This window comes from Phaseolus vulgaris, chromosome 11 (genome assembly GCF_000499845.2).
Source record: "Phaseolus vulgaris cultivar G19833 chromosome 11, P. vulgaris v2.0, whole genome shotgun sequence".
Taxonomy (NCBI): domain Eukaryota; kingdom Viridiplantae; phylum Streptophyta; class Magnoliopsida; order Fabales; family Fabaceae; genus Phaseolus; species Phaseolus vulgaris.
In genome coordinates, this window is record NC_023749.2 from 29,455,124 (window position 1) to 29,527,212 (window position 72,089).

Genomic DNA, 72,089 nt, shown 5'->3' on the forward strand with positions numbered 1-72,089 from the left:
GTTATCTGCAGTGAACGTTCGAGGTGTCTTCAGGGTTTCCTGTATGACCGTCCTCTACTTGCCCCCCTTGCCTGAACTGGCGAGCTTAGCTAGCAAGTTAGCTCAGGCATTTTGTTCTCTAGGGACGTGCACCAGCTCGAACACCGTGAATGACCCCTTCAGAACCTGGACGTACCCTAGGTACGTGACCATCTGGGGGTCCTTGGCCTGGTATTCCCCAGTTACTTGACCCGTGACCAGTAGGGAGTCGCTCTTCGCCAATAGACTCTTCGCTCCCATCTCTTTTTCCAATTGCATGCCTGCAATGAGGGCTTCGTACTCTGCCTGATTGTTGCTGGCCTTGAAGGCGAACCGTAGGGCCTACTCGATCAATAGCCCGTTCGGTCCTCCAAGATGACACTTTCCCCGCTGCCTTGTTGGTTAGAGGATCCATCTACAGAGAGTACCCACCGGAAGTCGGTTTCCTCTTGGTGTGCGTCTCCGAGGAGAGCTCTTCGACAAAATCTGCATAAACCTGGCCTTTGATAGGACCTCGGGGCTCGTACTGGACATCGAACTCTAAGAGTTCCACTTCCCATCGTACCATCCTTCCCGCCACGTCCGGTTTTTGCAAGACCTTGCAAATAGGCAAGTCTGTCATTACCACCACTGTAAAACTCTAGATATAATGGCGAAGTCTCCTCCCCGAGAAAACCATTGCCAGAGTCTCCTTCTCTAGGGCCTGGTATCTTACCTCAAGCCCCTGTAAAACTTTGCTCACAAAGTATATAGGCTTCTGCACTTGGTCCTGCTCTTGCACGAGGACCGAACTGATGCTCCATCACAGTGAAGTACAAGCGGAGTGGAGTACCCAGCTGTGGCTTGCACAACAATGGGGGCTGGCTAGGTACTCATTCAGCTTAAGGAACGCCTCTTCGCACTCCCTCGTCCAGATGAACCTGTTGTTCCTCCTCAGACACTGGAAGTAAGGGTGACCCCTGTCTCCTCCAGGCGATACAAATCTGGACAGAGCGGTCATCCGCCCCGTCAACTGCTGCACCTCCTTTACTAAGATTAGGCTTCTCATCGCAAGGATTGTAGTGCATTTCTCAGGGTCCGACTCTATCCCCTGCTCAGTGAGTAAGAAACCCAAGAATTTATTAGCCTCCACCCCGAACATGCACTTCTCGGGGTTCAGCTTCAGTCTATACTTAGCTATCGTCGTAAATTGCTCTTCTAAGTCAGCCACATGCTGATCTTTTACCTGTGAGGTCACCACCATGTCGTCCACATAAACTTGCACATTTTGCCCTATCGTGGGCGCGAGCACTCTGTCCATCAGCCTCTGGTAAGTGGCGCCTGCGTTCTTCAGCCCGAAGGGTATCACTGTGTAACAGTAGCAAGACAGCTCTGTCATGAACGTCGTCTTGCACTCGTCCTTGGGATGCATCTTAATCTGGTTGTACCCAGAAAAAGCATCCAGGAAGCTGAGCATCTTGTAGCCCGAGGCACTGTCTACCAAGGCGTTGATGCTTGGTAGAGGATAGGAGTCCTTCGGGCATGCTTTGTTGTTCCCACGCGCCCGCGAGCGCCGGCGCGTGCGCAACCCGTGAGAGTGCATGAAGCAACAATAGAGAATAGGGCCCACGCGAAGAAGCAGCCCTACGAGCCTAGGAAGCCTCAGGCTAGGGGGCGTGGAAGGGAAGGTAAGCCTGTGAGGCATAACTTCGTGGTAGAATTGAAAGATTTGATAGTTGTGCCCAACATAGCAGTTAGGTTGAAGATGCCGCCCAAGACCGACAAGAAGCTGGGACCTCACAAGGAGGCTTGGTGTGACTTTAACCAGGTGTTTGGTCATCCTATATGCAACTGCTTGGCGTTGGGACACCAGTTGGACGAACTGGTGAAGAGTGGGTTCCTAAACGACTACCTGGCGGAGCCACAGAGGGTTGAGACCCCAGCAACGTCAGGTGAGGACCAAGGGCATGAGATGCCCGTTCATGGGGAGATCCACACCATCTCGGGGGGTTTCTCAGGTGGAGGGTGCACCGCCTCTCAGCGCAAAAAGTACGCACGATCGGTGATGTCAGTAGAGGCGCAAATGGCGGACGACGTGCTCGACATCGACCTTACTTCCACGAAGGCTGATCTTCAAGATGTCATTCCCTATGACAACAACCCTGTGGTGATTTCCGTTGTAACCGCAGGGAGGAAGATGCACCGAGTGTTAGTGGACTAGGGCAGCTCGACGGATGTGATGTTTTGGTCCACCTTTAACAAGCTGCAATTGTCTCCCGACCAGCTGAGGCCTTATGAAGGGTGCCTATATGGCTTTGCGGGAGACCAGGTGGAGGCGCAGGGGCATTTGGAGCTGCGGACCACCTTTACGGATGGTGTTGCATCCCGCACGGAGAGTATAAGGTACTTGGTGCTATGAGAACAACCTCAAGGCCAAGAGGGGGGTGTTCATGGTTATAGAACGCCCACCTAGCGGAGACGGTGACGCCCGCGTGGTGGTCTCCTGCGCAGAGAGCCCTTGGGAAGGGCGACCCGAGCCAACAGGGGATATGGTCGAGAGGCAAATCGAGGGTAGAACGTTCAAGCTTGGTAAGTCGTTGGACCAAGCAGAGCAAGACCAAGTTGCTGGGGTGATAGCACGGCACCTGGACGCTTTCGCATGGTCCACCTCGGACATGCCAGGCATAGACCCAGATTTCCTGTGTCACCGCCTCACCATGGACCCCAAGGTTAGGCCCATGTGCTAGAGAAGAAGGAAGTTTAATGAAGAGACGCGGCAGGTCATCAAAGAAGAAACAAAGAAGTTGATGAGTGTCGGCCACATAAGGGAGATTCAATACCCTGAATGGTTGGCAAATGTGGTCTTGGTGAAGAAGGCCAACGGGAAGTGGAGGATGTGCGTGGACTTCACCGACCTCAACAAGGCATGCCCGAAGGACTCGTACCCCTTGTCAAGCATCGACGCCTTGGTGGACAGTGTCTTGGGATGCAAGATGCTTAACTTCTTAGACGCTTTCTCTGGGTACAACCAGATTAAGATGCACCTAGGGACGAGTGCAAGACGACATTCATGACCGAGCTGTCTTGTTACTGCTACACGGTGATGCCCTTTGGGCTGAAGAATGCGGGCGCCACCTACGAGAGGCTGATGGATAGGGTCCTTGCACCCATGATGGGCAATGTGCAGGCCTACGTGGATGACATGGTGGTGACCTTGCAGGCGAGGGGTCAGCATGTGTCTGATCTGGAAGAGCTATTTGCGACCATGGCTAAGTACCAGTTGAAGCTAAACCCTGAGAAGTGCGTGTTCGGGATCGAGGCAGGTAAGTTCTTGGGTTTTCTACTCACCGAGCGTGGGATAGAGGCGAACCCGGAGAAATGTGCGACAATCCTTGCCATGAGAAGCCCGGCCTCGGTGAAGGAGGTGCAGCAGTTGACAGGGCAGATGGCCGCCCTATCCAAATTTGTGTCAGTTGGAGGAGAAAAGGGGCACCCCTACTTCCAGTGTTTGAGGAGGAATACCCGGTTTGTGTGGACCACAGAGTGCGAGGAGGCATTTTTCAAGTTAAAGGAATATATGGCCACCCCTCCCGTGTTGTGCAAGCCGCAGTTGGGCGCTCTACTCCGATTGTACTTTGTTGTAATGGAGCGGGCGATCAGTTCGGTGCTCATCCAAGAGCAGGACCAGGTACAAAAACCAATATACTTCGTGAGCAAAGTATTACAAGGGCCAGAGGTGAGGTATCAAGCCCTAGAGAAGGCAGCCCTGGTGATGACCAACTCAAGTTGCTCCTAAGAATGTCAAAGAATCATGTATTCTTGTAAACCTTGCTCACCTCAAAAGGCAGCTCTCATTGAAGATTTAAAACATGTTAAACAATCAAATGCACAATATCTTGAGGTGTTGAGCCAAATGGAGACAAGGCTTCGAATTTTGGAAGTACAACGCATGGAGAAAAGATTGTCAAAACTTGAATTGAAGTACGAAAGATCTTCACATTCCAATCATGAAAGACATCATTCTCCTAGGCATTCTTCCAAAGATTTTTCCAATGCTCACGGCCAACATCATTATGGGCTGGTTTTAAAGAGTTTCAACACCTATGGGAGCTTTGAAAAAAAGGAAGAATGGAAAATACACAAACGTGAAGATAGAAGCCAACATGTGATATTGCCTTTTGTTCAAAGTGTTAAAGTACCTAGCTTTAGTGGTAATAGTGATCCTAATGTGTATTTAGATTGGGAGGCTAAATGTGAACAAATTTTCAAAGCCTATGGGGTCTATGAAGACCAAAAGGTGAAAATAGCCTCTTTAGAATTTTTAGATTTTGCCAAGAAATGGTGGCATAGCATTGTAATGGACATTGGATATCATAAGAGACCTCCCGTGGTTTCTTGGAATGATTTGAAAGAGTGTATGCGCGCGCGGTTTGTTCCTCCTTATAGGAAGGAACACTTGTTGAAGTTCCAAAGGCTTCATCAAGGACATAGGATGGTAGATGAATATTTTCAAGAATTTGAAACATCTTTGATTAAAATGAATTTGCATGTTAATGACGAATCAAAGATAAAATGGTTTGTAAGTGGTTTAAGAAGAGAAATTAAAGATTTGGTAAAACTACATGAGTATACTTCTTTAAAGAAAGTGTTTCACTTAGCCATCAAGGTAGAATCACACCTTTTGAAAACAACTTTCAAAAATACTCATGATGATAGTTTCTACAACTCTTCTAGGAAGGATGCAACCAAAGTTTCTACTCAAAATTCTCCTTCAAATTTTTGCAAAGAAACCACTTCTTCCCAAAAAGTTTCTACCCAAAATCCTTCTACCCCTAAGTCATCCACCAAAACTTTAAAAACCAAATGTTTTAAATGTTTAGGTTTTGGGCACATAGCTCTTCATTGTCCACAAAAGCAAACCTTAATGATAAACAAGGTAAAACAAGACCTAATTCACCCACCTACCACACGTGAAAATGAAAAAGACAAAGAAGGCCAAATTGACATGGGTCTTATCCTTCCACATCCTAGGTATTTTCCTTCCTTATCTTTGTCATTACCAAAGGTTCTTACTTCACCACCATCTTGGTTAAAAAATGTTTGGAATGATTTTTTCATACCTCCTAATGGTTGTCACCATTTAAGCGGCCTTTTTCCAAAAGATATCATCATTCCCAAACAAATTTTTCCAACTTGGTCAATTTCTAGAACCTCCTTTTCTGCAATCCCATTGTTTACAAAAGCTAAGTCATGTTTGCCTTTTTCTTCCCCTTTTAATTGTCACAATAAACTGACTTTGTTCTATGTAGGGATTCAGAATTCGTGGACGAATTCTCTCCAACTCGAGGAGTATGATGAGAATCAAATAAAGGAGGCTTTTATTAATGAAGGAAGAGGTCATTCACCTTCACATTTGAAGTTCTTCCTTCTAGTCTTCTCAAAATTAAAAGAAGACATAAAAAAAAGAGAGGATCAAGCCTAACGCCAAAGAAGTCTACAAGCTTTCAAGAATGGGCTTCAATTAAATATCTCTCTTTATAGTTTCTTTTAAATTGTAAATAATATAGAATATTGTTTAGAAAGGTGCTTAGAGGGAAACATTAGACACCTCTTTTGTAAAAGCATCTTTAGGCTTTAGTTTAGAAAATTCTAGAAGCTTGGGGAGTGAGCTTAGTAAGGGGGGTGTGATCTTAGGAGCTTTTTGGGTAGCTTAGGGAATAAGCTATGTAAATGACCAGCCCTTGCTCCTATAAAAGGAGGGCTTAGGTCCTTCACAATTCAGATTGGAAAAATAGAGTAAAGTTACTATGCTCCATTTGTGAGTGATTGTGAGACTAGTTCTCCTTTTCCTTGTCTTATCTTGTGATACATTAAGAGCATTCAAGTGGCGGCAAATTTGCACTTATCTTGGAACATTCATCATCCAAGTGGCGTGTCCATTCCCAATCCTTGCTTCAATCACATAAGTCATCTTCCTTCATCTTGTTCTTCAATTTCAATCGGTAATTTTGGTTTGTTTTAGTGTTCTTCATCGTTTCCACCAATTGTATTTGTGTTTTCCAGCTTTGTTTTCATTTCTGTTCGATGCAGTAGCTTTTCCTTTCAATTCTGTTCGGTTGTTTTAATTTTGTTCTTCATTCTTTGTTGTTGATTCCATTTGACAATATATGGACTTCCATATGAGGTTTGGTTTGGTGCAAAGTCTTGGTGAGTTCTTGAATTAGAACATTGATCCAATTCTAAGTAAAGTTTCATTTCATGACCAACTCAAGTTGCTCCTAAGAATGTCAAAGAATCATGTATTCTTGTTGTTGCATTCACATCACCTGGTCATGGTGTTCTCGGCTAGGAGGCTTCGCCATTACTTTCATAGTTTCACATTGGTTGTGATGACGGACTTACCTATCCGGAAGGTGCTGCAGAAGTCGGACGTAGTAGGAAGGATGGTGTGTTGGGCAGTGGAACTGTCGGAGTTCGATGTCCAGTATGAGTCCCAAGGCCCCATCAAAGGCCAGGTATTTGCGGACTTTTTGGTAGAGCTCTCCTCGGTGGACGCACAGCAAGAGGAGGAAGCTAGCTTCAGATGGGTACTCTCCATGGATGGGTCCTCCAATCAGCAAGGGAGTGGAGCTGGCGTGATCTTGGAAGGATCAAACGGGTTGTTGATTGAGCAGGCCCTAATGTTCGCTTTCAAGGCCAGCAATAACCAGGCAGAGTATGAAGCCCTCATAACCGGGATGCTCTTAATTAAAGAGATGGGGGCGCGAAGTTTGTTGGCAAAGAGCAATTCCCTTTTGGTCAAAGGTCAGGTGACTGGGGAATATCAAGCCAAAGATCCACAGATGGTCGCGTACTTGGGGTACGTCCAGATTCTGAAGGGCTCGTTCGCAGTGTTTGAGCTGGTGCACGTCCCTAGGGAGCAACATGCCCGAGCTGACTTGCTAGCCAAGCTTGCCAGTTCGGGCAAGGGGGAAGGCAGAGGATAGTCATACAAGAAAATCTTAATGCACCGCGAACGTTTGTTGCTGATAACATGGTAGGCGTTCACCAGGTCAGTATTGCTAGAGGAGGGGCGAGGAGTCATAAGTTTGTGACTCAGGAGACGCGGAGAACGCCCAGTGTAAGCGCTTCCCGGTTGTGGAGGGGGAGCCAATGCAGATATGCATAGTTGAGAAAGGGGACACATGGATGACACCCTACAGGCACTATCTAGCCGATTGAATACTTCCGTTGGAGTCTGTGGAAGCCAAGAAGATAAAGAGGAACTCTGCCAAATACACCATCGTCGACGGGGAGTTGTTCAGACATGGGTTCACCCACTCGATTTTGGTGTGTGTGAGCGGAGACCAGTGTACACGAATAATGGCAGAACCCCACGAGGGGATTTGTGGTAGCCATATGTGAGGGCGGTCCTTGGCGTTGAAGGTCGTCCGTGCAGGTTATTACTGGCCGACAATGAGAGAAGATTGCACGAGGCACGCCCAACGGTGCAAACAGTGTCAACAGCACGTCGACTGGCACAAGGCGCCGCCAGAGTAGCTAAGGTCGATTTACAGCCCGTGGCCGTTTAACACGTGGGGAATCGACATTCTGGGGCCCTTTCCTTTGGCGGTAAGGCAGATGAAGTACCTTGTAGTGGCCATAGAGTACTTCACGAAGTGGATAAAGGCTGAGCCAGTAGCGCAGATCACAGCTCATAAGATCCAACACTTCGTATGGAGGAATATAGTGTGTCATTTTGGCGTGCCGAGGCGTTTAGTTTTCGACCATGGCACGCAGTTTGCGAGCCAGCAACTGGGCAAGCTATGCGCAGAGGTTGGGATAAAGCAAGTGTTCTTATCGGTTGAGCACCCCAAAAGAAATGGGCAGGTTGAGTCTGCCAAAAGAGTCCTACTCAAGGGTCTGAAGAGAAGACTCGAGAAGGCTAAAGGAACCTGGGCAGAGGAGGTTCCTAGGATAGTGTGGGCTTACCACACCACGCCTCAGTCCACCACCAGAGAGATACCCTCCAACTTGGTGTACGGGTCTGACGCAATGATTCCGGTAGAGATTCAGGAGAGCTCACCACGTTTTCAGAGTTTCGTGGCTGAGGAGTCTAACGAAGAGAGAAAGGTGAACTTGGATCTGCTGGATAAGGTCAGGGAGGAGGCGAGGATCAAAGTTGAAGCATTAAAGAGAAGGGTGGAGCACAAGCACAGTTCCAAGCTAAGGCTTAGACAGTTCCAGGTTGCTGACCTGGTAATGCGGAAGGCTCACCTGTATCAGCTAGAGAACAAGCTATCCACCAAATGGACTGCCCCTTTCAGGGTGACGAAGGTCCTGGGAAACGGGGCGTACAGGCTTGAGACTTTGGAAGGAGGCGCAATTCCTCGTACCTAGAATACGGCCAATCTCAAGTTTTATTTCAGTTGAACTCTAGCATTGTACACAGTTTAAGGGGACGCTCTTTTTCCCTTTTAAGGGTTTTTTAACGAGGTCACCCAATAAAATTACGATTGAAGTATACATATTCTTGAATTTTTTGTACAATGCAAGGGCGAACCTGTCGTCTTGGTGTTTAGACACCTCGAGAGGGAGTGGCAGCTTCCGCTTAGGACGCCTCCCCCTCGTGCGTGGGTGCCAAGTACGAACAGCAGGGTTCGACCAGCGACAAACCAGTCGTCTTGGTGTTTAGACACCTCGAGAGGGAGTGGCAGCTTCCGCTTAGGACGCCTCCCCCTCGAGCGTGGGCGCCAAGTGCGAACAACAGGGTCCAACCAATGGCGAACTTGTCGTTTTGGTGTTTAGACACCTCGAAAGGGAGTGGCAACTTCCGCTTAGGACGCCTTCCCCTCGAGAGTGGACGCCAAGTACGAACAACAAGGTTCGAGCAGTTAAGTCCTCCTTTGCCTTTGACCAAAGACGAGGCCAATAACGCACCTTGAGGCTAGAAACCTTGAGAGGGAGGGGCAGCTCCCGCGTAGGATGCCCCCTCTCAAACGCGAACACCAAGGCTCAGCAAAAGGATTCCCAGTTAAAGTCCTCTACTGCCTTGGGGGCAAAGACGAGGCTAGTTGGTGTATCCTCCCTAACCACAAAGCATAGGTAAGGATCAGCAAAGGAGTTTCCCTTGTCTAAACAAGAGTTAAGGCAAGGCCAATTAAAGGTTCACGCATGCCCACCTCCATCACGGGTTGCTAAGCAATTAAGGCAGAGGGCGAGAAAGCGTGCTACCTAGAGTTTAAAGTTTTAAAGTTTGTCAAGGACGTCGTACGTCGTATGTTAAAGATGTTAGCATTGAATCGCTGCTGGTAAGAGCGACAAGTTAAAGACGCAGTTATTGACAAACGAAGATAAATAAGGCAAGTAAAGAAAAGTGCAAGTTATATTAAATTACAAGTTTTGCAAGGGGCATTGTTCCAAGATAAGTTACACAAGCTCCTATTGAGGGTGCCTAGGCACGATCTGCCCATCCACGACGTGGTTTGACATCGCAAAGGGGGAGACGTCCATATCAGGGTGCTTGTAAACAACCTGAGCAAGGGCATCCTCGAACCCCGCTGCGTAGGCATCAGCAGTGTCGTCAATGATTTCTGCCTTGGCCCTCTCGAAGGCTTCAACTTGTGCGGTGAGCTCAGCCTCCACCTTGCCCAGTTGCACCTCTCGGTCGGTGGCCCGCTCTTCGAGTCTGGCCATCTTAGCTTTGTTGGCCTCAGCTTCTTCTTGGAGTTCCACCACCTGAGTGCGTAGTGGCACGACCTTGGCCAGCAGGGTGGCGTACTCTTGACCCTTATCGAAGAGTTTCTTGTTGGCATCCAGTTCAGCCTAGCGAAGGGCGTTCATTTCTAGCTGCAGCGCAGTTTCACGATTGGAGGAAGCACGGGTCTGCAGAGCCAGTTGCTCCTTCGCCAAGGCCAGTTCTTCCTTTGCCTTCGCCTCAGCCAAGGCCAGTTCTTCCTTTGCCCTCGCCTCAGCCTCTTGGGAAAAGGCATCAGGTCGAGCAAAAAACTCCCCAAGGCTGACAGCCAGGCTCTCCCGCACGGCAGCTTCGTTCAAACCTTCTGTGGACCCTTTTTGGAAGCCCTTGAGGATTTGTTAAAGGACCAGAGAAAGCTCAAGAGTAAGAGCCGGTTCAGGGAAGCTCTCACCACCGCCCTCGAGCACAAGGAGGCCTTGGGGGGGATGAAGCGCTTGGTGGATGATCCTTGAACGAAGCAGGGCGCCTAGCTGAAGAAAAGTGGGAGGTGGTTGTTATTGCCGCCTTACGTCTTTTGAAGACAGGGCCCTCCATAGTGTCCTCTTCATCGTCAGACACGATCTCCGTATATTAATTATTGTTTTAACCTGGAAATTGGCAAAATATTTAGAATCGACTTTTTAGAATTGAAATACACAAACATAAATATAATCATGTACTCTGTTTAAGAGTCTTAACATGAAAAATCATACAAGCAAACTATATAAACTATATAGGCGAATGTGAAAAAGAAAAAAGGTATAAAATATAATAATGCCTATAAATTTAGGTTAAATATATTTTTCGTCTATCTACTCTCATGCGAAATTGGTTTTTATCTTTAGTTCAAATTTTAGACCTCTTATATACTTATAGTAAGAAACTATTGAAATGAGTTCTTACCATATTTTTTTACTTAACAAACGAATTTACAATGTGAATTAGGGTGTTATAATACTTCATGGTTACTCATTATTGAAATTTTATTTGTTACTTAAAAAAAAAAGAATTGGTAAGAACTAATTTAAATAGTTTTCTATAAGTACTCAGTAGGTCTAAATTTTATATTATAAACTAAAACAAATTTTGTGTTATAATTCAGAACATCTAACCCTATAAAATGTTCTATATTATGATTTAACCAAAACTAGAGAAAATGTTTCTCAAAATTTTAATATATGTAATTTTCATCCACTATTACATCATTAAGTGTTGAATTATAACTTTATATTGGAGAGTATTTATGGAAGTTATTTTAAGTTAAGCAAGATTTGCTATTGGAGCAAATGACTTTCAATAAGCTTAGTTGCATGTATAAGCAAATTGCTTACTTTTTTTTTTATGTTGTAATCAGTTAATGAAACACACGTTTATGTAGGACCCATTAAGCACTTGCATTAGCCATTTTAGCATTAGAGTCAATTTCTGTGTACCGTGCTTATATATTGTTGGCGTGATATTCAGATAAAACATTTCAACAACAGTGGGTTGCTTGCTTGTGTTAATAATTTTGATCAAAATTGAAAATAATTAAAACGTAATCAAGTAATGGCGTATTAGTCTCCACTCCCAAGGAAAAGTTTAGAAGTATCTACCCTAGTTTCTACTAGGAGGTCTCTTTGAAACATCATTAACACTAGGAGTAAAAAAAACCACGTTATCCCCCATTTATTTTAGTCCGGTTTGCTATTGGTTTTGGCAAGAGACACTGAAGTCTTGGTTTGTTGTGTTAAAAAAAATATTAATGGACTAACTTTTTTTTTAATTTTGTTTATATTAAAGTACAAGAAAGAGTAGGTAAATCCCTTGTGTATATTGAACACATAGGGTTTTGTTTATATAGAAAAAGAAAAATATGGGTTAAGCCCATTACATAAAATATAAAATATCTAATAATATCTATAATATCTAATAATATTTAATAATATCTAACACTCTCTCTCAAGCTAGTGCATATAGATCATATGTACTCAGCTTGTTAAAAATATAATCAATCATAGGTCCTCGTAAGGGTTTACTAAAAATATCTGCTAATTGATTATTTGAATTAACAAACTCAGTCTTGATATCTCCCAATATAATCTTTTCTCGAACGAAATGGCAATCAATCTCAATATGTTTGGTTCTTTCATGAAAAACTGGATTTGAGCTGATATGAAGAGCAATCTGATTATCACATATAAGTTTCATTTGAGTGACCTCTCCAAATTGCAATTCTTTAAGTAATTGTTTAAGCCAAATAAGCTCACTAGTAGTCGAGGCCATAGCTCTATATTTTGCTTTTGCACTAGATCTCACTGCATTCCAATGATCTTCACATGGAGAATTAAGAAATTGACTTACCACACTAACTACAAAGAAAATATTAGAATGAGTAACAGTGAGATAGTTCAATTTTCCAACTAATCTCATGAACTTCTCAGGATCTGAAAAAGGCTCCCCCTGATTGGGTAGAAGCTTGACATTGGGATCCATGGGAGTATCAACAGATTTTGAATTCATCAACCCAATTTCCTCCAAAATATCCAATCCATATTTTCTTTGAGAGATAACAATACCAGTATTGGATTGTGCTACCTCAATCCCCAAGAAATATCTGAGTTTGTCAATATCTTTGGTCTGAAAATGTTGACAAAGGTGTTGTTTTACTTGTGAGATGTCATGGTGATCACTACCTGCAAGAATAATGTCATTAACATATACTACAAGATAGATACACCCACACTACAAGAAAGATTAGTTTTAGTGACAAAAGGTTAATGATAAATATAAAATTTGACACTATTAATATATTATTTGTGACTATTGTTTTCCTTGTCACTAATAATACATTATTTGTGACTATTTTTATCCTTGTCACTAATATTGTTTATTATAGTGACAAAACTAAAAAAAATACCACAATAAATATATTAAAAAATTAATAACACATATAATAAATAATTACTAAAAAATATATAATTAAATTATTATTTTTAAAATAAAAATATAGTTAATAAAAAAGTTATTAAATATTTATAAATTAAAAATTATTTATTAGTTTGTTAAAATATGTCATAAATGTTTTTTTTATATATTTAATAAAACAAAATTACAATTAGATATATTTATATTAGTAGTAAAAAATAAGTGTTCAACTTCACATTAAACTCCAGACTCTTTAATGAGGTAAGAATGTAATACACCACTTTATAATTTCATTCTTACGTGTATAATAGCAAATTTAGACATGTACGTATTTATATAAGTGACAAAAAAATTATTAAATTTATATAATTTTATATTTTAATTTGTGATCTTCCTTTTTAGAAGTAAACATTATTTTTATTTTGTGATAATGTAATTAATAGTGATATATAAAATTTGTCACTATTTGTATATTAATTATGAGTGTATTTTAATTTGTCACTATTTCTATATTAGTTGCAACTATCTTTAATTTGTCACAATTGTTTTATTAAAAATGACAAAATATGCATGTCATAAAATAATATAAATTATTAAATTTATATTATTTTATATTTTAATTTATGATCTTCCTTTATAGAAGTAAACATTATTTGTATTTTGTAATAATGTAATTAATATTGATATATATATATATATATATATAATTTGTCACTATTTGTATATTAGTTATGAGTAAATTTTAATTTGTCAGTATTTATATATTAGTTGCAACTATCTTTAATTTGTCATAATTGTTTTATTAAAAATGAAAAAAAATATGCATGTCACAAATAATTATTCTTTAATATAAAATATCAAATCATAAATTTATTTTTCTTTAGATAAGAATATAATTAATATTTTTTTTGAATGCTTATAAAGTAATAAGGATTATATAATATTAATTATTATTATTATTATATCACTGGTAATTGTTAAAAAATATTTTTTTTTCTACTTGAAATTTGAAAATCATCTTTTATTTAAGAAATAACTTTACTTTCATTGTGTCGCTTTACAATTACAATACTTATTTTAATACATTATTTATTTATTCATATCTTAATACATTTTATTATAATATTAGTTAATAATATGTTTACTTCAAATTTAATTCAGCATATAAAATTTTAACCACCTAACTATTCTTTCTTTCTTTTTCTTTCTCTTTCTCTCTTTCTATATCTTATTCATATACTATTTATATAAGTAAATAATAGTTATATGGATAGATAGATGAAAATAAATAAATAGATATGATTCATAAGAATAAACATAATTAATAACAAAATTTGTGTTAGAAAATTATCTAAATCAACAATTTACTTCCAACATTTATCTAATCTCATACCTTTCAAGACCGTGTGTAAAGAGTGTATAGTAAAACCTGAGTTACCTTACACTTCTGTAGTGAGTTTATTTGTAGTATTTATTCACGGGTCTATGTTGTAATGGGTCGAATCTATCAAATTAATTGATTTCTAGTATGATTCACTAATTCATAAGGAGGTATGTTGATATACTGGTATATTTGGATAAAATCTTGTGTGAAACAATATCTTTTACTAAATCAGTGTTACCTGATTTATCGACGTCTCACCCGCATTTGGTGGAGCATAGTGATAACTTGTGATGAGCTTTCATAACTGTCATTGTTGTCATTCACAATGCTTTAAATGTGATTTGACACGGTTGGTTAGTCACCGAGAACCGGAGTGACTAACTCGTTCAGTACTGACCGATACATTAACAATTTGAGTAATTATACAACTAATGTATTAAAGTGAAAATGAAAAATATAAAAAGAATTCATGAAATTATAGAATAAATTATTAAAAATAAATAATTCATCGATGAATAATTTTTTTTATCTTTTCTTTTCAATTTAACACTCTTTTTATTTGATTATATTCTTCTTTTTCTTCATACTTTATAAATAATATAGAATTATACTATTTATTAAATTTTATCTCTTTCTAAAAATAAAATTTATCCTTTTCTTTAATATATTTTATATTATTAATTTGTTTAGAAAAACATGTTATAAAGTTTGTTATTAAAGTCATGCTATATAATATGATTATATTTATTAATTTGTTATTAACAAGATAATATGATTATATATAATTATAAAATATCATTGATTAAGTACAAAGTTTGTTATTATATATAAATGAATAAATATAGAGAATAAGGAATCAATCTCTATTTGTAGGTTTTTTTTATAGGTTAAAATATTCAAAGATAAGTTTGAAAATGATACTTCAATCAGTTATAATGTATATTGTACATATCTGAGTTGTTCGAATTGTAAGGAAATAATATATCTCTAAATACCTCAAATTCAGATAAGAAGTTAGTATTTAGACTTATTATAAGAAAAATACAATTATTCTCTTTGAAATTAGGTTTAACAAATTATTAATATTGTTTTACAAAACTATATACTAAAGTTTGTCATTAACATCATAATATATAATATACAACTATTTAATTATAATTATTACTTTATTATGGAAAAAATAATATATTTAAATAAATAAATACTAAAATATGAATATAATTATATTTAATTTAATATATAATCAACACCTATTTTTAAATAAAATAAGAAAATTAAGTATTACTTTATTAAAAAAATATAAAAAAAAAGTAACCTTATTTATTAAAATAAAAAGTTATAAAAATTTGAGTAACATTTAACATGATTTATAATGAGATAATTAATTTTTTTAAAATTAAATTATAAAGAAATGCATGTTTTTTTAAATAAAATTAAACAAAATGATGTTATTTTGGGATATTTAGATAGATCCATCACATATGTAACCCTAGAATTAAACTTATTCTCAATATTACTCAAAGACTTATATTTGTGGATATCTAAAATTGAAGCAGTAGCTATTTCCTTGATACTTAAGATTGAAACAGTTATTTTCGTGATATCTCTCTGAAGTTGCAAGAAGAGGATCCTATTCTCACTTCTTTTTTGTTTTCATGATTTCTGGTAAGTCCAGACTTAATTGCTTTCTTAGGACTTTTTTTTTTTTGCTTCATGTTGATAAAAGACACTCAAGGCACTATCACATTTTCCTTTCTTTTCATCCTAGATTCTTCAATCTTTCACGGTACTCACGGTACTGTCGCATCTTCGGGTAGAGTGAACTGCGTTTTGCAGCCGCATAAGACGCTTTACGACAGAAGTGGAGGAGTGTTGAGGGAATTTTTGGGGAGGCACGAGGGTTTTCAGAAGTGGAGGAGGATGCTGGTGGAGGAAGGAGGGTTGTGATATTTGAGAGTTTGTTATTATTCTTTCATTCTTTGTTGCAGATAATATTTGCTAGCCCAAAATTTAGTTGGTGAAAGTTGTATCAATACATAAGAGCAATATTGCCTCCTATTATTGTTCAAGAAGGGAAGCTTTGATGTGCCAAATCCAAGTAAAGCCTGAAGCTGTGTGATGTTTTAGGTTTAGGTTTTAGGGCCTGAAGCCTGAAGCCTGAAGCAGTGACAAGAGCATTCAACCGGTTAATTCGTGGTTTTAACTGATTAAATGTGTGCTTGTAACAACTTTTTGAAAATCTGTTTTAACTTATTTGATTGTTTAGATTTGCTCTAACATTAGCATTTCAAGGTTTATAAATATGTTTTTGATTCAAACGTTAAAGGATTGATGAAACAGAAACCTTTGATACTCTGAGCTGAGATTGATTTGAGAGATTTCGGAACTATTTGTGAAAAGGTTTCAACCAAGTTTTTTAGCAAGAGTGCCTTGTGCTTTGATGTCTTTAAAAGAACTGATCAATAGGGTGCTAGTTTTGTGTTTTACCAGGTGTTTTCTAATCCTGTTCAAGTTCTTGTAATTGTTCATATACATTTCAGTATAACTGTGTAAAATCCTGTAAAGTCAGTGGGATTCTGGCTTGAGGTGGTTGTTGTGGGATTCAAAGTCACTTTCTTGTGTGTGGTGTTTGTGTAATCTATGATTGATTGCATAGTGAAAACTCAGTGGTTTGAATGAGGACTGGATGTAGCTCTGTGATAGAGTGAACTAGTATAATCTCTATGTGTAATTCTCTCTATCCCTTCTCTCAATATCTGTTTGTATTTTTCGTTGTCATAAACAATCGGTTGAACTGCTATTTTAACCAATTATAATTTTGTTGTTCTTTCTGTTTGGCATTTTGATTAGCTTTCTGAATTGCTTTTCTGGGTTGATTGGAAAAGTTTTATTCTATGCCAAGTATTTGCGAAAACAATTTGAAAACAATTCACCCCCCCCTCTTGTTGTAGCCATCAAACCTAACAGTTATTTGTTTTTTTAGAAATTTTTACATCTTTGTTTTATTTTTGTTATTATTATTATTTAAGTTGAAATTTTTTCGTTCAACAAGTCATTGAGATTGAAATTAAATGAATTCAGTTATTTGTGTCCCTTTGCTCTCTATGCAATTTTGTTTCTTATTTGCTATATTTTATTTTTCTCAGTATGCAAGAACATCATCACAAAGAAAAAGTTTTGGTTTTTTTACCGAGAATAATTAAATTGACGCATTTAAAATGTTAAAATTTGGAAAAAATGACTGTTATTTTGTTTATACTAATATGACATGTGAACGTTAACAGTAAAAGTTAACTATAGAGACAAAGATAAAAAAAATTACTTTAAGGATTTATCTAAACTGCATAAGTTCATCTTTTTATTCATCAACATGTATTTTGAAAATTTATGTTTCTCCTATAATAAAGTTAGTAATCCAACTTTAAGTAACTTATACCCATTTTCGTTCATGTATATATAATTTTACTTATGTGATATCTTTAAAATCTAGTTATAACTCTACTGAACATTGCTATAACTGGTTTATATTTGAAATTTAAAACTCCGATACAAAATTTCAATATCTTAACACATTGTTGAACTATTTCATTCAAATCTTTAAAGTAATTAAATGGAAAAGCAGAAATAGAAGTATTCCACAATAATCCAAATTGTAAGACATCTCATCTTGAGATCTGAAGAAGATGATCCAACAGAGGACTCATCCATGTCCAACCAAGCACTTCTTGAGTTCTTGTGAAATCAGGCAACAAAAAAAGATCATAACTATTGATAGTGAAATTGGATTAAGACACATGAAATAAGGGACAAGATATTTGGTTGAGTAGTTGAAGGGGAGGGACGAATCAAAGCGACAAGGGGGGGAGAAGTGTTTGGGATATGTAATGTTCTAATTACAAGTGTTGTCAATATCACTTTTGACTTACAATAAGTACATTTTCTTGAGATTAATTTGTTAGTTGAAATATCGTATCTTCGATTTATTCATTTTCTGAACCACTTTTAGAACAGGAGAAAATTAATTCAAAGACACTTTAGGAACCTCCACATGGGAGAGAAAGTGGAAGTGGAAGAGACAAAGAGAAAAGGGTGGAAATGGGGTTTTCCTATATCCCTGGGCTCCTAGTCCCCTTTTAGAAGAAACCTCTGAGTTTACCACTCGTGATATTCCTTATTGTGTGTAATGAGTAGTGGTTTAGATTTGAGCCTAAAATGCTTTCCGCTGGTAACATCCAGCAATAGGGATTTCGGGTCTCCTTCGACCTGGGGGGGTTCGCAGGTCGGGTTTGCTCCGAATTGATTTTCAACTATGTGCATCACGTAACCCTTTTCTGCCAGTTGTCCCATACTCAACATATATTTATTGCTTACTTTCAATACTTACTTCCACTCTTTGATGAAATCTTTATTTTCGTTTAATCTCCTCCTCTATTAACAATTCAAATATTCCATTAAGTTATATTAATAATTAAAATCAATTAATAAATTAAAATTAATTAATAAAATATTAATAATTAAAATCAATTAATAAAATATTAATAAATTAAAATCAATTAATAATAATTAATAATTAAAATCAATTAATAAATAATTAGCACATAAAAATTGACATTAAAATGATATTAATTATTAATTATAAATTAATAATACTGACATCTAATTTAATAAATGTCTTATACATTTGTGATAACTTGTTATTGTCACTATTACAAAAAAATTATAGTGACAATTAATTTATCACTATTGTCTTATATACTTGTGATATTTTATTGTTGTCATTATTACATTAAATTATTAGTGATAAGTATTATTGTCACAATATAGTTTAGTTTTAGTGAAATTTAAAATTATTGTCACAAGTATAATAATGACAAGAGCACTAGTGACAATGTAATTATTGTCACAAGATATTAATAGTGAGATATTTATAAGTTTTAGTGACGAATGATCATATCACTAAAACTATTTTTTCTTGTAGTGCCCGCACTTGAGTGAAGATAAAAAACTGAATGATCTGCTTCACTGCGAGTCATACCAAATTGTTGAACAACATTGCTAAATTTTCCAAACCAAGCATTGCTAAATTTTCCAAACCAAGCCCTAAGATACTGCTTGAGGCCATATAAGGATTTGCGAAGACAACATACCAATCCAGAAAACTCCCCCTGAGAAACAAAACTGGGAGGTTGCTCCATATAAATTTCTTCTTGCAAATCCCTGTTAAGAAAGGCATTTTTGACATTCAATTGATAAAGAGGCCATTATTGAAGAGCAACCATGGCTATGAATAAGCGAACAGAAACCATCTTTGCCACTGGAGAAAAAATATCACCATAGTCTAAACCAAAAATTTGGGTATAACCCTTAGCCACAAGACGAGCTTTGAGACAATCAATAGTACCATCAGGACCAACTTTGATGGCAAAAATCCACCTACAACCAACAACAGATTTCCCAAGTTCCATTATTCTGAAGCGCATTCATTTCATCAAGCATGGTCTGACACCAACCAGGATGGGCTAAGGCATCACTTATAGATTTTGGAATGGATACAGAAGAAATAAACAAAAGGCAAGTATAAAAGGGTTAAGATAATCTATGGTAACTCAAAGCAGTATAATGTGGAGAGGGATTATGGGTAGAACGTATACCTTTACGAATAGCAATAAGAAGATAACGTTTAACTGTCGGATGTTCAACTATCAGAGTCGGAGGGGGATGAGGTGTTGGCACTAGAAGAGAGTCATCTTATGGACGATGAGATGTTTGACGACAACTATACACCTGAAGAGTTGGTGGCGGTGGTGAATCTTTAGGTGCACTAGGCACAACAAGAGGAATATTAACTTGATTAGATGAAGACATAGAAGGACAAGGACAAGACTTAAATTAAAGGAAAGATTCACTAAAGGTGATATCTGCAGAAATAAAATAACGGTTTAGAGAAGGTGAGAAACATTTATATCCTTTTTGTGATCTAGTGAACCCTAAAAAGACACATTTGTGTGACTTAGGAAATAATTTATCAAGGCCAGGACTAAATTTATGAACAAAGCATGTGGACTCAAAAACTTTGGGAGGTAAAGAGTGGAGAGGGTCATGTGGAAATAAAATAGAATGAGGAATTTTGTCATCTAAAACTGAAGATGGCATGCGATTAATGAGATAACATGCACTAAGAACAACATCACCCCAAAAACGTTGAGGAACATCACCTTGGATTAAAATAGTACGAGTTGTTTCAACAAGATATCTATTCTTGTGCTCAGTTACCCCATTTTGTTGAGGTGTATAAGCACATGAAGTTTGATGAAGAATACCATGAGAAGCCATAAATTTTTTAAAAGAATGAGAAAGATACTCACGTCCATTATCACTGCGGAAAATTCGAATGGAAATTCCAAATTGAATTTTAATTTCATTCTAAAATATTTGAAATATAGAAAACAACTCAGAACGAATTTTCATTAAAAAAACCCAAGTATTTATTGAATAATCATCAATAAAAGTAACAAAATACTGAAATCCTAAATTAGACTTAATACAACTTGGTCCCCAAATGTTATAGTGAACTAAGGCAAAAGGAGATGAAGCACGTTGTGAGACACTACTAGGAAAAGAACTACGAATGTCTTCCCTAACTGACACGACTCACATGATAAACTAGATATATTAGACATGCTTGTTTTTTGTTGATAGAGCTACACACACTTGTTTTTTGTTGATAGAGCTACACACGCTTACTTTTTGTTGTGCCATGATATGAGGCTTGATCTAAGCAGATGGCATGTCCCACTTGTGCTCTTTCTATCTAGTTTACATCCTGCAAAATCAGAGTCAGAGTATCCTACTAGATGTATAAGAGAGTGATAAGGATACCATAAGCCCACGGATATTGTGCCTTTGAGATATTTTAGGATCCTTTTGGCAGCTTTGAGATGGGATTCCTTAGGACTGGATTGGAACCTTGCAAAAAGGCAAACAACAAACAAAATATATAGTCTACTCGTAGTAAGATAAAGTAAAGAACCTATTAACCCCCTGTATTTAGTTAGATCAACTTCTGGTCCAGCTTCATCCGCACTTAAGTAACAATTTGTTGACATAGGAGTTGTTGCAAGTTTACAGCTCTCCATTTCAAACTTTTTTAGTATATCATTGCAATACTTAGATTGACACACAAAAATGCCTTCTTTGGATTGCTTGATTTGAAGCACAAGAAAGAAGGAAAGATCCCCCATCATAGACATCACAAATTCTCCCTGAATAGCTTTTACAAAATCTTCACACAATTTTTCATTAGAAGATCCAAATATAATGTCATCCACATATATTTGAGCTAAGATTATAGCAGAATCAGATTTCTTAATGGAAAGAATTTTATCAATCTTCCCTCTTTCATATTGATGAGATAGATAAAAACAACTTAACCTTTCGTACCATTGCCTTGGAGCTTGCTTAAAGTCATACAAGGCTTTTTTTCAACTTGTATACATGATTGGGATATTGGTGATCTTCAAATCCAGGTGGTTGTGATACATAGATCTCTTCATGCACAATCCCATTTAGGAAAGCACTCTTCACATCCATCTGAAAAAGTTTGAACCCATTCATGCAAGCAAAAGCTAATAAAAGTCTTATTGCTTCTAACCTTGATACCGGTGCGAAGGTCTCATCATAATTAACCCCTTCTTCTTGGTTGTAACCTTTGGCAACAAGCCTTGCCTTGTTCCTAGTGATAACACCTGAGTCATCCGACTTGTTCCTGAAAACCCACTTTGTACCTATGACATTCATTTGAGTTGTTTTAGGGACAAGGGACCACACATCATTTCTCACAAACTGATTGAGCTCCTCATGCATAGTTGTTGTCCAGCGCTCATCTTTGAGTGCATCATTGATTGACTTAGGTTCAATCTTGGAGACAAAAGTTGTATGGTTGCAATAGTTTGCTACACTCCTTCTAGTGGACACACTCTTGTTGTTTTGTCCAATGATGTTGTCAACAGATAGATCTCTGGGAATCCTCCATTCTTTTGGAAGATCACTCCGTTGCAGATTTTCAATCGGTTGTTTCGCATAATCAACCAGTTGAATTTTTGTGTTGTTTACCAGATTCTTCAGGAATATGTTCTGTTCATCTTCTTCATTGTTGTCTTTTGCTAAACCTTGCTCAGATTTGTTAGTTTCATAAAAAAAACATGCATATATTCTTCAACAATCATAAGCTTCTTATTATACCCTATATTCATGACTAGATAAAGAATATCCAAGAAAAATACCTTTGTCAGTCTTAGCATCAAACTTACCCAGATTTTCTTTACCATTGTTTAAGATGTAGCATCTGCATCCAAAGACTTTTAGGTGGCCTATGTGAGGCTTCCTTCCATTCAGTAGCTCATATGGAGTCTTCTTTAAGATTGGCCTAATAAGCACACGATTCATCACATAATATGATGTGCTCACCACATCAGCCCAAAAACACTTAGGCATGGATGCTTCATTCAAAATTGTCCTTGCTAGCTCTTCAAGGGATCTATTCTTTCTCTCCACCACTCCATTTTGTTGAGGTGCTCTTGGTGTTGAGAAATTGTGAAAGATACCTAGCTTGTTGCAAAAGTTGTTGAATTTCTCATTCTGAAATTCTCCACCATGGTCACTCCTAATTGCTCCAATGTTGCTGCAACATATGTTCTACAACCTTTTTGCTAGCCTTTTGAATTCAGGATAGGCCTCCTTCTTTGAGTGTAGGAAAATGTTCCAAGTAAACCTGTAAAAGTCATCTACAACCACAAGAGCATACAAATTTCCTCCAAGACTCATAGTCCTAGAAGGACCAAAAAGATCCATGTGTAATAGCTCAAGAGGTTTTGAAGATGAAACAAAGTTTTTCAGTTTAAAAGATTTTCTTGTTTATTTCCCCTTTTGGCAAGCCTCACACACATGTTCCTTCTCAAACTTGAGTTTGGGTAAGCCAAGTACAAGTTCATTTGAAACCAGTTTATTCAAATGAGGCATCTGTATGTGTGCAATTCTCCTATGCCAAAACCATGATTCCTCATGCTTTGTTAGAAGACAACCGATTGATGTAGAGTTAGAAATATCAAGCAAATAGACATTGTTTAATCTCTTACCAACAGGAAGAACTTCCTTGGAGTTTGGCAACTGAATCTCACAAGAGTTTGTTCTGAAGGTAACTTGGTAGCCTCTGTCACAGAGCTGACAGATGTCGAGCAAGCTATGCTTAAGTCCTTCTACATAGAGCACATTATGGATTAAAAAGTTGTTCTCATTGCCTGTGGTACCTTTACCAAGGATTTTTCCCTTGTTGTTTCCATAGGTCACATGGCCTTCTTGTTTGAGAGTGATGCTAACGAATTTGGATGCATCTCCATTCATATGCTTGGAGCAGCCACTGTCTAGGTACCACATATGTTGTTTTCTCACCAACCAATCCTGCAAAATTCAAAATCAGGTGGCAAGATCTGGTCCCCTTACAAATTTGGGTTCATAAATGTTAATTTGATTCCAAGGAACCTTAGGATTCTTAGGAACCCATTTTAGGATATCTTTGGGAACATAAAACTTTCTAATTTTACAGAATTTAACAGAGTGGCTCTTTTTCATACAATAGAAACAACAAACAACCGGTTGTTTCGACCTTATAACCGATTGATTTTTTGTGATGGTTGAAAAAGGTTTTCAACAGCTACTGCTTTTGCTTTGTGGGTTAAAACCCAAAAGGTTTCCCAAAAATACACTTTTGAGATGCTAAAACATTTTCGAGATTTGATTTCCCTTTTGAAATTGTGTCAACAGCTTTCATAAGATACAAAACTTTCTTTTGAAGAGATTCACAATTTTTGCAAATACTAGAATCACATTTACAAGAGGATTTTTGATAAATCATTTCAAGATTTTCAAAATCAGCATTTGAATTACTCAAATCTTTTTCCAGAACTTTAATTTTCTCTTTCAACCAGTTGTTTTCACTTTTCTACTGGTTATTTGAAAGGGTTAATCTTTTAGCTTCTTCATGAGTTTCTTGGAAAGCATTAAGAAGTTGAAAATAATTTTCAGGAAGAAGATGTACTTACTTGGTTTGATCCAGATTCTTCTTTTTCCATAAGACAAACCTCCATCTTGGTTTTTGAAGAAGATGATTCAACAAAGGACTCTTGCTTGTCCAACCAAGCACCCCTTGGGTTCTTGTGACATTTCTCAAGAGTATCCCACATTTCTTTGGCTGAGATACATTCTGAAACCTTGAGAAGTTCATCAGAATCAAGGACAGAGACAATTATGTTCTTAGCTATACAATCAAGGTGATCTCTTTCAGTTTTAGATGATGTAGAATTATTTTTAGACATATGTATGAAACCATTGTTTGAAATAACATTCCAGACTTCCTTATGTAATGAATCAACAAAGAATTTCATTCTTATACACCAAAGCTTATAATTTTCACCACAAAACAGAGGTGGTTTGTTTAAAAAGGCACCTTCCCCAAAAGAAAACTTGCTAGCCATTAAAAAAAACATTTTCAAAAAAACAGAAACAAAAACTTGAATATTTTTCACTAACCTAGCTCTTGATGCCAATTGTAAGAATTGATGGCTTAAACAAGAGGGGGGTGAATTGTTTGTCAAAGATTTTCGCAAAGATTGATTAAGAATGAACCTTTATCAAACAATCACAAATAAGCAATTAAGGAAAGCAATCAAACAATGATACATAAACTGTTTACAGAATTTTAATCGGTTAAAATCACGGTTTAACCGATTGTTTATATCAGCAGCAAAAGCATAACTAAAACAAATAGTTATAAGGAGTTAGAGATAGAGAGATTTACAATTGGGACAAGAAAGAGGTGAGGCTCCCACATTGTAGCAGCTTATGGAGACCATCAGGAATCTTCAAGAAGCCAACGAGCAGTCAAGACAAGAGCAGGAGAGATTACGGGAGGAGTTATGCAAAACCAATGAGGATTTGCATAGAGACCGACGTATCCCGAGAGAGTCAAATCCGCCAAAGAGAGACTGCCTCGAGCCTTTCTCGCGGGCTATTATGGAGGAGCCAGTGCCCACACACTATGTGGCACCCAAGATTACTTTCACAGGGGTAAAAGACCCTAAAAGTCACCTCACTGCATTCAATGCCTAGATGATTATCTCGAGCAGGTCATATGCATTACGGTGCAAGATGTTCATGGGAACCTTCACGGGCACAGCAATACAGTGGTTCAGTGGACTCCCAGATGGCAATATCACCTCTTTTGCACAGTTCGCCAAATTGTTTTGAGAGCAGTTTTATGCAGACCGGGTCAAGCCCATAGTCTTATATGATATCTTCAATGTGTGCCAGAGGGAAGGGGAGACACTGAAGGATTATCTCAACCGATTTTGGGCTCTGATACGACCCAAATCCATAAGAAGATGACCATGGATGCCAACTTTAAAGGGTCATCTCAATAAGCAAAAGAAGATTCCATCAATAGGAGGAATGGTCAAGGAGCAAAACACTTGAAGTTCTTCCTATTATTCTTCTCAAAATTGAGGCCCAAGCCCAACAAGCCCAAGCCCAATCCCATGTTTTCATCATCCACCGTGCCTCGGAGAAATTACTAGGAGCAAGGGGACAAGCATTAGGAGATGAGCATCAATTGATGTCTCTTTTTGTAATTTCTTTAGAGTAGATTTAATATAACATAAAAGGGAGGTGAGGATAGGAGTTTAGGGCTTATGAGAAGAAGTAGAAAAGTCACACCTTCCATGTGACTTGTTTTTGGGCGGCATTTTCAAAGAAATTTCATTTGAATTTCCCACCTATTTCTTTGGTGAAAACCGAACCTCTTAACACTATAAATAAGGGTGCTTGGTTCATGTAAAATAACATTGAAATTGAAGTAAAGTTACTATACTCAAATTGAGTGAGAATTAGTGAGACTTGTTTCTCCTAACTTAGTCTTATCTTGTGAGTCTTTGGGAACTCTCAAGTGGCGGTAACCTCACTTATCTTGGAGCCTATTCACCTTTCAAGTGGCGTGAACCTCTTCCCAAGCTTCAACCACATAAGTTTTCCTATCATTCATCTTTCAATTCCATTTCCATTCCATTACAATTTCTAAACATGTCTTGTTCATGTGTTCTTGATTCCAATCAGTTGTTTTGCTTTGTTTCTTGATTCTAATCTGTGTAATTGTGTTGTTTTCTATTTTCAATTGGTTTAATGTTCTTGTTTCCGCACCTTATTTGTCATTCATTCATCACCTATAATTGTGTTTTTCCTTTGACCTTCAAATCTACTTAACACTTGTTAAGTTAATGTCTAGTGGGGATTTTTCTTAGACTTCTCACCTTAATTGCTTAAGAATTACCAATCTTAATTCTAAAAAGTGTCACCTAATGAATCAACCTAAAACCAACTCACATCAAGCTCTCACTATGAAACTCCGAACTCATGATGAGAACGTCATGGTGTCCGCCTTTGAGCAAGGGGTCGCTCTAGGATCGTTCTGCAATTCCCTTATCAGAAGCCATGCAGAATCTTTCTCCGAAATCAGACGAAAAGCGATCGCCCACATTAATACCGAAGAAGCAGTAGCAGCCAGAAACAATGGTTCGAATTCTCGGCTGACTAAGCCAAAGGAAGTCAGCAAAGCTTGTCGGCCTATGAGGGTTAATGAGACCTCGACTGGGAAGAAGGCAGAAGTCAAACATCACCCTTACAGGAAAGGGGAATTCAAGGAAAGAGGCAAAGAGGAGGAAGTTTGTCCCAAGTTCCGCATATCGTATAAGGAACTGATAGGTATACTAGCAGTGGCTGAAAAGCTGAGATTCCCCCAAAAAGCTAACAAAAATTTGGGAGGAAGAAAAGATATTTGGTGTGAATTCCACAAGGGATTCGAGCATGGTATTGAGCGGTGCATGGCTTTAGGATACCAATTGGCCGAGATTTTGAAGGAAGGTTTCTTGAAGGAGAATCTTGAAGCTGACCAAGGAGAACAACGGGAGGAACCTGTTCTAAGGGGCCAAGCACACGAGGTCCCCGTGCACGTCGAGGTAAATACAATCCGGGGTGGTTTTTCTTGAGGAGGAAGCACGACGACCAAGAGTAAAAGATATGCAAGGGCAGTGATGTCACTGGAGGCAAGAGGCCACGATGACACGCCAGATCCTGATCTCTATTTCACGAAGGCATACTTGGTAGATGTAGTCCCTCACAACAACGACCCAATAGTGATATCTATTGTTATGGTAGGGAGAAAGGTGCATCGGGCTCTCATTGACCAAGGAAGCTCGGCTGATATGTTGTTCTGGTCCACGTTTTTCAACTTGCGGTTGTCCCCCGATCAAATGAGGCCGCATGAAAGATGCTTAGTTGGTTTTGCAGGAGACCATGTGGAGGTACGAGGCTACATTGATTTAAGGACGACATTTACATATTAGGAAGTTGCCAGGACTATCGTCATCAGGTATGTTGTGGTTAATACTCCCTCTGCTTATAACCTGTTGTTAGGGAGGCCTTTGCTGAACATGTTAAGAGAGGTAGCTTCTACGAAGCATATGAAAATGAAGCTGCCATCCCTTGAGGGAAAGGTGATTACGATAAGGTCCAACTAGAAAGATACTCGGAAGTGTTATGAGAGCAGCTTAAAGAACGAAAGGAGTTACAAATCGACCATTATTTCTGATGATGGAAAAGTGGTCGAGGTCTTGGAAGCCGAGTTAGGCCATAGATAACGGTCGGGACCAGCTGGAGACATCCGAGAATGGGAAATCAAAGGAAAGTCGTTAAAGCTCGGTGCCTCACTAGATCAGTAGTTGCAGGACCAAATAGTTGGAGTGATAGCCAGGCACCTGGATGTGTTCGCGTGGTCCTCTGCTGATATGCCTGGGATAGACCCTGATTTCCTATGCCATAGGCTCACTATGGACAACAGGGTTCGACCAGTAGTGTAAAGGAGGAGGAAATTTAACAAAGAAAGGCACTTAATCATCAAAACGGACACTCAAAAGTTGTTGAACGCCGACCATATTAGGGAGATTTAGTACCCGGAATGGTTGGCGAACGTGGTATTGGTTTAGAAGGCCAATGGAAAGTGGAGGATGTGCGTAGACTTTACAAACCTGAACAAGGCGTGTCCAAAAGAGTCGTTCCCACTGCCGAGCATTGACTCCTTGGTTGACAACGCCTCAGAGTGCCGACTACTGAGTTTCCTGAAATGCATTTTCAAGGTACAATCAGATTCGGATGCACCTCAGTGATGAGAGTAAGACTACTTTCATGACAAAGCTTGCCAGCTATTGTTACAAGGTCATTGCCTTTTGGCCTCAAAACCGTTGGTGCCACTTACCAGCGTCTGATGGACAGGATTCTCACCCCCATGCTCGGACGAAATGTGCAAGCGTACGTAGACAACATAGTCGTTACCTCCAAGGAGAAAAAGCAGCATGTGACAAACCTTGAAGAATTTTTTGCGACCATAGGCAAGTATAACTTGAAGTTAAACCCCAAAAAATGTGTGTTCGAGGTAGAGGCAGGTAAGCTCCTTAGGTTCATGATAATCGAGAGGGGCATAGAAGTCAACCCCAAAAAGTGTGTCGCCATCATTGAAATGAGGACCCTTCCCACTGTCAAAGAGGTCCAACAACTGACTGGAAGAATGGCAGCTCTATCTCATTTCCTATCAGCCAGTGGAGACAAGGGTTACTCGTATTTCCAGTGTTTAAAGAAAAACAATCGCTTTGTGTGGACCTCCGAGGGTGAGGAAGCTTTCGTTCAGTTGAAGGAGTATTTGGCCAGTCCTCCTGTTCTCGGTAAGCCATTGTCGGACGTCCCTCTCCACCTATATTTTTTCATAACAGACAGGGCGATTAGTTCAGTGATAGTGCAGGACTGGGACCAGGTCCAAAAGCCAATTTACTTCATCAGCAAGCTGCTACAGGGGCCCGGGGAGCGTTACCAGGCGATCGAGAAAGCTACACTGGCAGTAGTGTTCATAGCTAGGAGGCTACGACATTACTTTAAAAGCCCTCACCCAGATCCCAGGGGTTTTTGGTGGATATTTTTAGTACATGTTTCTTCCAATCAACAAGGCAGTGGAGCTGGGGATATCCTAGAAGGGCCCAGTGAGCTACTGATCGAACAATCCTTGAAGTGCGCATTTAAAGCTAACAACAATCAGGCAGAGTATGAGGCGTTGATAGCTAAGATGTTGTTATCCTAGGAGTTGGGAGCTCAGAGCCTGCTGGTGAAAAGCGACTCGTTACTTGTTACCGAGCAGGTAATGGGCAGATATCAAGCCAAGGACCCGCAATTGGACGCATACCTCAAGTGCATAATGTAGCTGAAAGAAGCCTTCATCGAGTTTGAGCTTGTGCACGTACCGAAAGAGCAGAATTCCCGAACTGACCTCTTGACCAAACTGGCCAGCTCGAGAAAGGGAAATCAGCAAAGTTCGGTGATCCAAGAAACCTTGAAGGCCCCTAGAATGGCGGAAGAGAATCCACCTAGGGACGTCTTGGTGGTAGGTACCCAGGGAGGAAGGAGTCACCGATCGTTGACCCAAGAAACACTGAAAGTTCCCTGGGTAGTGGCATGTGAGGCGCTAAAAGAGGAGGTAATGACTATCTCCCAAGGCAGCACGACCGATACCTAGAATACTCCTTACCAACGCTATCTACCCGACGGATTACTTCCTAGTGAGCCCACAAAAGCGAAAGCGATAAAAAGAAATTCGGGAAAGTACACGTTGATTGATGGCAAGTTGTTTCGTCAGGGATATGCTCACCCTGCTCTTATTTGCATTAGTGGGGACCAGTGCACTCGTGTAATGACTGAGTTTCACGAAGGCATATGTGGAAGTCATGTTGGAGGTCGAGCGCTAGTATTGAAGATTATGCGAGCAGGATACTATTGGCTGATGATGAAAGAAGACTGCGGAAGGTATGCTTAGTGATGTGAGCAATTCCAGAAACACGTTGATTGGCATCACGCAACGGCAGAGGAGCTGTGGTCAATTTACAGTCCATGGCCATTCCATACCTGGGGAATAAACATTCTAGGTCATTTCCCTTTGGCCATACGTCAGATGAAGTACCTTGTGGTAGCTATCGAGTACTTCACCAAGTGGATTGAAGCTGAGCACGTTGCCCAAATCACTGCTCACAAGGTACAACATTTTGTATGAAAGGACATAGTATGCTGCTTTAGGGTTCCCAAACATTTGGTGTTAGATAGTGGAACGCAATTCGCCAGTCAGCAATTAGGAAAACTATGCTCAGAGCTCGGAATAAAACAGATATTCGCCTCAGTGGAGCACCCCCAAACGAATGGCCAAGTGGAATCAGCCAACAGGGTCTTGCTCAGAGGCTTGAATAGAATGTTAGAGAAAGCTAAGGGAACCTGGGCAGAGGAGGTTCCCCGAATTCTATGGGCTTATCACACCACACCCCAGTCCATCACCAAAGAAACACCGTTCAGCTTGGTGTATGGGATAGACGTTATGATCCCCGTTGAATTTCATGAGAGTTCTCCCCGGTTTCAGAATTTCGTTGCTGAAAAATCCAATGAGGGCAAGAAAGTGAATTTAGACTTACTAGATGAAGTTCGTGAGCAAACATGTATTAAGTCGAAAGCGCTGAAAAGAAGAGTCGAGCTGAGACCAAGAACCAAGGTCAGACCTCGGCAGTTTTAGGTTGCCGACTCTGTGATGCTGAAAGCCCATCCTTACCAGTTAGAGAATAAGTTGTCTCCAAAGTGGACATGACCATTTCATGTAGTTGAAGTGCTTGGGAATGGTGGATACAGGTTAGAAACCTTGGAGGGAGGACCTATCCCTCGGACATGGAACGCTGCTAACCTCAAGTTTTATTTTAGTTAATTTGATATTTGTTGTTGAACAATATGGTGTTGAAAAGGTAACGCTCTTTTTCCCTTGAGGAGGGTTTTTTAACGAGGTCACCTAATAAATGGTTGTTTACGAGATACTGTTGCTTTCTTTTGTCTTTCTTGTTTGATTGAGATGCGTGATGCGATGACCTTTTCCTCTGAGAGGTTTTCTGAGAAAAGGTCGTGTGAGCAATCGATTACCCTTGGCAGTTAAATCGACCTTCCTCATGAAGTCGCACTACGGGTAAAGTTGCATAGATGCCTGATGGAAACCAAGTAGAGGATGCTCAAGCCCATGAAGCCCAAGCCAAACAAGGGGCCCAAGCCCAACAAGGGGTCCAAGCCCAACAAGGGGCCCAAGCCCAACGAATCACTAGGAGCATGGCAAGAGCTTTGGGACAAGAGTATAATAAGATGGCTCTTCTTATTTCTTTTATAGAATAGGGGTGCAGATGTAATAAATAGGTGTAAGTAGTAAGGGAGGCTAGGGGGAGTGTAGTTAGGAGTTAGGAGGTGCCAAACTAGGAAGGAAAGTCACACTTCCTTCATGCACTAGTTGGCGCCGAATTTGAGTCTCATTTGAGGCACATTTGGCTTTGCATTTCAGCACCTTATAGGCTATAAATAAAGGTGCTGCCCTTGTACAAATCAGATTTGGAATTTAAAGTAGAGAGACTATACTCAAATTTAGAGAGAAATTGTGAGTCTTGAGTCTTCTTCTTCCTTGCCTTATCTTGTATGCAATGGTGAGCTTCAAGTGGCGGCACTCCTTCACTTATCTTGGAATAAGGCTCCAAGTGGCGTGAATTGCTTCTCCAAGTCTCAAAATCCAGCAAGCTCCTTTCTATAAGTGTTCTTCTTTCATTTCTTCAATTTTCATTCGGTAGTTTCTTAGTTTCTAATGTTTCCTTTCATTTTTACCGTTTGAAATTGTGTTTCCAGCTTTGTTTCAATTGTTTGGTTCAGTACAGTAGCTTATTCTTACATTTCTGTTCGGTTTTCCATTCTTGTTCTTCATTCCTTGTGGTTTGATTCCATTTGACAATATATGGACTTCCATATGAGCTTTGGTTTGGTGCAAAGTCTTGGTGAGTTCTTGAATTAGAACATTGATCCAATTCTAAGTAAAGTGCCATTTCATGACCAACTCAAGTTGCTCCTAAGAATGTCAAAGAATGATGTATTCTTGTTATTGCATTCACATCAATGCCTCATCCAGACCAACACAGAATAAGTCGGGCTAACTCAGTGTGAAAGTAATCACTCAAGTCTAGGCACTCTGTATGATGATTAAATTTGACTAATAGATCACTTGGCCCAGTACAGGTTAACTCGGCCTAGCCCGGTGTGAAAGAGATCACTCGAGTCTAGACTCTTTGCGGGGTAAGTGAAGTTGCATAGATAGGTCGTTCATATTGAGACATGGTGAACAAGCTCGGTATGTGAGAGACACCCGAGTATAGACACTGTGTGGGATGAACTAGCTCAGGGTATGAGAGACACCCGAGTATAGACACTGTGTGGGATGAACTAGCTCGGTGTGTGAGAGACACCCGAGTATAAACACTGTGTAGGATGAGTTAGTCGCGCAGGTGAAACGTATGATTGGTACTCAGGTGTTGTCAGCCGCCTAAGTACAAGGGCTCTGTAAGAATGATTGTTTAGCTGCATAGCTCAGTCGCCCGAACACGCGCCGTGCAAGGCGATACTTGGTGGAATCAAGGTAAGATACTACCTTGACAAGCATTAACCTATGATGGCCATGGTGAATGGTCCGGAAAAAGGTTACTTTCGTTAAAATTTTAATTTCCTAGCAATAAAAACGTGTTGATTGATTAAGTATACGTAGGTGTGTACGCATCATCATAAGCTACTTGAACTAGTTGAAAGTAAAACACGGTACGCATAAGTAAAGAGCTAAGGCGTTGACAAATGAAAATCATAATAAAGATAAAGTATGCAAATAGTGTTAGAATATATGGTCTTAAACAAGAGGAGGGGGTGAATTGTTTAAACGAAGGTTTTGAAAACTTTTTCAGGTTTAATGAAATTCTATGTATAAATCCAGAACAGGAATCAAGTTAGCCAAGAACTCAAACATTTATATAGCAATACACAGAAAAGCAATCGGTTGTTTATACCAGTTAAGCTTAAAAAAAAATTTAAATGAGTTCAGAATAAGCTAGAATCACACAAACAGTTTATACTAGTTCACTCTTAAGCCAAGAGCTACATCCAGTCCCCAGAAAACCATTGGGTAATCCACTAAGCAATCAAACCACATTACAAAACACTAACCACCAAAGTAGTGACCTTGAACCCTTCAAGAAACACATTACCTTTGGCAAACCACACCAAGAGTATTGATCTAGAACACCTCAAGAACATACAATACTCCTTGGCAACACAACACCAAAAATACAGTAGGTTTAGAAAGGATTACACCTGATCACAGTACAATTTGAATTGAATACAATTGCAATCATATTCCACTCTCTCTTGAAAATCCAAAGCTTGATGTGAATCTTAAAATCTTAGAATCAAAATTTGTCAAACTGAACTTCTCAAAATATCTTTCTCACTTGTTTGAAAACATAAACAAACCATTTCTTATTTTCAAAGATTGGTCAAGGCATTTAATGAAGGAGCGTATTCAGTTAGAAAACATTTAAAATAGATTCACCATTCAAAACTGAATTTTGTTAGGATTTTCAAAGAAACAATCAGTTGAAACCACGAAACAACCGATTATTTTGGTTTGACAGTTAAGTCAACCAAACCAAACACCTTTAAACCTTTTTCAAAAACTCCTAAGAGTAAAACAACCGATTGATTAGACAGAGCAACAAGTTGTTTTTCATTTAGTTGGAAAAACACTTGATTTCAAAAAGGTTTTAATTCACATTAGTTTTAAATTCAACAAGGGAGTGGATCACACTTTATTCTACCCAGATCCCACCCAAACACAGCAGCAACACCAGTCTTTCATCAAACACCTTGGATTTGGATTCTTAAAAGCACATGATCACTCTTGATCAACAGTCTCCCCCTATTTGATGAAGACAAATCCCTAGTTGCTTGTGTTGATCTTGATTGAATCTAAAACAGCACCTGCAAAACAAAAAACTATGCAATCCAGATCATCTCTCATAGTAGGTTGTGATGGCACAAAAACCAGTTTTCTACATAACCATAACAGTAGAAAAACCAGCCAAATAGCTAAGCGAAAACACACAAAAACCAGAATGCAGCCGAAATTTAAATCAGAACTATAGTAGTTTTAAGACAACACATAAACCATATTCTCCCCCTATTTGTCTTCACAAATAGACTTTAGGAAGAGATAAAAATAGAATAGTCCAAAAAAAAACAATACAAGCATAGAAAGAATAACAAAACTTGGCTTCAATCTTCTTTCCCATACTACAACTCAAAAAGCTAGTTTTGAACAACTTCAATCTGTTCATCAAGGGTCTGAAAACGTGTGTCCATGCTTTGAAATATGTTGTCAAAGTTTTGAAAATTTGTAACACACATGAAGATTTCTTTGATTTTCAGCAAAGTTGTCCAGCCTATTTACCATGAATCTCTCAAAGGAAGACATTGAGGGATTCTTATTTCCTTGATGTTCAGCACTTGTTTCAGCATCTAAGTCAGCAGCAGGTTGTTCTTCATCTTGAACATTAACATCGGCACCTTCAACGACTTCTTGATCTTCTTCATCATGTTCAGCATGAGCACCACTTGAGGAACCACCATGTTCACCATCCTTACTTACCCATCTTCCATTAATCTTGGTAAAACCCATCTTGTTTAGTGAACCATTGTTCACTCATAGATTTTTGCATGTGTTCCTTGATGATATGGATCCAATTGATCTTGACTTTGCCCATTATGCAATATATGTAGACAAGATCTTCCTCAGTGAGAACAGAATGATTGCTCCCTCTTGGTGTTAGAATCCAAGTGACAATGAGAGCCAACAACCTTTCATTCAATTTCAACCCTCCAATAGAACAAGTTCTTACTTGTGCATGAGGATTCTTCAAACAACTTTTATAATATTGAATCTTGTTGAAGTCTTCCACCACACCAATGTTCCCTTTGTTGATTCTCAAACCAACACACTTTAAGCCAGTCACAGCAGCCCATACTTCATGAGTAATCTCCATATCCACACCTTTGACATGAGAAACAAGATTGTTACCTTCAAACTTTAAATTGGTGTAGAAAACCCGAATAAGATCCGGATAGATGTTCCATTTCATCTTTAAGAACCTCTTTAGCAGTTGTTCTTTGAGTAGTCTTCTCACATCATCCAGCTTTTGACTCTTCAACTAGCTAAAAGAGACAACTTTTGGATTGTTTATCACTTTTCTACTTGTTTCAAAGCGATACTTCTCAATCAATTCATTGTCTCCTGAAAACCAGCCTTCAATACGCCCTCTTAATCTTATAGCTCTGATTTTAATCCTTTTTTATGATGGAGGAATGGAATCCATGAAACCAGAATGAGAGAAATTAGAGAAAACAGAGGAAGATATGAGATGCAGCAAGAGATATGCCAATGGGTTGTTTTTGTGAAGAAAAACAGTTGCAGAGGGTTTTATAGCAAAACAAAATTCTTCTTTGATACCTTGGTTGTAGAGGGTTTCATTCTTCAAGAAAAAATAATCTGGTCCAAGCTTTACACAGAACCACATCATCCCTTACCAGAAAATCATATGGTCAGCACATGTGGATTTGACTAGTCATAAAGGCACTTGAATTTCCAAGATATGGAATATATTCCTTTTATGACAAGAAGTAACTTTCTCCTGAACCAAATCAGACCTCATGACTGCTTTATTGACTCATAATCCCTTTTTTAAAAAGAAATCTGTAAAAGATAGAATGCATAAAGAAATTAAATCAATTTTATGCAATGCTGTCAGAGAAGAAACAATCGGTTGTTTCGAGGAAACAATCGGTTGTTTTTCTGAAGCAATAACAAGTTTAAATATTAAAAACAGAGAAGAATCAAAATGAAATTGTACATGTATAACTCTTAATAGATGAAGATTTTAGCATGGATTAATAACACAAAAAACAAAGACAAAGAAAGTCTTATCCTTTTTGTCATGGAGTCCCTTCGATGAGTCATTATTTCATGATCAAGAAGGCTTCTTTTTGGCTTTCAAGAGGACTTAAGCTGGTACAAAACCTTAAGTCAATTCCAGACAAAATCCTTTTCTTCCAAAAGCTTGATCTGATAACTCAAGAGCCCATGCTTCTTTTAGTATCCCTACAACACAATAAATTCAAGCAACAAGATTTGGTCCCCTTACAAATGTGGGTCCTTTTTATTCACCTTTATCACTGGAAACTTCATAACCTTTGGGAATCCATCTCATAATACCTTTAGGAACAGAATATTTCCTAATTTTACATAATCTGACTGAGTGGCCTCTCTTCATGCAGTAAAAACATGTAACAACCGGTTGTTTCGATCTTTCAATCGGTTGTTTTTCTGGCACTTTTGAAAAGGCTTTGAAATCCCATTTTTCTTGTTTTGAGGATTAAACCCCAAACCAGATTTTCCAAAAACACATTTTTGGGATGCCAAGACAGTTTCAAAGTTGGATTTACCCTTTGAAAGTTTATCCACAGTTCCTACAAGATAGTGGACTTTACTCTCAAGAGTTTTACATTTTTCACAAGCTTTTGAGTCACACAAGCAAGAAGATTTTTTGCAATGCATTTCAACATTTTCAAGATTAGTTTTTGAATTTTCCAATTCTTCTTCAAGAGTCTTGACTCTATTTTCAAGCCAGTTATTCAACCCTTTCAATCGGTTGTTTAAGAGAGCCAATTGATTAGCTTCTTCATGAGTTTCTTTAAAAGCTTGAAGCAATTGACTATAGTTTTCAGCATTTAAGGAGGCACAAGAACTTACATTGCTTGAGCTGCTTGAATCATCACTCCTTCAGCCATCAAACACAGATTGGCTTTTTCATCTTCACTTGATGAGGAGCTTGATGAAGAGACTTCATTTTCATCCCAAGCAATATAGGCTCTTTTTTATTTCCTTTTCTTTTCCTTATTGCTTGACTTCTTTTCCTTGCCTTATTTGTTTGTGCAATCAGCTTTTATATGCCCCTGTTCTCCACAACCAAATCAAGTGTAGTTGTTAGAATTGAAATCACTAATTTTCATATTTCCATACCTTTCTTTGTTGGATTCCTTGTTGCGGTTTCTCTTCAAGAATTTGCTAAATTTTTTGGACAGCAAACTAAGATTTTCTTCCTCACTTTCATCACTTGAGTCTTGCTTATTCTTGTGCTTGTAAGCTTTCAAGGAAATGTTCCTTACATGTTTGTCTTCACTTTCTTGAACATTTAGTCTATTCATCTCCAACTCATGTTCTTTAAGCTTTTCAAACAAGGAGGTTGTTGTCAAAGATGTCAAGTCCTTTGATTCTGAGATAGCCGTGACTTTCGGTTGCCAAGATCTATCAAGACACTTGAGAATCTTGATGTTCAACTCCTATTTGTCAAAGATTTCTCCAAGACTCATTAGATGATTGACAATGTGAGTGAATCTCTTTTGTACTTTAGCAATTGATTCTCCTTTGAGCATTCTGAACATCTCATACTCTTGTATTAGAGTATGTTTCCTTGCTCTTTTCACATCATTTTTTCCTTCATGGGTGACCTCTAGAGTATCCCACATTTCCTTAGCATATGCACATTGTGAGATCCTGAATTCATCAGAGTTCAAAGCAGAGGTTATGATATTCTTGGCAATGCAATCAAACTTGGCCTTTTTATTTTCAGCATCAGTCCATTGGGATCATGGTTTTTCAATAGAAGATCCATCCTTTTCAAATTTAGGAATAAAATGGCCATTTTCAATTGCATCCCAAATTCCTTTATCAAGAGATTCAACAAAGATTTTCATTCTAACCTTCCAAAACTGATAATTCAAACCACAAAACAAAGGTGGCATGTTAATTGAGGCTAGGAGCGTCTAGGACAAGAAGACCAAGCTAGGAGCGTCTAGGACAAGAAGACCAAGCTAGGAGCGTCTAGGACAAGCTAGGAGCGTCTAGGACAAGAAGACTTACTTGGATCAAGCTATGAATGGGAGAGTGGCATACTAGCACATATTCCGTGAAGGCCCAACAAGTGTAGTTTAGCTTTAATTGGGGTGTAAATAGCATAGCCATGTGGACAAATGTTTATTTTTCTGCACATTAGAATTAAGGAGTAGTTAACCTTGATTAGCTAAAGGTTTCTAGAAGCCTTCACTAATCAAGGGACGGTTTTATGAAGCCATGTGCACCCATGTGCTCCATGTGCCCATGTGCCTCCACATTTCCATTTCATTTTGCTTACATTTCATGTGCACTTAGCTTAACATTTACGGCCTCCTTAGCCTATAAAAGGAGATGCCTAGCACTTGTATTTGAAAGATTAATGAGAGTAATGTTATGCTGCCAATTTAGTGCCATACATTGCCTTTGCCTAGTTTGTAGGACCTAATCTTCATCTTCACCATCTATCAAAGGGCTAGCCGAACCTCCCTTCTTCCATACTCTTCATGCACCTTCAAGGTCACCACAACTCCTAGGAGGACCTTGCCCATTTCATACATAAGCTTCCGCACCATTTTTCACAAACATCCAAGAAGAGCTCCATGAGAATGCCATCATTTGGTATCTAGAGCATAGGTTCTTCAAAGATGAGTATCTCTTGGTCATTTTCTTTTTGAGTTCTTCTTTAATCCGTATTGTTCTTCATATTCCATATTGTCTTGCTGTTTTTTAATTTTTTTTCTTTGAATTGGTGTGCTGTTTGGAAATTCCAATCGGTGCATCTTGTTCAATTGTTCTTGAGCAATCTTTGTGCAATTTTTGGTAGGTCTCCATATAGTTTGTGTTGCTATTTTATTTTAGGAATTTTATTTAGTTCATTTTATGTTCATTTGAGTATTTTAATTTCTGAATCTATATGTGTTTTGTCTAGTCATGTTCTTCCAAAATGTCATCAAATCATAGTAGTACTTTGTTTGGCTTATTTGTTTCTTGATTTTGTTATAAATGTTTGGTTTGAATCTGCTGTGTTTTTTATCCTTTGGTGCCTTTTATTTTTAGCTTGAGTTCATCTTTGTGTTTAGATCTACACAAATTCCTTTTCACCAATTCCATTGTGTTTGTCTTTTGGTATCTTGCTGGTTTTTTTTTCCTGTTTTTTACAGAATCCCCTGTTTTGCATAACTCTGTGCTGGCTGTTTTGCTTAAGAAAATTATTTTCCCACATAGGAAATTTCTGATTCTCTGGATTATTCAAGATTGAGGTGTTACAGAAAAGACAAAAAAAGAATCAGTTCAAAAGAGTCAACAGAAAAAAAAAATGATAAATATTATAAAAACAGTATGCAAATCTGGCGCTACAGTTGGCGTAACTGAACACTGATTTTAGAAAATTTATTAAAAAGAAATGGTTTATGCGTTTGGAGTGAAACCAACGCCAGAATTTAGTTGAGATCTTGAATTATTTGCATATAAATTTTCAGAAGCAAATCTTAAAAGGGCAGCTCAGCATAAATCGGGGAAAGTCACGCTTTCTGGCCCACAACAATTATTTCAGTGGTGCTGTTTTTTATTTTGAAATCAATTCTAGTGCTATTCTTAGGATCCATTTTGTGTGTCTACCTTTCTTTGAGTACCTTTATTTGCTTGTCTAATATTTCTTTGGAACTCTTTCTAGTTGTCACATTTAATTCCTTTTGTGTGGTACTGTTTTTCCAATTAATTTGTTTCTTGCTTTAATTCTTTGGCCTCTAAATTTGGTGTTGGATTGTTTTCCAATTGGTGCTTATTTGAGTGGAAATTTGACTTGAGTGAGGTCTAGTTTACTTGATAGGTGCTGGATTGGAGAATTAATTCCCTAATTCTAAGAGGAACAAAGGCAAGGGCAGAAACAAATACCTACCAAAAACACCACAAACATTTGGAAGGCCCAACAAAGCAAAGACAACCAAGGAAGTGCCAATAGAAAAAAAAAGATCAACAAAGAAAGTTTCATTTATTTTCTTTGCAACTTAATTTTTGTTAATTACTTCTTTAATTACGCAATTAGACGGTGAGTGTGTCTTCAAGGGCTCCAAGTGTCCAAGAAGTCTCACCTAGGGCCGATTAGTGTAGAACTATCTAGTTTAGCAATTGTTAATTGTTTTAATTGCATCTCTTTGCTTTAGATAGTTACGTTTTTAATTATCTTGTATTGCTTAAAGCTTGGTTAATTAGCTAGTTCGCATTGTTTTCTTGCATTAAAATTTTGATTTCTCCAACTTAATTGTGTTTTAAGTGATTTACTAAGAGAAAGCTTTGTGTGAAGACATCAAGGGATAGTTTTTGGCTAAGGCAAGGCTTGGTATTTAAGTAGTCCACTGTGACTCACCTCCCTTACCTGGAAGACTACCTTCTTTGACTTCCCTAAATTTTCTCAAAGTAAAATACTTCTACACACAAAGCTCTAATCATGTCTTCTCATTCTTCAAAGTTTATGGAAAGTGATATGAAATCCATCAAATCCCTTTTGAAACAACTTTCCAAAGATATTCAATCAATTTCATCTAAACAATTGGAGAATGAGGCCAAAACTAATAAACTGACTAAAGCAAAGGATGAGAAGTCTCAATTTTCAAAAAAATTACATTCTCATGCATTTAGCTCTAAACATCATGATTATCTTGGGGAAGAAAGTCTTAGGACAAATGAATATCATCAACCATCCCCTAGGAGTGCTAGAAAAGAGAGACAAGAAAACCTAAAGGAAGCTAAGGTAGAGCTACCTCATTTATATGGAAAAGAAGATGTAGAAACATATCTATATTGGGAGATGAGGGTAGAGCAATTGTTTGCTTACAACCATGTGAGTGAAGAAAAGCAAGTACCCTTAGCTACCTTAAGTTTTCAATGTGATGCTATGTATTGGTGGAATGCCCTAAAAAGAGAGAGACATCTCCACAAGGACCCTCCCATTACATCTTGGAATGACCTTAGGGGAGCCTTGAGATGTCGCCATATTCCCTCACATTACAATAGGAAGTTGATGGACAAGCTCCAAAGACTTCATCAAAAAGATATGAGTGTAGAAGAATATTGGTAAAAGATGATATCATATATTGAGAGGGCAAGGATTAACGAGGACAACCATACCACCATAGCTAGGTTTCTAAGTGGTCTCAAACTTGAGATAAGAAACAAAGTTGAACTTTTACCTTATAGAGATTTAAATGACTTGATTCAACTTAGCATTAAAGTTGAAAAACAAATTTTGAGAAAACAATCAAGTCAAAAACAAAGTTCATACTATGTATCTTATGACAAGGATGAGTTCCATAGAGGGGAAGAACATATACAAGAACCATCTCTAGAACTTTCCCAAAACCTAACCAAGCATATCTCTCACACTCAAGCTAGAGAAATGCCATGTTTAGAATACCTTGGCAATGATCAATTAGCATCTCAAAGTTCCAATGAAAGATCTATGATCTTAAGGGACAAAGATGAGAATAGTAGCCAAGAAAAAGAAGCTAGTAAGAGTGATGAAAATGTAAAAATAGAAAAGAAAGAGAACCTTGTGAAACAAAAGGAGTAGGAGAAGAGTGTTCCTTCCCACAAGGTCATTCAACAAGGCAAGCACATTGAAAATACCCTTGAAAACATGCTTCTTGTTGAACAACCTAGCCTTACCTCTTGTAAAGGAACACTTGCAAGCATGAGCAAAAAAGAAGAGTCTTTAAAAGAAGCTTGCATAGATAAAGATAAAGTAGATTATTTCTCATATGTGCTAGGATATCACTAAGTGAATGTTAAGTTATCTATAAGCATCTACCAACACAATTTTTTATGTGAAGTAGTGCCTAAAGAAACTTGTCATGTCTTATTGAGACAACCATTGCAAAGTGTACAAATTTTCATAAACAATGGTTGTAACAACGAAACTATCTTTACACATAAGAGAAAAAGTCTTCATGAAGGAGAACTCATGGGTCAAATTAGAGTTGATAAAACTCTAGAGCTTTTAAAAGGAAAACTTTTGTCACCCATGAGAAAAGAGGTTCAAAGGCATTACCTTAGGTACAATTCTTGTTTTAAAACTACACCTAAGGCAATGTCTCAAGAACTCTATACTCCTTCCCCTTTTGTAAATGATCCTTCGGAAGACACAAATTTCATTTTAGAGCTTCCTAGGACAACAAAAGGTTTTGATTCGATTTTCATGGATAAACTTTTCTCTAGAGAAGTGCTACATCTTCATGGTTTATCCTCAAGCATAGTGTTGGATAGAGCTCCAAATTTCGCAAACCATGATTTGAGGATTCTATTTGGAAAACTTGCAACTAAGTTGTACACTTTAAATTCTTATCATCCTCAAAGGCATGGTCAAAATACATTTGAAAATCTAGCTCCTTCTACTATGTCTAGAATAATCATAAAAGACAAACAAAACTCTAGAGATGAGCATACACACCATAAAGTAGTTCACAAAACTACTTATAATTCTACTTTTGAGGTCATATGTGGGCTAAATCATCTTTCTCCTTTTAAGTTGTTACCATCTTCTATAGAATTTATGCCTAAAGAGAAAGTAACCACAAATGAACATTTTCAAATAAATGAGATGATTATAGAACACATACAACCATCAAAAGAGAAATATTGTGAAAAGTTGCCAAAAACAAAGGAAAACCAAAAATGGCAACTTAGTGAAATAAATTTTCAAACTAACACCTCTGCTTTATTTGATGATTTTCGTAGGTACAAGTTTGACCCGGGAGGGCAATCCTAGTTCTCAAAGCAAGAGGCTGCTATCCGAGATCCAATCTGAATATCTGAGGATAGATCTTCTCAAGAAGGAGGAGATGATGGACACCATCCAGCCACAACCATTCCCCTAGGAAGCAAAAGCATTGGATTTGAGGACAAATCCTTTTCAAGAGGGAGGGGATGATGGAAGAGGGCCAAGCACAACCTTCCATGAAAGGCAAGAGCCAAGTCAAGAGCGTCTAAGATCAAGCTAGGAGCGTCTAAGACCAAGCTAGGAGCGTCTAAGACAAGCTAGGAGCGTCTAGGACAAGAAGACCAAGCTAGGAGCGTCTAGGACAAGCTAGGAGCGTCTAGGACAAGAAGACTTACTTGGATCAAGCTATGAATGGGAGAGTGGCATACTAGCACATATTCCGTGAAGGCCCAACAAGTGTAGTTTAGCTTTAATTGGGGTGTAAATAGCATAGCCATGTGGACAAATGTTTATTTTTCTGCACATTAGAATTAAGGAGGAGTTAACCTTGATTAGCTAAAGGTTTCTAGAAGCCTTCACTAATCAATGGACGGTTTTATGAAGCCATGTGCACCCATGTGCTCCATGTGCCCATGTGCCTCCACATTTCCATTTCATTTTGCTTACATTTCATGTGCACTTAGCTTAACATTTACGGCCTCCTTAGCCTATAAAAGGAGATGCCTAGCACTTGTATTTGAAAGATTAATGAGAGTAATGTTATGCTGCCAATTTAGTGCCATACATTGCCTTTGCCTAGTTTGTAGGACCTAATCTTCATCTTCACCATCTATCAAAGGGCTGGCCGAACCTCCCTTCTTCCATACTCTTCATGCACCTTCAAGGTCACCACAACTCCTAGGAGGACCTTGCCCATTTCATACATAAGCTTCCGCACCATTTTTCACAAACATCCAAGAAGAGCTCCATGAGAATGCCATCAGGAATCCTCCAAGTAGGAGGTGATGTCGACGTCCTAGTCCCAAAGGCCTCTCCTTCTTGAGCTCTCTGCACCCCCTTCAAGAGGACACGAGGTGGTTGGAAGGACGTGGGAAGGATGCAGAAGAGGAGTAGCGTTTGAAGCTCCCTGGCCTCGAGAAGGAGAAGGAATCGGGCTAGTGGCACGAGCAGCTCTCCCTCTTTTCCTGGTGAAGACAAAGCCTGAGGCAGTGTCCTCGTCGTCCTCGGAAGAAGTAGAGGCAACCGCCGCCTTCAGTGGCAAATGGCTGGCCATCTTTGCCTTCGTAGCCAGTTTCAGCAAGTCCTCCTTGTTAAAACGAGCCAACATCCTATCTGCAAGGAAGACACGAGAAAGATTGGTTACATTACGCAAGCAAAAAATTTATTCTCTAAGGTTAAAGGGGAAAAAGTGTACCGGTGTAACTCTTTAAAGAGTCCAGGTCAAATTCGTTGGCCAAGAGTTAGGCAGTATAGAAGGCAACTGGGAGGCTTGTGAAAAATTTGCAAACCTCCTGATCAGCAGGAGCTAATTTGTCTAGGCGACGAGCAACCTTGAAGTTGGGTTTTTCAGTCCAGTATAGGAGAAACCCATCTAGAAGAGCTGAAAAAAAGAACCCAACATGCATTCAAGAACTCATACGACAGCATATGATTAATCAGTATCAAGCATAAGCATAAATGGATGAAAACTGAATGGTCCCAGGCAGAGCATGCGTTCGTGAAAGGTAAATAGTTGAGATGAGAAAAAGGAGTACCTTTTGTGGTTAGAAGAAGGAAAACTTGGAGAAATGAGAAGGAATGTGTGAGGAGGTCTGAACAATAAGAAGGAAAGGTGCAAGTTTTGAAGGGCTTTAGGGGTTTTAGTGTTTCTGAAACAAAGTTTTGAAAGAAGAGGGAATTTGAAACAGTTGAGTTTCGCTGCAACTAAGGCTAGGACACGTGTGCATGTGGGGGCCACGTACAGTAAGATGTCACTTCAAAGACGCTTTGTGCGTCGCGTCCCACCTACCTCTGGGAAATGGTCACGTCAGCAACCAAGGGTACTCAAGAGACTCTTCACTTAGCCAAGCTCAGCTTGAGCCTTGGAGGCTTATGTACTGACAAGTACTCGGTTCTCAGTAGTATTTTCATATGCTCAGTTATTTTGTGGAGTGGGAGGTTAGCTCGGTCGTTGGGCCTGGGTGAGACTTGTGCGGATGGCCTTTTTTCAGGGTAGGCCCAAAGCGCGCGGTAGGGTCGTTACGCAAAGTAATTTCATATATACACCTGCTTATGGATATGTTTGGGACGGTGAATATAATATTGTTGTTATTTTGCATGTTGTGAGTATGTGGAAATATTTTCTATTGCATGTTTTTGTTGCATATCTATTACACGTGACTAGTTGCTATTAACCCTATTAAGGTAGGGGGATGCATTGGTAACAGAAGGTGGGCCTACGAATGGCACCTGAAGATCATTGGTGCCTGTGGCAGGTGGTTTTTCTATTAGAGATAAAAGATTAATGTGCTTAGTATATTTTCAGTTAAGATTTGCTTATCTCCAGGGAGAGTGGTTGCATGTTGCATGTGCGACAATAAAAGGAGAGTAAGTCTCCAGGTAAAGGTACGTTGTTTTTTATACACTTTTTTAACTAGTTACTTTTGGTAAGCCCTAGCTGACTTGATCGTCGGAGTGTAATCAACAAGTAGGGCGTGCTCTGTCTCAACAGAGCCTTATTCTAGTGCGACAAGGAGATGCAGAATCAATTCCAGAAGAGGTAGATACAGAAGGGGTTATTCAACCTGAAGTCAACCGGCAAGAACAATAGGTATAGATTATATGTTTGTATTGTTAATCTAGGATAATAGGTGTATGACGTAATTAATTGGTCTTATAAAATTTCTCTCACAAAAAATATTTATTTAAACACATTTCCTAATTAAAGATATATATTATCAAACCGAAATATGTACAACATTTAATATTTATAAATCTCATTCACCACTTTCAACTATTTTTTTAAATTATTTGTTTTACCATTTTTGTGTGTATGCATTTATTATTATATTTTTTTATAATTATTATTAACGATACCTTATAATTAATACGAAATTAATTAGTTAATATACATTATAAAATGATGATGCTAATATTAATTAATTTAATAAAAAATTGAATTTTAATTTTTCAAAAGTAATTATTTATTAAAAATAAATTTTAATTATTTATTATAATTGGTACTAATGATAGTAATCGAAAAATGAGAAATTAAAATTGTATTTCTTATAGTTGGTACTAATGATATCTTATGGTTAATATGTAATTAATTAGTCAATAGCTTTAATAAAATGATACTCCTAAAATTAATTATTTTAAAATTTAATTTTAAAATTTTAACTTTTTAAAGTAATTATTTACTAAAAATAAACTATCCTATTAAAAAATTATAATAAATGGGTCATTTTTCTTCTCTAACTAAAAAATTACAAATTATCGATTTTACACGTGTATTATATAGAATATTAATATAAATATTATAAACTTATAATATATAAAAAATATATTATAATTTATAATGATGTTTATAAATTTATCATATATTAATTAAAAAAATATAATTATTATAAATTTATAATTTATATTAATACGATATACATAAGTTATGTTTATGATAAATTAAAATATTACAATATAAATTTATTTATAATTGATTTTATTAAATATAAATAAACATATATGATATTGATAAAAATCAAAAAAATAATACAATATTAATATTAAAAAAAGTCAATATTCATAATTAATTGATGAATTAGAATATTATAATATAAATTTATAGTTTTAATAAATACAAAATATATATATATATATATATGTGTGATAATGATAAAAATAAATAAAAAATGTGAATATATATAACTTCTATATTCATATTTTGTATTTTATAAAATTTTGTTTTATCACTTATTTTTAAAATATAGCAAAACAATCCTTTATTTACTTTTTAATACTAAACATAATTATATATAAATGATAAAAATAAAAAATACTAATAGAAGATACCAGGATCTGTCCTCATCTGATACCATATTACAAAGTGAATTTTAAGTCTAACTCAATCCCATAAAACCAGCTCATGAGGTGAGGTTTGCACCCAGTTATATACAATGAAATGTCATCATCTTTAGTCGATGTGGGATCTCCAACAAAGTATTTGTTAGATTTCTAACTCTAACACAATTTTAAAAAGGAAAAATACATTAATTTTCTAAAAATTCAAACTTTATTGTATAAATTGTTATTACGAGTATAAAAATAAGAAACAAATCCTTGTGAACCAGTTATGAAATACATCTTTCTACTCCAAAAAATAATCTGGAACATACTTGTGCACATAAATCTTTATTGTCGATTTATATAATTCATAATTATATAATATATAGATCCGTGTACCCGTGTACTACATTTTAGAGATTTTACGTATCTCTGTGTCCATGTCGTGTCAGTGTCTATGTTGCATAGGTCACCACTAACTTTTCTTGCTTAATCTACTATCGGGTTTTTTTAAATTGCAATAAAGCAGTTTGTTTTTAAGAACATGTCAACATTTTATTGCAGATTTAACATTTCGATAAAATATACCATATTTAAAAAATATGGTAAAATATATGAGAAAAAAATTGGATAATAAAATTCGTGAAATCATGATAGAGGTAGATAATTTGTAAAATGGCCCTCTTCTTTCCTTTTTTAACTTGTCTATGCATCACACTACCTTATAAGAAAATAAGAGCAAAACTAAAATTTGATCGTTGAGAGGTGCAGAAAAGACTAGCACAGTGGTGCTAAAAGGTCAAACATTGGCACAGATTCAAATGGGTATTATCATTCATGAAATTTGTCACTTTTGGACCACATAGTGACAAATGCACCCTTTATGGTGAACCTCTGAAAGGTTTGTTCCCCATGTAATAGAATTTGAGAGCGTCGAGCACAAAGGGTACCTTGTTGCCCCACCGATTTTAAATTTCTAAAGCACTAATCCCTATGAGATGAACAGGGAAACTAAAAAGAAACACACAATATCAAAGAGAAGAAGAGAAAATGCAGTTAAAATCCAGGCATGCATAGGCCAATATCCCGTTTTATTGCATGAAAAAAGATAGATTAACTGTTATTTAGTGCTAGTTCACTTCTGTAGCCGACAACTTTTGGTTAAAATGTATCCAAAGCCACAAACCTACTTGCAAAGAAATGCAACAAAGCCACAAAGCTTAACCAGTGTTTTGCATTCCAGCAGCTATACCCTTCATTGTCAAAATAAGGGTATCCTCCAGACCAGGAGCATATTCACTGGTAGGGTTGAGTTTCACAAGCTCAGCAGCTGGGTTGCTTGATTCCATGTAGTCTTTGGACAAATGTGGCTTCAAGTTCACATGGTAGTCAGGATCACGGATACGCTTCAGTGTGTAGGCTTGCAGGACATTAAGGGTTGTGGTGTACGAATCACGAAGACGAAGTCTTTGCTTCAAGTAAGGATCTCCTTCAAGGAGATCTCTGTGTCCAGCAACCTACAAACAAGATGGTACCATCATAAATATCAAATAATAATATAGATATGAAGTCTACAGCAGTAATAATAAATTACCTGTAGGAGAAGCCTCTTGGTTTCTTCATACATAGACCTTAATCGCTCACCAAATGACCACAGTTCCTCTGTCACTAGGAGTTTGTCATAAAGGGCTGCAATCCCGGGGTCTCCCTTAGCGAACACCATCTCAACTAAGTCAATGGTGACCCTGAAGAAAGGCCATTGATTATACATATCTTGAAGCATTTGCAGATTCTTTGGATCCTTCTTAACTACATGCCTAAATGCTGCCCCAAAGCCAAGCCATACAGGCAGATGGAACCTTGTCTGAGTCCAAGCAAAGATCCATGGGATTGCACGGAGTGATTCAATTCCTCCACTTGGCTTTCTTTTTGATGGACGACTGCCAATGTTCATTCTTCCGTACTCCAACTCAGGAGTTGCCTGCGGTTTGCAATATTCAGTTATAAAGAAAATAAGTTGAGAAATTGCAAGAAAAATAGTTGACTTCAAAGGAAAGAGCAAATGTTTCTTAAATCATCAGATATATAATTGTATTCCAAATCAAGTTTTTGTAACTGATAATACTATATTTGCAAGATTCTGGGAAAAAATAAATGATAACCAGCAGCCATAAATGTTATTGACGAAATATTTTTAACATTAAGAATGTTTACATGAAGTTCATCTTGTATGGAAACAATATTAATGCAGTGTTGGTTAATTATGGCAATTAGGTTATCATTTGAACTGCTAGATTTCAAGGACATCTTTCTATACTGAAGTATTCAAAAATAACTTACACATCGGAAGTACTCAACGAAACGGGGTTCCTGGAAAACAATGGAGCGATACTCCTCTGTAGCAATGACAGCCATCTCATCCATGAGGGCACGCCATTCTGGTTTTGGTGCCACAGGAGGGTGCATTCCATGCTCAAGTGTAGCAGCAGTAAAGCGCTGAAGTGTTCTGAAGCACAAGTGCTCCTCTCCAAATGACTGTTCAATAACTTCGCCCTGCACTGTTACCCGAAGTGAGCCATGAATTGTATCTGGTGGCTGAGATAATATAGCAAGATGAGTGGGACCTCCTCCTCTTCCCACAGTCCCTCCTCTGCCATGGAACATTGTAAGCTTAACACCAAAGTCTTTTGCAACCTTTATGAGTTCCTCTTGAGCCTTGTACAGTGCCCAGGCAGCAGAGAGACGGCCAGCATCTTTTCCTGAGTCTGAGTACCCTATCATAACTTCTTGTTTCCCATTGATACGGTCTCTGTACCAATCTACAGAGAATAAGCGGGCCAGTGCAGCAGGAGCAGCCTCAAGATCAGCAAGCTTTTCAAACAATGGGACAACCCTTAATGGCTGCTTAACATGACATTCACGTTGTAAAAGTTCGACAGCAAGAACATCAGATGGAGCTGTTGCCATTGAGATGATATAAGCACCAAAGCTGTCTGAAGGAAGTTCAGCAATGACATGGAAGGTTTCCAATACATCAGCAATTTCATCTGTTTTAGGAAGGTCGGGACCGAAGAGAGGGCGCTTTCCACTGAGTTCAGATAGCAACCATTCCTGCTTGCGTTCCTCTGACCATTCTCGATAAGATCCAATCTCCAAGTGCCTTGTAATAGCATCCATAACATCAGTGTGCCGATCGGATTCTTGACGGATATCAAGCCTTACAAGTGAAAGCCCAAATGTGGAAACTTGGCGCAAGAAATCAAGAAGGCTTCCATCAGCTATTGGTTGGTCACCACAAGCACACAGCGACCTATAACACAATTCAAGAGGCTCCAGGAACTACAAGAAAAAATTGGAGGTTATATGGTTTATATATAATATATTAAATTACTTATCACGATTATTCTGAAAACTCATAATCTTGCATTTTCAGAGTTGTGGACTTGATGATGTTTGAACCAAATTAGTAAGAAATTAGAGTTGAGAGAAGAAACGTTGTCAACTTAACAGATATTTACTACAACTATTAGCAACACACAATTCTCCAAGTGGTTTGAAAATGATCCTCTTTAAACTTTTAGAGGGATCAACCAAACCTAATACATGTCAGTATTCCCTTAATCAAGAAGTGAAACAGTTCATAAGGATGGGAAATTTAGCACTGCTACTAACATGAACATCAAAGAATGAACTAGTCATATTTGTATGGCTTGCGAAAATGGCAAGAAATTCAGAGTGTTAAAAAATGAACATAATCTAAAGCCAAAGATTGGAAGCAATAATGAGTCACTTCAAAGCACTTCCTTATAGGTGAAAAAGTTCAATTATTTGTATCTCACAAAAGTTTATCAGACAATTTTCGGATGATACCTGTTCGACATTTGTGAAGGTCGTCTCCTCAGGGATTTCAGAGCTTCCATTGGCTAACAACTGCCGAGCACGTTCACGTGTATTATATAATTTGTCCCTTACATCACCGAGAATAACACGATATGGCTCATTTGGAGGAATCTGTTTCCAAAACTCTGGAGCAATAAATATTTATTATCATTCAATACTATTTACTAATCAAAAGATTCAATTCTAAATGAATCAACCAGTCCGAGAACCACCACATTAGTTTAGTATTGAAAATGAAATTTTCCTATCAATGTCATAGATTCCAGTAAAGAATATAAGTTTATTGATTGTAATTCAGATCAAAATGTTATCATTGCTACATGGTACACACCGATATAATGTTTTGCATCTCTCTTTGAGGAGGTAAGGAGTTCATCAGAACGAACACGTAGCTCATCATTGCAGCGCCACATAGACAACTGCCAGGAGCAAACAAGAAGCAAGATGTTAAAACACTAACCTTGATGCTAGAATAAAATAGATTATCTGTAATGACCAGTATATTTGATACCTCAAACATGAGATCCTCAATCTGAGAGAAGTACAAATTAGCAGCCATCATTCTAGCTAGCAAACACACATCCCTTGTAACTTCTGGAGTTACCCTGGGATTACCTGCAACACACATTAGGCAGATGGTAAGACAGTGATTAATACAACACGAGCCACATGCTCTGGAACTATTTGACACTGAAGATGATAGCTTAATGTAGAAAAAAAACTGAATAAGGAACATGAAAGTGTAAATATTTTGAATCTATACCAAATACATACTTCAGCCAAAAAATTCACGAATTTAACAAATAATACAGCATAAAAAGGAATATTTCCACTCATTAACTGCTTAGGAAGAAAAGAAAGATACCATCACGATCTCCTCCCATCCAAGAAGAAAATTGAATAACAGGGGCATTATGTGGAATACGTTCATTTATGCCAATGTTCTTCAAAGCTGTGTCAACTCGGCGCAAAAATTTTGGTATGCCTTTCCAGATGGTCTCATGAAAGTAGCTCATTCCTGCTCTCATCTCATCTTGAGGTGTTGGAGGGGTCCTTCGAATTTCATCTGTACGAAATGCAGCTTGAATCTGCATGAGAGAAACAATATTAGAGCCTTAGCCATACCAAAAGGATTGGCATATGGTCAAATGTAATTTTAATCACCAATTTGAAACCACAATAAAATTGAATCCTCGTTTTATAAAAGTCCGTCAATAGAATTCAAATCTAATTGAAAAATTAGAATAGAAAATTCAAACGGAAGAATCAAATCCTTAAAACTAGAGCTTTTCCGCTAACCAGCAACATAGACTGAATCAAAGCTAAAATATAATGAAAAATATTTTAAATAAGTAATTTGACCAACAATAAAAGATTAAGTATTTAATACTTTGATCTGATGTTGCACAGGTTGAAGCTAGATTAGATCATCGTAACTGTAATTATATAAAAGTTTATGCCAATTCTCAACCCATACACAAGATGGCAAATGCTTATGAAAACCAAAATGTTTTAATTTTGGATACCAAACGCATAAATCCACTCATTATGCAATGCTTCCCACAAAAATAAACATACAACACGCCTACCTCTGATTGTTTTAGCTGAACCAACAAAAATAATGTCACTACTTAATAAATCAAAAGGTTATGATGTCTAAACACCATGGAAATATCGATCTCAATTATGATGTTTACCTAAAATAAACATATAGGCAAAGTTGCATAATACTCTAAGTAAGAACCAACCATGTGGCTGTCATTAATGTCATCATATAAGTATATAGAATCAAGAACAATCAGCAGTTAGGTACCTCTCTTTGTAAAGCCTCATCAAGCTCCTGCTTATCATCTGGTGTTATGTCTTTAGCATACAATTGTGTCAAGCAATTCCTAATCCTGAAATAAAAGAAGGCAATTATTGTCAACTGAAAGATAAATGTTTAGTTATGAAAACAGCCCAAGTGGTAGAAATATAGGATTTCCCTTGTCAGGGATTAAATATCACTGGTTTTCAGCGCAGTAAATTAATAAATATCTAACAAATGGAGTACCGATTCACCTCCTCCGACCTACATTACAAAAATCATGATTGAAATAAGTAATGGACAAACCTGCCATGCTTTTGCAACAAAGATCTACGAACAGATTGAGTAGGATGAGCAGTTAGGACCAAATCTACAGTTTGGCTCTTCAAAGCATCAAAGATTTCTTGAGGGGTCTTTTTCAGTTGATTCACAAGCCTCTTGAAGGTCTCTTCAATATCTGACTCGGTGATAGCAGAATTCTCATCAATAAAATCACCCTTCTTCAATAACTTAATCCTTCTACGGTAAGCAATTTGAACTTCTTCAGCCAAGTTGGCCAAATTAAGCATATGAGCAAACGACTTGGAAATCACAATAGAATCCCCAGCGTCAAGACCAGTTAGCATGTTCCCAAGTTCCTCCAACTTCTGAGGGTTATTCTGCCCTTCATACTCAGCAGACAGCTCATAACAATCTTGAACCTAGTCAACATCAAATTACCAAAACCAATAAGCCACATCTATGCAGTGAAGAGGAAAAAACACAAGCCAGACTTTTTGTAGGCAAAGCCAATATCCAGGTACAATTGATTTGATTTACCAAAGCATGAATAGGTATTTCACTAAAAAATTAAAGGAGCATAATGACAAGAAACACAGAACAAAGAATTCGGGATTCATAAACTCACGAAACATAGTTCAAACCACCCATTCCAGAGGGCATACATAGCCCGGATCAAGAGGATCACTAGCAATTCAAAAGTAACTGCAGGGGAAAGCAGATTTAAATCCAAAGGAGCATAATGATTTTGAAACTTATTATTCGTTTTATATGTTAATTCGTAAATTTTATTTCTAATGATGCAGTTGAAAAATTCTTCTCTAGAGTCTCACCAAATTACCATTTTCAAATACCAAAATCCTTACCATTTCACAAAAAACAAACAGGGTTTCAGAAATCCGTCAAAATGAAGCCAAAGCTACCATCTTTTCGTCTACCATCTCATGAAAATTGAAATGGAGAATCACAAAACCATCACTATCGGGCCAAAAATAGGGTCTTATCATAAACCCCACAAAACTAAACCTAACAAAAACTTGAAAAGTGTAGTGTGGTGGGACTGAAGGCATGGCACTTACAGTTTCTCTAATATCACCCCCATGCAAATCCTGAAGAATGTCAAGGAAGCGGTCCAGCAATAAAGCATCGTACTCAACAAGCTTGTCATCATCAGAAACCTTACTTGGTACCAGCAACCTCAACTGAGCATCAATTGAAGCCATCTTCTCTAGGTTCCTTGTGGCCATCCTCTCTCTCTCTCTCGCTCTCTCTGTATATGTATATATATGTATCACACAACAGAACCAAACACAGCAGAATACACAATTTCAGTGGCTTTGCTTTTCACTCTGTGATTGAAAAGTGTTATACGAGAGTGATGCAATAATCTGGCAAAGAAAAAGGTGTCTCACGAGAGTGATGCAATGTGGTGGCCTGAAGATCAAAAGCAGAGAATTAAGGCAACAAAGGGTAAAGAGACTGAAAGAGATCTCGTAGGATCAAAGCTAATAGTTCTTCCTCCTATGATCTCTGCACGAAAAAGATTCACAAAAAGTGTAGAACTTCAACAAAAGCCAGGACACTGACTGAGAGAGAAAGAGAAGCATGGTTTGAGCTGCAGAGGACCTTGAATTTATAGAGAAAAATTATTACCAGGTCAGTTTTTTTCCTTTTAAATTAAGCGTGTTTGATTAAAGATTTAATCAATATTGAAATTAATGATGAAACTGTGATAACATTATCTTTTTTATCAAGTAACTGTTAATTTATTTATTAAATATTTATATCTATAATAAAGAAGAGGAAATTCTTTGTCGTATATATTTTATATTTCTATTTATTTTTAATTTTTGACTCATCCAAAATTATTTTTTGTATGCATGTTACATTTTTATCATTGTGAAAACTAAGTAAAAGAGGTAAATGTGGATACAGAGGCACAATCGTGTCTGTATTTCCACTAGTATATATAAAGGGGATTTCTCATTATAATCAGTTTTTTGTGTAAACAAATTTTTTCTAATTCTACCCTTATTTAATATATCTCATTTTATTTATATAATAGAATATTTTGTTATTTCATATGAATTACTTAAAAAATATATTTTTTTATTTTTTAAATTAATATTAATGTGCACGTTTTTATATGACTGTCACACTCTTCCCTTAGTTCCTTATTTTAAGACAACAAAAAGAAGATACTCTCACACATTTTCACACCAAATTTCACATATAAAATAAAATAACTTTCACTTTTAATCACTACATGCACTCCATTTTTTTCTTTTCAATTTCGACTTATCCAAAATTATTTGTATGTATGTTACATTTCTATCATCGTGAAAATTGAATAAAATATGAAAATGTGGGTACACAGGCAATCGCGCCTGTGTTTTCACTAGTTATATATAAAGAGAATTCTTTTTTATAATCGTTTTTTTGGTGTTTTTCTGATTTTACCCTTATTTATTATTTCTCATTTTATTAGTACAATGAAATATTTTGTCATTTTATATGAATTACTTAAAAAATAAATTAATTTTTAATTTTTTAAATTAATGTTATGAGACAATTTTTATATGCAAACTAACTACCCACTATTCCCTTAATTCCTTATTTCAAGGCAACAACGGACAGAAAGAAAGAGAACATATTCTCACTATGCTCCATTCTTACATCAAATCTCACGTTTCAAATAACTTTCTCTCTCTCCACTCCATTACCAATCCCTCTCTCTGCTCCATTATCAACAACTCTTTTATTTGGTAAAAACATCATTCTTTTTGTATCTACCATCAAGTGAATCTTAAAAATTTAACGTAAACATCATCAGATTCTCCGATTACAAAACCACCAATGGAAAAAAAAAACTTGAAGAAAAATAAGAGAAACTCAAAGGTTGATTAATCAATTCATCATTTTTATTTTCTATATTATTTTTTGTTTTTTTAATTTCGACTCATTCAAAATTTATTTTAAAAAGAAACTAAGAGTGTTTTTTTTTAAAAATTAGGTTAATTTGATAAATTTGAAGAGAGGGTAGAATTTTAGTAGCTGCGTCCCACTCCAATGTAATAAAATCCGTTTTTATATAATTATAATTTATAATAAATAGATATTTTAAATCTATAAATATATTATGATTAAAAAATTATACTTTAAATTTACTGCAAATATTTTAAATTATAATGTAATATTACTGTTGATATTTTTTTTAAAATTAACGAGATTTGACTTAACAATAAAGATAAAAGATAACATATTGAAATAAATGGATAAAATCAATTTCATTCCACTCGTTTTATCTTTATATCCAAATTTTAATAGTTTCTATTAATAATCAATATATATATATATATATTAAATTATTTGTAATAAATTCAAAATATACTTTTTATTATTCAAAAGTGTTTATTTCTACCATTAATAAAAGGAATTTTTAACTTTTTTATATAAACCATTAATAAAAGATATTTTTTAAAATATAATTTATTTCTCTTATTGTGTTTGATATAATTTTAGTTCACTTATTTAAAATAAATATTTTTATTTTAAAAATAATTTTTCATTTGTTGTATATTTTTTCTATTCCTTACATGTTAATTAAGTAAATTGTTTTTCTCTTAAGTAAACATGTTAGGCATACAATTTATATAAATAAAAATAATATACATATAAAATTAAAATTATACAAAAATTAAATTAAATAGAAAAATAAATTTATTTTAAAATAAAATAATAAAATATAATTTAAACAAAATATAAGATCAAAAGTATATTTAGTTTATTTAGTTTATTTTGTTCACATGAATGGAATAATGAAAAAATCTGTGGTTGAAATTAAATATTGATTTGTGTGCAAATACTCAGGGCTACATTGATGTGTGATTTTCTAATTGGAGCAATTTTTTTTTCTTTTCTTGTTTGTCAATTTAGGTCCTTTTCTCCGTAAAGATTCAGTCTGTGTCAGTACAATACATTGCTCACCTGACACGTGTTCAAAAAGAGATAGTGCAACATAAACGGAATTCTTACGGGGTAATTGTTTTTTAATGAAATGTGAGCATGTGAAAAGAATTATGAATAAGGGGAAGTCGTGAGAATCTCGTATGACGTTGTGAAAAAAAAAATGAAATATAATTACCTAGAACTGAAATAGATTTTGGTATTATTTTACTTTGATTTATATTTTTTTACAATAAAATTATGTTACGTTAATACGATTCTTTTATATTTATAATTTTTAAAAAATTAACCTTATTTCGTAAAAAAAGAGAAAAAATGTTCATATAAAAAAATCAATATAAATAAAAAAAATTAAAGATAAACAAATTATTTAAAAGAAAATTGTACCGTCCTGGTAGTCGGAAGTGATGACGTGGCATCCTGCTACAGTATAGGCGTGTTGGCAAAGCGCCAGGCTGGCAGAAGGGAAGGAAGTCGGGGGGCTCGTGAAGCCGCCAGTTATTAAGTTGGCGTGTTCCGATCTCCAGCATATCAGAATAGGCGATCACTGGGTTAAATACGAAGTCGCCAGATGTGAACTCGGGCGACCAAGCAGTTGGAGATCGCCGGAGAAAGCACATCGCCGAAGATAAAGGAGAAGCAAATTATGAAGGCGGCCGGCGAGACCACAGGGAAGGTGTATGAGAAAAGCCCACCAGTACGAGATGGAGAATAAGCTGTCGCCCAAGTGGACGGGACCGTTCAGAATAACCGAGGTGCTCGGGAACGGCGCCTACCGCTTAGAGACGCTGGAAGGAGGGGCGATTCCTCGCACTTGGAACGCCACGCACTTGAAGTTGTATTACAGTTGAGAACTTTTGTAAGTAAAGACGAACACAAAGGTTATTTACGATGTTTCTGATAAAACAGTTTGAAGGGGGCACTCTTTTTTCCCTAAGGAGGGTTTTTAATGAGGCCACCCAATAAAAGAAGAGTTTACGAAGTATAAGGCGTTTTCAGATTGCATGTTTGCTATTTTCCAAAAGTTTTGAAGAAAGACCTTGTCACTTGTACGTGATTTAAGGCAAGTAAAGATATATCGCATGTTTTCTAAAAAGTTTTTAAGTCCTCATCGTTTTTCGGCGATTGGAGGCACCAGTTAAAGTTTTAAAGTCCTCATCGTCTTTCGGCGATCGGAGGCACCAGATGAAAGACCTCAACGCCCTCGTGCGTTCTGAGGCAAGATAAAGACCTCCTCGCCGTCGAGCGAGTGCAGGCGAGGAAGAGTAAAAAGTCCTCAGTGTTTCTAGGGGCGAGAAGATGTAACCCCTGGGGCAATGTAGAGGCACCAGTGAAAAGTCCTCCCTGTTTCTGGGGGCGAGAAGATGTAACCCCTGGGGCAATGTAGAGGCACCAGTGAAAAGTCCTCCCTGTTTCTGGGGGCGAGAAGATGTAACCCCTGGGGCAATGTAGAGGCGAGTTAAAGACCTTCTTGCCTACATGTGAGCTTAGGCAAGATAAAATCCTTCTCGTCTCGAACGAGTTCAGGTATGGTGCAGAGGGTGGAAGAAGTTTGGAAGGTGGCTAAGGTAGGTTCGAAGAGAACGCCTAGTCAACCGGTCTTTTGTTCTGAAGTTCAGGGAGGTAAAGAAGGATCCCAAAAGGCAGTTCTCCCCCAGACAAAGGAACAATGGCCAAAGCATGAGGCTAGAAAGAAGCTGATATCACCAAGAGTCTTTGGCGATCGGGAAGAGTTCAAACAACGGCGAGAAGGTTAAAAGACCTGTTTGGTGAAGCAGGTCGAGTGGAGCGGTGTTTAAGCCAATGACTGAGTTACAGTTCATTGCTTGAGGGATATTTTTACGATAAGGTTAATTGCCTTAAGGTTACGAATTGTTAAGTGTTTGTTGCTTAAGGCTGAAGTGATCCGAAGCAGTTAAGCCAAAGGTTGTACCTACAGTTTTCCTAAGTCATTTCTTTGAAATTAAACAAGCAAGGAAAGTTGAAGCGAGTGAAGAAGTTATAAAAGGGAAAACGTAGCCTTTGTCATTAACAGTTAACAGTTCAGAGCATATACACGAAGGGACATAAAGTTTATTACAAGTTATAATACAAGGGAAAGCACAAAGGTAGCAGATGAAGAAGAATTGATTAGTCTTCAGCAGGAACGACTTTTCCATCCACCACTTCATTGTTCAGCGACACCATGCTGAGATCCAGGTCGGGGAACAGGCAAGCAAATTGTTCCCGCGCAGCTTCGAATCCAGCAGCCAGAATTTGAGCGGAGTTCAGCTTGAGTTCTTCAATTTGCTTCTGAAGTTCCTCAATCCGCTTCTTGAGGTCTTCAGTTTGCTCTTTCAGCTCTTTATTCTGTTGCTCCAGCTCTTCAACCTGTTTCTTGAGTTGTTCATTGATCTCTTGAGCCTGGAGAAGGTCTTCAGTAACCTTTTTGGATTCCGCTTGCGCTTGGGCCAGTTCAGCAACTGCCTTTCCTTTCTCTTCGTTGGCTTTGGCAAGATCAGCTATGGCGTCGTCCCTCGCCTTTTCCACCTGCCCAAGGAGGGTCTCTCGGTCAGCTGACCTTTTCTCTAGTTTTTGCACCTTGACGGCGTCAGCCTTCATGAGAGCCTCCAGGTCAACCACTCTGACGCGAAGGGGCACAATCTTGCTCTCCAGTTCAACCTTCTCTTGAGCAAGTTGATGCACCTTGTGGCGAAGGTCAGCGGCCTCCTTGCGCGCCAGCCTGAGCTCGGTGTTCATGGCATCCTCCACTCGGGAGTGTTCGATTTCTGCGAGCGTCAGGTTGAAAGACAACTTCTCCACCTCGACCCTCATAGTGCTGTTTTCGGTTTTGAGGTTGAAGAGGTCGTCTTGGAGCCTCCTGGTTGAGCTCTCCACAGCTCTGGTTATGATCGCTAGGATATCTTCTGCTATGGTCTTCAACTTGGCACTTAGAGGCTCCCACATCCTTGTGACCTCCAAAGGGAGGTTTGCTGCTTGTAGAGGCACCAGGTGAGCCTGTTGTTGGTTCTCGTCGCCACCTTCCTTAGCAGGATCTTCAGTAGGCGCTTCCTGGCGTGGCGACGGAATCGGGGATTCGGTGATTAGAATCGGAGAGGTATGAGCAACCTCATCCCCGATTAGAGCAGCTTCTGCAGCTGAGGCGTTTGAAGGGGGACCCCCTCCAGCTGACACATATGGTGTAGAGGCGCTTGGGGGGTCCTCCATGAAGTTTGGCTCTTGGGCCTCAACTGCAGGTGGCGCAGTGGCCAGTGGGACCGCTTGGACTGGTGAGGCAGGAGCCCGTGGGGGTGGCGATGATGGAGGAGGAGCAGGCGTCGACGGAGGTGTTGAGGTTGGAAGAGGGGGTGGAGCAGGCGGTGAAGAAGGTGCCACCCTCTTCCTCTTTGAGACCAAACCATCTTCGGTGGCCTCGTCATCTTCTTCCTCTTCCTCGTGGATCACCTGAGGGGCTTTCCTTTTAGGTCTCTTGAGGACCAATTTCTTGCGTTGGGCAGGTTCCTTGGGAGGTGATCGCCCTTGGACGATGGCTGTCTCCACCACCGAGTTGGGCACCGTTTGAGAACCTGTCGCCAACCCGTGGTTTCGGGCGAGCGCCTTCAGTTCAGCGAGCATGCCTTTGCCTAACATGTTATCTGCATGGAACGAAAATGCATGGGTTAACTCAAGGAAAAAATAAGTGCATAAGGTAGTACACAGCAAAGCAGATGATATGTGCAGGAAAGATAAAACCAAAGTCTTGCGCATAACGCACAAGACGCCCAGAAACAGCTAAACAGAAGCAGTATTAAAACAACAGTTTTTAATGTTCTAACCTATTCGAATTTCTAGCTGGTCTTCGTAAAATTCGAAGCAGATCAAGGTGGTGGTAAGGAAAGTAATGTTGGCGTCCGCCACCCTTTTCCAGAAGAGACAGAGATCTCTGTCCAATGCTCCCATGCTGTCAGGACTTCTGGGTCTCCTGAAACAGCTCTTGGACTCTTTCTTCCCCTTGTCCACCCAGTACAAGGGGAAGCCGTCGAGAAGGGAGGCGTCCTTGTCATTAGCGCGCACTTGGACGAACTTCCCCTTCAAGTCCTTGTAGGATTGCTGGAAGATAGCAAAGATGGACCTCCCAGCAATCGCGTTCAAGCTAACCCACAGGCGGTCTCCTGGGTGCTTGGCTTCGAAGAGAAACAGGAATACATCCACGGATGCGGGCAACCCCAGGTGGTCGCACATCACTTGAAAAGCTCGAACAAACGCCCAGCTGTTGGGGTGAAGCTGGGCGGCGGCAATGTTGAGCTCGGTGAGGAGTTCCCTCTCGAATCGGGTGAAAGGGAACTTGAGCTTCACCTTCTTGAATAAGGTCGTGTAGACGAAGCAGAAGGGCCCGTCGGCGCTCACTTTGTCATCGGCACAAACAGGCAGATCCGGGGGGCAAGGCAGCACCATCATCTTCTCGTCGTGCTCCTTGTGAAATGATTGATGAAGCTCATCCCCCTTAGTCAGCCGCAAAACTGCTCCTGCAGTGTTCACAGAGGATGTCTCCCTCAGAAGGGTCGAGTTGGCCCAGGGATACAAGGTTTTGAAGTCCGGCAGGGGAACGGGGGCTCCTCCGGCGATAGGTGGAGTCGCCTGGGCCAGGACAGGACGGGAAGACGCAGGCCTCTCAGCCTGGGAAGATGAAGCGCCACGAACTCGTGGTGGATCGTGTGCTTGTGAAGGGGGGTTTCTTGATGAAGGAGGAGGATTCGGGGTGATCTTTGTGCGAGTCATGGTTGCAGCTGCAAGGGAAGAAGAAAAGGAAGAATGATCAGGGGTTACAGAGGCTGACTCGATCATAGAAGGAAGGTGAAAAACGAACGAATGTAGGTTCGTTGCGACGATTGACGAAGCCCTGAGTTACGCAGAAGGATAAATGGAAAAGCAACCCACAGCGTATGCACCAGGCAGTTACAGGATGATGCGAATCGGTTAAAATGCAAGGAAAACCAGCAGAAGAAGGAAAGTAGGTACCTTTTGATGATCAGGAAAATGATGAAGGTTGATGGTGATTCAGAATGCTGGAGAGCGCTGAGAGTTTTCCGCAGAAGAAAGTGAGAACGTTCGTGAATGCGAGGGAAAGTGATGGAACAGTGTTGAGTGAAAATAGGTTTAAGGGTTTTTTCGAAATGGGTTTAGGAAGCGCAAACGGCAGCTGAAGAGAGCCGTTGATGAAGCCACGTGTCGAGCGATGAGTGAGGGGTTTGGTGGAGCGTCAGAAAAGCAGAAGGTACAACCGTTTGGAATTCTGCGTCAGTGCCACGTAGACCGGTGTTGACGTGACTCTTTCAGTCTTTTCGCTAGACAAGTCTTCGCTTAAGACTGGGGGGCTTGTGTACCGCCCTGGTAGTCGGGAGTGATGACGTGGCATCCTGCTACAGTATAGGCGTATTGGCAAGGCACCAGGCTGGCAGAAGGGAAGGAAGTCGGGGGGCTCGTGAAGCCGCCAGTTATTAAGTTGGCGTGTTCCGATCTCCAGCATATCAGAATAGGCGATCACCGGGTTAAATACGAAGTCGCCAGATGTGAACTCGGGCGACCAAGCAGTTGGAGATCGCCGGAGAAAGCACATCGCCGAAGATGAAGGAGAAGCAAATTATGAAGGCGGCCGGCAAGACCACAGGGAAGGTGTATGAGGACACCCTAACTCGCCAACTCCAGTAGAGATCGCACTCCCAAGTTAGCTATGCACTGGGCAGTACCATGCATAAGTAACTTAGCCAAAATGAGAGTAGAAGCAGCGCCAAGTCAAGGAGGCTCCAGATGATGGCACGTGTACGACTGGATGCAAGCCACGTGTCCAGGTCTGTAACTGCCAGGAGAGAGAAAACAACCAGGTATATAAGAGTTCTCAACAAACTTTCTGAGGTACGCATGTTCAGTTTATACTCTTTACGCTTGCGAGTTATAGAACTGACTGTGAGAGAGGATTTGCACGGTTCTTGTTCTCTTAGTATTTGGTGATTCGGTCACTGACTTGGGCGTTGGAGTGCGATCGGCCGCAGCGGCGCCGCTCTGTTTCTTTGCAGGTTCTTGAGGTGGATCTCGAAGAGGAACGGAGGTGAGAAGCGGTGCGCACGTCGATCCTTTGACGAGGCAGTTTCCAGCGTTCCGGTCAACAGGCAGGATCAGGTTTCCTTCATGATATCATGTTTCCTTTCATATCTTTTACATTCCGCACCACACATCATTCTCACCTTATAATATGTTTTCCTTTTTCCTTTGGAAGTGAACCTTCACACTACTTAACCACTTGGTTAAGTTCGTGTCCAGTGGGAATCTTCCCTAGATCTCACCATATAATTGTTAAAATCTCAATCATAAGTCAAGTGTCACCTCTAAAATCAACTCACATCATGTGGTATTCAGAGCAAGGTTATTTTATGCTTATTTGCTTTGAGTTGATTTCGGCACTTTACTTTCTTGCACCTTTAAATTCTTGCCTTTACATTCAAGCAAATTTAAATTCAGCCTTTACTTTCTTGCCTTTTACATTTTGGCTTTCTTTTTGTTCATTAGCTTTCAATTCGCTTTTGAATTTTATTTTGTGTCTATTTTTGTTCTTACCTCTTTTTGTTTGAGTTATATGTTCTTAGTGTTTCTAGGAGTCCTTATTTGCTTCTACTTATTTTGCTTTTAATTGTGAAGGTATAAAAGTACTTAGAAATTTGTTTAAGTGGAAGTATATTTAGTTCCAAACATAGATTTCAAGTGATCATTTAATTTGAATCCCAAACTTTTTGTGACAATTGGAAGTGAATGAAAAATATGCACGACAAGAATTGTGGACATCTTAATTCCATAAACCAAAAACAAGGATAAAAAAAAAACAAAAAGTTGCGCAAATATCATTTCCTTTTTCAAGACCAACATTTCTAAAAGTGGATTCATTTTATTTGGCAAATTGATTTCATTGATCCTTTTTCTTTTACAATTTCTAACAAAAGTAAAACTTCATAGTTAAAGGTTAAGTAAGTATCTTAGAGTCTTTTTGTGTGCCTTTTCTTGCTTGTCTTTCTTTTAAAAAAATTTGTCATCATCTCTTTTTCCAACTTGGTTTAGCTTCATTGTTTTGAGCTTTTCTTGTTTGTCATTTAAAAATTCTTTAGTTTTGTTGTGGTTCTTTTGGGATAAAGTGTTAAGGGCTTTGTCTGTTTTCATTTGAGAGCTTGCAACCCCAAGTTAGACCTTCGTTGATAGAAAAATTCTTTTTTAGTGCTTTGTTTATTTTTCCTCTTTGCTACACAATCGAGTGACTCAAATGAGGAGAGGGTTATTAAATTTTTCTTTCACTAATTGTTTGTTTTCTTTGTGCAATTTTTATGGCTTTTCTTTCTTTAGGGGAATCATCCAAACCTCAATCTCCTCAAAAGGCTTTTCTTATGGGTGAGCTTGCGACAACCAAGAGATCTTTAGCCCAAAAAGAGGAAGAAATGCGGGAATTGGAGGAGAGACTTCAAAGACTTGAAATGACACCAAAAAGACAACCTAGAGGAAGGAGGTGAGAGAAAAGGAGAACTTCAAGGAGCTACAACCATTTCAGCTGCCAAAAGGAAGATGAAGATTGGAGAATTCACCAATATGATGAAAGGCTCCACCAACACCATCCTTCTAAAATTTATTTTCCCTATGTAAAATTGCCTAGTTTTAGTGGGAAAAGTGACCCCAATATTTACCTAGGATGGGACGCTAAGGTTGAGCAAATATTCAATGTGTATGAGGTCCAAGAGGACCAAAAGGTAAAGCTAGCCTCCCTAGAATTCTTAGACTATGCCATGCAATAGTGGCACCAGACTGTAATGGACATTGGGCTAAACAGGAGGCCAGTTGTGGTCTTTTGGTATGATTTTAAAGAATGTATGCGCACGCGGTTTATTCCTCCTCATTATAGGAAGAAACTCTTGTTGAAGCTCCAACAGCTTCAACAAGGACCTGGAAGTGTAGATGAGTACTTTAAGGATCTTGAAACTACTTTGACTAAAATTGACATGCATGAAAATGAGGAGTCAAAGATAACTAGATTTGTAAGTGACTTAAGAAGAGAAATCCAAGATGTGGTAGAATTATATGAGTATTCCTCTTTAGAAAAATTGGTTACCTAGCCATCAAGGTTGAATCACAACTTTTAAAGAAAACCCATTTTAAAACTACTCATAATGATGGCTTCTATAAATCATCATGGAAGAACAAAAATCAAACTTCTTCAAAAACCTTTCCTTCCAACTTTGTAAAAGATTCCACTTACAATCCTAGAGTTTCTAAACCCTCAACTTCTACACCTAAGTCACCTACCAAAACCTAAAAATGTTTTAAATGTCTAGGTTTTGGGCACATAGAAACCAATTATCCTTCAGAAAGAACCATGATGGTCAAAAGAGGGGTTGTCAAGAGTGATCATAGCTCTCAAAGGTCTAAGTCCCCTACCTCTTCAAAAAGCCAAAGTGAGGAAGAGTGTGAGTTACCATGTGAGGGAGACTTGTTAGTGATAAGGTGCATGCTTGGTCAAATTCAAAAACCTTTTGATGAAAGGCAAAGGGAAAACATTTTTCACACAAGGTGCCTTATCAATAACAAATTGTGCTCCTTAATTGTGGATGGGGTAGTTGCACAAACGTGGCAAGTACAAGAGTGGTGGAAAAACTTGGGTTATCCACCATCTCGCAAAACCCTATAAGCTCCAATGGCTTAGTAAAGATAGGGAAATCATGGTTAATAAACAAGTCCTCATAACTTTTGCTATAGGAAATTATAAAGATGAGGTTTTATGTGATGTTGCGCCAATGGAAGCAACACATATTTTTTTGGGAAGGCCTTGCCAATATGATAGACAAGTTCTACATGATGGCCTAACCAACAAAATGTCTTTTAACTTCCAAGGGCACAAGGTTATCTTAAAACCCCTCTCTCCCAAAGAAGTTCATGAGGACCAAATAAAAATGAAAAACAAAAGAGAAAGAAAGAAAAGAAAAATCGGGTCACAAAATATCATCTTACACAACTAAATCAATCATGTTGACTCGTGCCATGCTACAAACTGCACCTCCAGGGTGTCTTTCTTCCTTATCTTTTTCATTACCAAATAAAACTAATTACTTGACATCTTGGACAAAGAAATTTTGGGATGAACATCAAACACCTCCTAAGGGTTTCCACCTTTTGAGAGGATTTACATCACCAAGTCCTTTCACCCCCAAATATTCTTTCCCAAAATGGCTTGTATGTAAATATTCTCCTTTTGAACTCCCCAAGCTTAAGGAACATAAGTTAGTTTCATTTCCTACACCTTGCACTCTTTTATATGTGAACAAACTAATTATGTTATTTGCAGGAGTTCTAAATACGAGGTCGAATTCTCTCAAACTTAGGAGGTATGATACAATCCAAGCCATAAAAGGAGATGACCAAGGACTCAAATTACCATTCACACTATGAGAAGTCATCTCAACTTTCAAGTGAAGACCCCGTCAAAGATCTACCAGACCTCACCAAAAGGAGAAATGGGCAAACACCAGAACACCAAATGTTCTTCCTTCTGGTCTTCTTAAGAATAAAACAAGTTGTAAATAAATTGGACTCACTTTAGGGGTTCAAATAGCAAGATAGGCTAGAATAGGTGCCTTTAGCATAATAGAGGGTGTAGTTATCATTTTAGCTTGTTTTTTACCTAATTTCTTGAAGAAGTGGCCTAAGGTGTAGTTTTGACTTAGTTAAACCCTAAAGGCGTTTCACATTTACCATCCTATCCTTGCTCATCTTGTTTTCCAAGGCACACATTCCTATAAATAGGGTGTCTTACTCCATGTATGTTCATGTTGAATTTTATAGAAGAAGGAAAACTTTGCACAAATTGTGTGAGGCTAGTTTGCTTTAAGCATTAGGTCTTATCTTGAGTGAGTTGAGAGCTCTCAAGTGGCGACCCTCTACAAGTGGCGTGTCCAACTCTCTTCCATCACTATAAGCATTCTTCCTTCATCTCTTCTTCCATTTCCATACGCCACTTATCATTTTTTGCTTCCTATATTTGTTTTGCTTCATCTTTTCCATTCAATTTCATTCATGATATCAGGTTTCCTTTCATGTCTTTTACATTCTGCACCATACATCATTCTCACTTTATAATGCTTTTTTCCTTTTACCTTTGGAAGTGAACCTTCACACTTACTTAACCACTTGGTTAAGTTCGTGTCCAGTTGGAATCTTCCCTAGGTCTCACCATATAATTGTTAAAATCTCAATCATAAGTAAAGTTTCACCTCTAAAAGGGAACAATCTAAAATCAACTCACATCACAACTTGTCCCCACAATATCAGGGAGTATGCGAATTCTTGGTGAATATGAAAGTTGTTTTTGACACTTCCTTCCTCTTGGTACCTTCCTGGCGTTTTGAAAACCTATATTGGTACTCCTCGTTTCCCACCTTTGGTAACATAAACTCTATTACTGTACTTAACCGCTTACTTGTTTTCTTTTGCAGAAAGGATGTTGTCCGACATTGACAAATTGGAAATGGTTGAACATATCAGAAAGATGAGAGTTGCTACCAGCCTAGGCAAGGATCCTCCAAATCAAAAAAAGGAAGGCCCCAATCGAGGTCGCTCCCACCCCATTCGATAAGGGCGAGCGCACCAATTCGTGCCTTGTGTTTAAGAGAAAAAGACAAGAAGTCGCTCCCCCAACTGAACACTTTAACTCGGATGGTCGAACTTCACATTAGAAGGTCGTCAGCATCCAAGAATGTGAGGCTGAATTCTCCCACAGGAAGAGCTTATGGGATGCTGGTTTCAACGCTCTTGCTCACAACAAGGCATCCTTTCTTATTCCCGGAGACAAAGCCAAACTATATGTTTAAGGTGAAGACCTTCTCTGTCGCGACTCTTTGAAGTTGTTCAGTCAACCATTTTTCTTGGTTTGCTTGGTTGATGACAAAGCTTAAGATCACCAAGCGTCTAAAGCACAAAAGTCCAAGGAGATGCTAGAGCTCCGCACAAGATGGACAACCTCAAAATAGAGAACAACCAACTCAAAGACTTGCGCTAGAAAACTGAACACCTCTACAACGAGAAGACCCAAGAAGCCCTGACTCTGACCAAGGAGAGGAACAAACTACTGGTCGAGATAGAGAACTGGAAGAAGGAGATGACACACAAGGAAGAAAATGCCACCAAGACAATCAAAACCCTCAAATATGATCCTTCTTGGCAGGTTTTGAAACAGCCTTGGAACAAGGAACTGTAGTGCACCCAACCCTTGACCTCTTTGCCTTAGACCCAGGTAAGACCTGGTCGATGAACAATTAAGGGAGGAGTAATTTGAACATTTTAATGGTCTGTAATATGGTAGCTTTCTTTTCCATTTGAACAATTTGAACACTTTATATTTTTATCAGTATCTTACTTATTGCCTCTGATTCGCTTTAACATGTACAACTGTTTTAAAACCTTTACGAATGCATGCCATAACACTTAACTTATCATATAGCAAACTTTGACTAGCTTAAGTATAACAACTACTATCAATACACATGTGGATACTCTATTACTTACACTAACTCATCTCTACATCTTGGGCATGAAGTAATAAAGATAACAAGAATCCAACTTAGGTGAATCTAAGCATGAAAAACTATGGAGTTCCCACATAACAAAGAACTAACCTTTTGATGAACTATACACCCATAGCTAAGACAAGCCTATACTCAATCTCAACTTTCATAGGTGTATTTCACAAACTTGGCCAAGGGCCATATACCTTGATCTCACCAAGCTTTGCTTCGCAAAGCATCTGCTCAGATAATCATACCTGCCCGAACTTGGTCCTCTTATTCTGCGCTAAGAATAATTCATTCATCACTCAGGGTAACTAAACTCAGATAACCACTCATACACCAAGCTAACCCCTCTTGTATAAGCGAATGATTCTACTACGTATCATTTAATCATTTCAAAGAGTGCCTTAACTCGGGTGACCGTTCACACATTGTGTTAGCCCGACTTACCAGGTACCAAAACAACTTATCTGTAACATCTATGTGCAGAGCGCCTATACTCAGGTAGTCGTTCTTACGCCGAGTTAGGTCGTCTTACCTTGCATCGAGTCAAACAAATTATTTTGCAGAGCGCCTGTACTCGGGTAGTCATTCTTACATCGAGTGAGGTCATCTTTCCTTGCCTAAATAGTTCCTTTACATCAATTTTACGCATAGGGCACTTATACTCAGGTAGTCGTACTGATACCGAGTCAGGTTGTCTTACCTGACACTAAATAACCAATTTACACGCAGGGCGCCTATGTACTAAGGTAGTCGTACTAACATCGAGCCAGGTCGTCTTACTTGACACTTAGATAAAGGGAATCACAAATCAATCTAGTCTCATAGGGCGCCTATGCTCGACTTATCGTGTGCTAACTCAAATAAATTAACAAAACTAATGCACCATCTTTCAAGAACAAATTTATCACTAGGTGACCTCATTAAAAAACCCCTTCAAGGGAAAAAAAACATTACCTTAATCATCATATTGTTAAAAAAGAAAGCATTAAAACAAAATATCTTAACTGAAATAAAACTTGAGGTTTGCCACGTTCCACATTCGAGGAATGGTTCCCCCTTCCAAGGTTTCTAGCATGTACACTCCATTCCTGAGCACCTCAACTATGCGAAACGGACCAATCCACCTCGACTATGCAAAATGTATTCTCGCACCCATCTAGCAAGTCCAGGTTCACCTTCCTTCATTGGATTCCTTAACAACAAAGATTTGAAACTGAGGAGAACTCTCTTGTATTTCCACTAGTATCATGGCATCTGACCCATACACCAAACTGAAAGGTGTTTCTTTAGTTTTTGATTGAGGGGTGGTGTGATAGGCCCACAGGATTTTGGGAACTTCCTTTGACCAAGTTCCCTTTTCCTTCTCCAACCTCCTTTTCAACCCTCTCAACATGACTATATTAGCTTATTCGACTTGACCATTCATCTGAGGGTGTTCTACCGAGGCGAATATTTGCTTTATTCTGAGCTCCAAGCATAGCTTACCCAACTGTTAACTAGCAAATTGGGTTCCATTGTCGGAAACTAGGTGCCTCGGGATCCTAAAATGATACACAGTGTTCTGCCACATAAAATGCTGCACCTTGTGAGTAGTTATCTATGCAATTGGCTAAGCTTCAACCTGTTTGGTGAAGTATTAAATGGCCACAATGAGATATTTCATCTGACGTATCGCCAAAGGGAAAAGACCTAGCATGTATATTCCCCATGTATGGAAGGGCCACGGGCTATAGATGGATCGCAGCTCATCGGCTAACGTGTGGCACCAATCAACGTGCTTTTGACATTGCTCACAGCGTTGGACATACTTCACGCAATCCTCCTTCATGGTCGGCGAGTAATACCCAGCTCGGATGACTTTCAACGAGAGAGCTTCGTCCCCCAATATGGCTACCACAAATGCCTTCATGCTACTCGACTATGATGTGAGTACACTAATCTCCACTTACGCAAGTGAGGATTGGGTGGGTATAGCCGTGATGAAAAGGTTTGTCATCTATCAAGGTATACCTCCCCGCATTCCTCTTAACCATCTTAGCCTTCGTAGGCTCGGCAGGAAGTAACCCATGAGCTAGGTAACGTTGGTAAGGTGTTATCCAAGTCTCTATGGTGTCGACCTGCAAAACCTCAAGAAAATCATCTCCCAACAACCCGTAGGCAGTTATCCTTGGGACTTTCAGAGTTTCTTGAATCATCGAATGACGCCTTCTCTCTTTTCCTGAACTGAGCCCAAAACCTTCACATGGTGGACCTCGGTTGGTCCTTCTTCAGCTGTCCTAGACAACTTCAATATCTCCTGAATTACTGACCTCTGCCGACCTCCCTTCCTTGAACTATCCAACTTAGATAGCAGGTCTGCTGGAGAGTTCTGCTCTTTGGGAACATGAACGAGGTCGAACGTAGAGAAGGTTGCTTTCAAGATCGTTACATACCTGAGATTTGAGGCTAGTTGCGGATCCCTGGCCTGATACTCACCCGTGACTTGCCTAGTGACAAGCAACGACTCACTCTTCACCAACAACTTTGTGTATATTCACATATATTCTATTATAACAGTTTAATATATATCGACATATATATTTAACTAACAATTTTATATTAACATGTGACCAAACTTATTATTTTCTCCATTCTAATTATTCTTCACTGGTCCTACCAATGAAACTGAGATGACCACAGTCAAATTCTTGGACCGAGGTCCCGAGCATTCCTGTCTAGTACATAAGCCCCCCAGGCTCGAGCCGAGCTTGTCTAGGCAAAAAGTCTTACCAATGTTGGCAACTGACATGAAACTTCTACAGAGAGTAGGTGAGGAGTTTACTTACATCTTTTGACTGAACGTCTACCCTCAAGTATCGACGCCTTCTGATATGATTCCACTAGCAAAGTATGAATGCTTCTTGACATTCTTAGGAATCATCTTGAGTTGGATATGAGATAGTCACTTTAAGATAGAATTTGATCAAGGTTCTATAATCAAGAACTCACCAAGACTAGTACCAAAACCCAAACTCATATGGAAGTTCCATGTATTGTCAAATTGAACCGAACAAATTGATTGAAAAGGCAAAGGCACCGAATAAAATGTGTAAAAACTGAATTGCACCGAACAATTAAGCTAGAAAAGGAAGAAGAACCAAAGATGAACAACATAATTAAAATGACCGAAGCAAAAATAGCAAGGAATTGAAAATGCCGAACAGAAAAAGCTAAGAAGCAAGCTAAGACATGAATATAACAAGAGAAGGAAGGAAGGAGAAGAGAAAGCTCATGAAGATGGAGGAGTGGTTGGATGATCACGCCACTTAGAGGATGGTGACTCCAAGATGAGTGTGCAAGCCGCCACTTGAGGTAACCATAGAACTCTCAAGATAAGACTAAGTGAGGAAGGCACAAAGCTCTCCAATTCTCTCAAAAATTGAGTATAGTTTCTCTAATCAAAATTTAGATCTCCAAAATACAAAGGAAGCACCTTAATTTATACGCTAAGAGATGCTGAAAAATAGGTGGGAAATTTCAAATATAACTCATTTGAAATTCCCACAAAAAACAAGTCACATGGGAGGTGTGACCTTTTTCTACTATGACACCTCCTAAAAACTACACCTACACCACTCTCCTAAGTCACATGGACAATGTGACTTTATTTTACATTTTCACACTCCTTTATTTAATAACCACACCTCCTAAAACTATACAAGAGTATTTCAAAGCTTGGCCTTGCCCCTCATGGGATGGACTTGGGCTCTTTGGGCTTTGGCCTTCTTGGGCTTGGGCTTGGGCTTGGGCTTTGGGCTTGGGCCTCATCTTTATTTTATGTCTTCTTTTAATTTTGAGA

The 72,089-nt window shown here is 38.4% G+C and overlaps 3 protein-coding genes across 3 annotated transcripts; 1 reads left to right on the forward strand and 2 right to left on the reverse strand.

The window, feature by feature from the left end:
- Positions 1-2,546: 2,546 nt before the first annotated feature.
- LOC137838858 (uncharacterized) lies at positions 2,547-6,983 on the forward strand. The gene is made up of 4 exons (XM_068648075.1): positions 2,547-2,726; positions 3,119-3,685; positions 3,842-4,294; positions 6,411-6,983. Exons 1-4 carry the CDS (start codon positions 2,547-2,549, stop codon positions 6,981-6,983), a joined length of 1,773 nt encoding a protein of 590 aa, XP_068504176.1.
- Positions 6,984-22,916: 15,933 nt separating this feature from the next.
- On the reverse strand, positions 22,917-24,442 carry LOC137838885 (uncharacterized). The gene is made up of 2 exons (XM_068648099.1): positions 24,101-24,442; positions 22,917-23,459 (listed from the first exon to the last, which is right to left on the reverse strand). Exons 1-2 carry the CDS (start codon positions 24,440-24,442, stop codon positions 22,917-22,919), a joined length of 885 nt encoding a protein of 294 aa, XP_068504200.1.
- A 23,332-nt stretch (positions 24,443-47,774) lies between these two features.
- LOC137818387 (phosphoenolpyruvate carboxylase) lies at positions 47,775-54,443 on the reverse strand. Its single transcript, XM_068621792.1, has 10 exons — positions 53,789-54,443; positions 52,737-53,131; positions 52,437-52,521; positions 51,489-51,711; positions 51,135-51,238; positions 50,955-51,042; positions 50,594-50,748; positions 49,064-50,062; positions 48,318-48,704; positions 47,775-48,240 (listed from the first exon to the last, which is right to left on the reverse strand). The coding sequence occupies exons 1-10, from the start codon at positions 53,954-53,956 to the stop codon at positions 47,944-47,946; spliced, it is 2,901 nt and encodes a 966-aa protein (XP_068477893.1). The 5' UTR covers positions 53,957-54,443; the 3' UTR covers positions 47,775-47,943.
- Between the last annotated feature and the right edge of the window lie 17,646 nt (positions 54,444-72,089).

Excerpts from the sequence above, each read along its gene's own strand:
- LOC137838858 (XM_068648075.1), top strand. The coding sequence starts at position 2,547 with ATGGTCGAGAGGCAAATCGAGGGTAGAACGTTCAAGCTTGGTAAGTCG. Across the intron at positions 2,727-3,118 it reads GCCTCACCATGGACCCCAAG|AATGCGGGCGCCACCTACGA; the intron begins GTTAGGCCCATG and ends TTTGGGCTGAAG. Across the intron at positions 3,686-3,841 it reads TCATCCAAGAGCAGGACCAG|GCAGCTCTCATTGAAGATTT; the intron begins GTACAAAAACCA and ends TCACCTCAAAAG.
- LOC137838885 (XM_068648099.1), bottom strand. The coding sequence starts at position 24,442 with ATGAAATTCTTTGTTGATTCATTACATAAGGAAGTCTGGAATGTTATT. Across the intron at positions 23,460-24,100 it reads AAGAATCTGGATCAAACCAA|GATTGGTTGGTGAGAAAACA; the intron begins GTAAGTACATCT and ends TGAATTTTGCAG.
- LOC137818387 (XM_068621792.1), bottom strand. The coding sequence starts at position 53,956 with ATGGCCACAAGGAACCTAGAGAAGATGGCTTCAATTGATGCTCAGTTG. Across the intron at positions 51,239-51,488 it reads GATGGGAGGAGATCGTGATG|GTAATCCCAGGGTAACTCCA; the intron begins GTATCTTTCTTT and ends TGTGTGTTGCAG. Across the intron at positions 48,241-48,317 it reads CCAAGAGGCTTCTCCTACAG|GTTGCTGGACACAGAGATCT; the intron begins GTAATTTATTAT and ends TCTTGTTTGTAG.